The 63,776-nt window shown below is 40.3% G+C and overlaps 4 protein-coding genes across 4 annotated transcripts; 2 read left to right on the top strand and 2 right to left on the bottom strand.

Moving 5' to 3' along the window:
- Window positions 1-34,715: 34,715 nt before the first annotated feature.
- Window positions 34,716-36,625, bottom strand: LOC116005774. Its single transcript, XM_031246011.1, has 4 exons — window positions 35,926-36,625; window positions 35,748-35,773; window positions 35,094-35,663; window positions 34,716-34,925 (listed from the first exon to the last, which is right to left on the bottom strand). Exons 1-4 carry the CDS (start codon window positions 36,623-36,625, stop codon window positions 34,716-34,718), a joined length of 1,506 nt encoding a protein of 501 aa, XP_031101871.1.
- Window positions 36,626-43,397: 6,772 nt separating this feature from the next.
- LOC116005773 (LRR receptor-like serine/threonine-protein kinase GSO2) lies at window positions 43,398-45,272 on the top strand. The gene is made up of 4 exons (XM_031246010.1): window positions 43,398-44,166; window positions 44,546-44,558; window positions 44,727-44,818; window positions 44,938-45,272. The coding sequence occupies exons 1-4, from the start codon at window positions 43,398-43,400 to the stop codon at window positions 45,270-45,272; spliced, it is 1,209 nt and encodes a 402-aa protein (XP_031101870.1).
- A 4,079-nt stretch (window positions 45,273-49,351) lies between these two features.
- On the bottom strand, window positions 49,352-50,182 carry LOC116005772. Its single transcript, XM_031246008.1, has 2 exons — window positions 49,887-50,182; window positions 49,352-49,814 (listed from the first exon to the last, which is right to left on the bottom strand). Exons 1-2 carry the CDS (start codon window positions 50,180-50,182, stop codon window positions 49,352-49,354), a joined length of 759 nt encoding a protein of 252 aa, XP_031101868.1.
- A 2,696-nt stretch (window positions 50,183-52,878) lies between these two features.
- Window positions 52,879-53,826, top strand: LOC116005771 (probable leucine-rich repeat receptor-like protein kinase At1g35710). Its single transcript, XM_031246007.1, has 2 exons — window positions 52,879-52,918; window positions 53,105-53,826. The coding sequence occupies exons 1-2, from the start codon at window positions 52,879-52,881 to the stop codon at window positions 53,824-53,826; spliced, it is 762 nt and encodes a 253-aa protein (XP_031101867.1).
- The last annotated feature ends 9,950 nt before the right edge of the window (window positions 53,827-63,776 follow it).

Here is a 63,776-nt window from a genome sequence, read left to right as displayed (position 1 = left end):
ATGGCGATGAGCGGTCCATGTCCCTACCCTCACTTATTTTACGCGTTGGGCTTTGGCGTCTAGTTGAAAAGTATTGGTTGAGGTGTGCACATCGTTCCCACTAGGGGGCTCGGCTTGAAGGCCTTTGTAAAATTTGAGGTGAATCTAATTTGGATTGCATGCTTGGTTGAATGAAGGGTGTGTGCGTTGCATTGTCCAAACGAGACCATAGGGGTTTTGCTTCGTTTGTATATTCTTAGAGTGTATGGCATGTGGTTACCATTCTGTGTAGATAATGTGCGTTATTTCACCCACTCCGTTGTTACACCCTAGAGATGATAGACCGATTAATTGATTGAGTAACCCAGCTACCTTTGGCACTTAAATAATTAGCGTTTAATTGTGAATTGCTTGAGGACAAGCAAAGTTAAAGTGTGGAAAATTTGATAAGTGCCAAAAGTAGCCATATTTTAGGGGTCATTTAGGTGTAAAATATGCTATAATAGATGTCCATTAGGCCTAGAAACATGCTAAGATAGGGTAATATCATTGCATATAGGTCTAGGGACTAATCTTGTGTGCTTTTATATAATTTACACAATTCTTGCACTTCGTAGGGCATTCCGGCGACACTTTAGTAAAATGGACGTAACCGGAGCTAGGAATGTCCAAATGAGACGAGACAGGTGGCTATGGAACCGTATCGACGAGAGCTACAACATAGAAAAAGACAGAAGAAGCAAACTTCACCACGCATGCTCACATGCGTGTGAGCGGCGTGGTTGCTTACTGGTTCGCTCCCACGCAGCGTGTGAGCGGCGTGGTTGCTTACTGGTTCGCTCCCACGCACACTCACACGCGTGTGAGCCGTGTGGACGCGACACAGCGCGGAAATTATTAGGGAGAGATTTTGGGGGCTATATATATGCCCTTTATAGGTCTTTTAGATCAGTTTTTAGCAGCCCCCAATAGCTCTAGATCTGATTTCCCTTTCCAAATTCTTCCCCTTTGGGGAAGAAAGCATTCCTCCTTAGAATAGACTTAGGATTTGAAGATGAAGATGTAGATCCAAGAACTCTTTAGGTATAATTTCTCTTCTATTAATATAAAGTTTACTCTTTTATATTTTTGCATTGTTTATATTGCTTCTATTTATGTTTATTATGGTAGAGTAGAGTAGTTGGGTGTGTGTGCCCTTGTTGATCTATGGATTGATGCTTATAATTTGATATTATGGTCTTGGTATTGTGGGAGTATGATTGATGAATGTATGGATGATGTTGTTCAATCTTTGCTTCTATTTCCGGCCGGGATAGGTAGTAAACCGAGTGGAAGTGAGAGAGTGCGCGATAGCGGCCTCTCACGAGCCCAACTCATCTATATCTCCGCTCTTAATCCGAAAGGATGAGATCCGAGAGGAGTGGTAGGCAAGGTGTTCGATAAAATGCCTCAACCGAATGAGGATTGAGAGTCTGAGTGTGACGCCACTCGATACAAAGACCGTGACTCCCTAGATCAATCCCGAAACCCAATCCCAAGCTACCTACGATAATCAATCCTTTGGCTTAACTTTGGCATGCACCCCTTCGTTTTACCNCATGAAGGAGATTGATCCTAGTTGTGAACCGGCATTACAGGCCACAATTCCTTCAATTGTTAAACCTCCACCTCATTATAACCCTCCATCAAATTATAATCCTGAGAGAAATAGGTATTCTCATTCTTACACTCATCCTAGCTATTCACCTCCACCTCAACAACATGATAAATATTTCCACGAAACACCACCCTTTGCTCAAAATTTCACTCAATCCATACCATATGAGAGACCATCTTGTGAGTATCTTCCTCCGGTCAATGACGAAATCCAAATCTTGAAGGATAAATTAGAAATGTTCATCCAAATGGCCAAGGAGGATACTATCAACTTAAGAAATGAAATTAGGAGTGAAATCAAGAAGAATCTCGTCACTCTTCGCGAGGAAGGACTTCCACTGGACGAAATTGAAGCCACTCTTCGCGAGGAAGGACTTCCACTGGACGAAATTGAAGCTACTCTTCGCGAGGAAGGACTTCCACTGGACGAAATTGAAGCTAAGATGCTATCAATGTCGGAAGAGCTCATGAAAAGGATGCTACCACAAGCTAACAACCCATTCGTAGATCACCCAACAATGGAAACCAACCCGCAAAGTAATGACGAGATGGACAGAATGGTTAATGATGAAGAGGTGTGTGTAAAAGAATCCACAGAACTTGACACCCCGGTGCTCCAAGAAGTTTCGACTCTTGAGTTGAACACACAACAATGGGGAGAGATTGAGAGTGAAGACGATGATCACATTGAAATTGTGTGAGAAGATGAAAAACCCACACAATGTAAGACTCTCACTCTAACTCTTATCAAAAGTTCTTATAATGTTTGTGAGGATGATTCCCTTGTACTTCATGATAATTTTGATGACTGTGATAAAGCTTCTTTTTGCTCATGGGAGAGTGATTCCTTACAATTTTGTGATGATCTAGGGAGTGAGGATGATATCGAGTTATTAGGGATCATAGAAGGAGAAAGGGAAAGAAGGGAAAGGATTGTCACCATTGACAATCCAAAAGAACAAGAGTGGAGAGAAAATGCTTTAGATGAGATAGACTGTGGAGAGAGTGTTCATTGGGAGATCTTTAAGGAAAAGGTTGCAGGGGTAGGAACCTATAAGGAGAAAGAAGAAGAGGGGTATATTATCTTCGAACATCCTGAAATAATACCCCGAGCTTACTTATCGTTGCATTTTATTTTCGTCTCCTTAGTTTCCAAATTCAAGGATGTTTCCCATCTTCGGGCATACCTTGAATCTAAAGTTCACGGGACGCTTGGTAAGGTCCCAAAATCAGTGTGCTTCGAAGGATAGAGCACACCACGTCTGGCCAGGAGACGTTAAACCATGGCGCACTTGGGAGGCAATCCCAATGTTATCCTTAGAATAGAACTTTATTTCTTGTTTACTCTTTCTTTCATTTCGTTTATTAGTAAATTTTCTTTTTAGAATAGCCTTGCTTGAGCTAACAATGCAGGTGATTTTGGTGCTAAGCCATGACAAATGAGCTAAATTGGATCAAACATGGAAGGCAAAAGCCAGGAGACAAAGAAGGTGATCAGCACTGCTGACCACGCCTGCTCACACGCGTGGTGACAGGCGTGGAATCTTTCCAGTGCTGACGCACGAGGACCACCACTCGTGTGAGTCACGTGGACAGGTCCTGGACAGATTTTCGTGCATTATTTTCTTTTCATCCAATTTTCCTAAGTCTCCCAGGTCTGGCAGTGCCAAAAATCATCTCCTATCTTGATTTACATATCTTCCTTATTGCTTTTTATTTAATTACTTACCTTATTTTAGGATTTATGCTTTCATTATAAATAAAAGAACTTCTGCCAGGCCATTGCACGTCAATTGGTTGTCTTCTTGTGCTAACATTGTTTCATGTAGCTTGGAGAACGAAGGCAAAAGAGATGTTAGAAGCTTAAAGTGTGGAAATGAAGGGATGCTTACTTGGTTGTAAACCTCTTATCCCTTTTACCTTTTCATGCCTCGTTTTTCAATTCTAAAGTGTGGAAATTAAATTGTTATACGTGTTTCTTGCATACTTGATAAACACATGCTATTTTGCACACACATAATGCTATATTGTTGATACCCTACACCCCCGGAAACACTTCTAAAGTGTGGAAAGGGTTTGATTGATTTTGAATGACCATGCTCCTTTGTTCCACTTGATCTTCATGGCAACATCAAGGACGATGTTTGTTTTAAAGTGTGGAAAGGATGCACATTGTGCTTATAATGTCTTGTTTGCTTGATTGATTTATTGGTCTTGTCTTATGGGTGAGTTTTATCTTTGGAGAGTGTGTCATTGTTCACATTATCTAGGGAGAATGTTAATCATATGCCAAAAATAAAATTTTTTCTCTTTGAATATCCATGGGAAGTACCCCTTCTTTGACCAAATGAGCTTTAAATTCTTGAATGCTTGCATGATATTCACCTCTTATTTTTCTTAGACCTTAGTCAATGATCTCTCGAAGTGGGAGTGTGCACCCCTTAATTTTAGAAAGATAAGTGAAAGCGAAGCCCGGAATTGAACTAATTTTGGTAGGGCATGGGGCAAAAGGTGAGCTTAATAGTGAGCTTAGAGTGAAAAATCCCTTAATCCCAAGAAAAAAGCATGAGGGGTTGTATGGAGAAACAGTAGAAAAGGCAAAAGGCCAATCCTAGAGATAAAAATTGAGGAAAGCCATCTCGCTAGGTTGTGTTCAACCATAGTCTTCATAAAAAGCAAAAGCTATACCTAGAGTCGGTTGTCCACATAAAATGCTCCTAGGAGATGAGAAAATAGAGCGGAGGTGAGCCGGTTCGCTAGGATTCGGGCACCTATTGCACTGTCTTCGAAAAAGCATGGAGCTCCATGTGAAGTCGGGTCGCCCGATGACGTTATCCTAGGAAGTGAGAAAATAGAGTGATTGCCCAAGCAATGGCGATGAGCGGTCCATGTCCCTACCCTGACTTATTTTACGCGTTGGGCTTTGGCGTCTAGTTGAAAAGTATTGGTTGAGGTGTGCACATCGTTCCCACTAGGGGGCTCGGCTTGAAGGCCTTTGTAAAATTTGAGGTGAATCTAATTTGGATTGCATGCTTGGTTGAATGAAGGGTGTGTGCGTTGCATTGTCCAAACGAGACCATAGGGGTTTTGCTTCGTTTGTATATTCTTAGAGTGTATGGCATGTGGTTACCATTCTGTGTAGATAATGTGCGTTATTTCACCCACTCCGTTGTTACACCCTAGAGATGATAGACCGATTAATTGATTGAGTAACCCAGCTACCTTTGGCACTTAAATAATTAGCGTTTAATTGTGAATTGCTTGAGGACAAGCAAAGTTAAAGTGTGGAAAATTTGATAAGTGCCAAAAGTAGCCATATTTTAGGGGTCATTTAGGTGTAAAATATGCTATAATAGATGTCCATTAGGCCTAGAAACATGCTAAGATAGGGTAATATCATTGCATATAGGTCTAGGGACTAATCTTGTGTGCTTTTATATAATTTACACAATTCTTGCACTTCGTAGGGCATTCCGGCGACACTTTAGTAAAATGGACGTAACCGGAGCTAGGAATGTCCAAATGAGACGAGACAGGTGGCTATGGAACCGTATCGACGAGAGCTACAACATAGAAAAAGACAGAAGAAGCAAACTTCACCACGCATGCTCACATGCGTGTGAGCGGCGTGGTTGCTTACTGGTTCGCTCCCACGCACACTCACACGCGTGTGAGCCGTGTGGACGCGACACAGCGCGGAAATTATTAGGGAGAGATTTTGGGGGCTATATATATGCCCTTTATAGGTCTTTTAGATCAGTTTTTAGCAGCCCCCAATAGCTCTAGATCTGATTTCCCTTTCCAAATTCTTCCCCTTTGGGGAAGAAAGCATTCCTCCTTAGAATAGACTTAGGATTTGAAGATGAAGATGTAGATCCAAGAACTCTTTAGGTATAATTTCTCTTCTATTAATATAAAGTTTACTCTTTTATATTTTTGCATTGTTTATATTGCTTCTATTTATGTTTATTATGGTAGAGTAGAGTAGTTGGGTGTGTGTGCCCTTGTTGATCTATGGATTGATGCTTATAATTTGATATTATGGTCTTGGTATTGTGGGAGTATGATTGATGAATGTATGGATGATGTTGTTCAATCTTTGCTTCTATTTCCGGCCGGGATAGGTAGTAAACCGAGTGGAAGTGAGAGAGTGCGCGATAGCGGCCTCTCACGAGGCCAACTCATCTATATCTCCGCTCTTAATCCGAAAGGATGAGATCCGAGAGGAGTGGTAGGCTAGGTGTTCGATGAAATGCCTCTACCGAATGAGGATTGAGAGTTTGAGTGTGACGCCACTCAATTACAAAGACCGTGACTCCCTAGATCAATCCCGAAACCCAATCCCAAGCTACCTACGATAATCAATCCTTTGGCTTAACTTTGGCATGCACCCCTTCGTTTTACCTTTTGTATTTTCTATCCCTTTTTACCTTCAAAACCAACCATGAACAACACCTCTCTCTTTGATTCTTGTAACTCTTACCTATCAACCTTTTAAATGCCAACATAAATTTGGTTCCCATTCGCCATCCTTGATAGACACGACACTCAGGGAGTCTTGACTCTTCGTTTTACCACTTCCATACCACATTCACCCTCACCACTATACACACAACATCAACTCCATAGAGGTAGCGTCGCCAAATTTTGAGAGCGAATACCACTGCTGCCAGTTCTAAGTCATGTGTCGGGTAGTTAGCTTCATGAGGTTATAATTGTCGAGAAGCATACGCTATTACCCTTCCATCTTGCATTAGGACGCATCCTAGTCCTTTGTGAGACGCATCAGTGTACAACTCATAACCTTCCGTTCCAACAGGTAGAGTTAGCACTGGAGCAGTTGTCAACCTCTTCTTAAGTTCCTGGAATGCCTGCTCGTATTCTTTGTTCCAACTATACTTGGTTGTCTTTTTGAGCAACTTCGTCAGTGGTCTTGCTATCTTTGAGAAGTCCTGAACAAACCTTCGGTAATAACCCGCCAAACCTAAGAAACTGCGGACTTCCGTAACTGATTTGGGCACTTCCCATTCAATTACAGCTCGTATCTTGGCTGGATCTACCATTATTCCTTCCTTGGTGATTACGTGTCGAAGAAATGCGACTTCTCTCTTCCAAAATTCGCACTTTGAAAGCTTTGCGAAAAGTTTCTTTTCCCTCAATGTCTGTAACACTGTCCTGAGATGTTCCTCGTGTTCCTCCGGTGTCTTAGAGTAGACTAAGATGTCATCTATGAAAGCGACGACGAATTTATCCAAGTACGGAAGGAAAATTTGGTTCATCAAATCCATAAAGGTTCCTGGGGCGTTAGTCACTCCGAATGGCATGACCGTGAATTCATAGTGCCCATATCTCGTTCGAAATGCCGTTTTAGGCACATCCTCTTTCGCTACTCGCACTTGATGATACTCTGATCGTAAGTCAATCTTCGAGAATACGCCTGCTCCTTTCAACTGATCAAATAGGTCATCGATCCTGGGCAATGGGTACTTGTTCTTTACTGTGACTCGATTGAGTTCCCTATAATCAATGCATAGTCTAAGACTCCCATCCTTCTCCTTAACGAATAGTACCGGTGCGCCCCAAGGCGATACGCTTGGCCTAATAAATCCTTTTTCCAACAAGTCCACCAATTGTGCTTTCAGCTCCTCCATCTCTTTGGGTGCCATCCGATAAGGCGCTTTCGAGATAAGCGAGGTCCCTGGTACGAGATCGATGTTGAATTCCACTTCCCTTTCCGGTGGCATTTCCGTGAGATCATCGGGGAATACGTTAGGAAATTCGCGTACAATTGGAATTCGGTCAATCTCGAGTTCTTCTACTTCGGCATCTTGCAACAAGCAGAGATACACTTCGCATCCCTGGTGAACGTACTTCTTTAATTTCTGCATCGTCAACAACCTTGTCTCGAGTTACTTGCCAATTCCTCGGTAAGATATTCTCCTTCCCTTTGGTCCTTGCAGGACAGTTTTTCGCTCATTACACACGATCCGAGCTTTGTACTTATCCAATCAATCCATCCCGAGTACTACATCGATGCCTTCAAGTTCAAAACGAATGAGGTTTCTGGGACAGTTAAATCCCGCTATTTCTATAGCAACGTCGTCATAACCATCCTTACAGGATATTACTAGTCCCGAAGCCGTTGTGACATTTAAATCTAACTTAGCGGTAGGCCTTAACTTTAGTTTATCAGCGAACGCAGAGGATATAAATGAATTGGTAGCCCCTGTATCAAATAGGACTAATCCAAGTACTGAGTTTATGGGGAATGTACCAGTTACGGCGTCGCTAGCCTAAGCCTGAGCGCTATTGATGACGTAAATCCTGCCTTGCTTCTCTCCGCTGCTTAATCCCATCACTTGCTTTCCCTTGTGGTTGGAACCAAACGTGGTGTTCGTTGGTCTTCCCAAATTCATAGACTGGGAGTTGGTCCTCTTGTCTTCTGCCCCTACGGGCTTCTGGCCGGCATTCCCATTGAATCTCCTTCCTTGATTCACATTCTGTAGAGGCTTTTGGGGAATATCTACCTGTCTTTGGCACTGAAAGGACTTGTGCCCAAGGAGACCACACTTGAAGCACCTAAACTTTATTCCTTGACAGTTTTCTCCGGGATGATTCCTTCCACATCTTGGGCAAGCAGGACGGTTCCCCTGATTGACTCCTTCTCTTCCTCGTATTGGATTGAAGCTGCCTTGGTTGGCCTTCTTGTTTCCTGACGGGAACTTCCGTGACTTGTCATTAGCTTTCCTCTTACTTTGGCCGTAGACCTCCTGTTGGTCCAAGTACACTTGATAATGATCCGAGGCTCTATCATACGCCTCTTTCAAAGTAGTGCACATGAATGGTGCGATCATTCCTCTTATGCTCCAGTCCAATCCCCGGACGAACCTTCTTGTCTTACTTGCCTCATCAGGTACGATCTCTTGAGCGAAACGCATCAGCTCCACGTATTGGTCATGATATTCCTGGATAGTTGCTCCCTTCTACTTTAGTCGTAGGAACTCTTCGCATTTAATCCCTTTAATACGCTCAGTGTAGAATTGTTCCCTCAATTCCACCTTGAATTCCTCCCAACCAAACGCTGGGTCTTGCAGGAGATTAGGTCCTACTATCGCCCACCAATTGTCTGCGGCTTTCATCAGGTAATAGACTGCAGAAGGTACTCGTTGATTCGCAGGACAATTCACTGCGTTAAGCAACTTGTCGGACGTTCGGATCTACTCCTTCAAAATCACCGGATCTTTTTCTCCTACGTAGTACGGTGGTTGTCGGTTTGCTATTGCCTTAGCAAAATCCACCCGTGGCTGTCCCTGGTTTTGGTTCTGGCCTTGCTGAGCTAGCATAAACTCAGCCATTCTCTCCATTGCTTGAGCCATACGATCTATTGCAGAGATATTATCGTCGTTACCCGCAGGCGCATTTCGTCTCGGCGGCATATTTGCTGGACGATAATTCCAAATTAATACCCGAAGTATAAAAGTTCTTACGGAATTAGTTAGTTAGGCAAACAATATAGCATCTACTCAAGTCCTATACGAACCTTCCTAACATTCACTTTTTCCTACCCTCTAAGCAATGGTTTCAAACATAGCATAATGATAACTAACGCATTACGCTAGCAAGCTCTCTCACAAAAGCTTAAGCAAACACATGCAGGAAAACACAAATATTGATCATACTGTTCGACGACCAAAATCATGAGATTATGTAGAGTAAAAGTGAAATACCCCCTTCTTATGCCACTCGGCCTCCATTCCAGCTCCGCTCCGAAACTTGTACTCATCAAGCTGTAACAATGACTTAGTTTGGTCTTAACGAACCTAAGCTGACTTCGAAACTTGGTTAACTCGAAACTAGAGCTGACTCGAAAAAGTTTGACTTAGGATTCTGACTCGAAACAGGGCTCTGATACCACTTGTAACACCCCAGCTCGGCTATACCGTTCATCCGAAGTAGTTACCGCCACACCTAGACTGAACCCAATCAAATACAGAAAGAGTCCACTCTAGATGCACAGGCTAAAGATAAAGAAACTGTACCATATCATCATAACCATCATAACTTTATATATATATGTAGCATCAGCAAAAGAGTAGCTAAACTAGCTACTAACATGTACCATAGTTTTTCTTACAGCCCATTAAAAGAGTTTGAGCTAAACCCGACCTTACTAGCCATCTTAGAACTAGCATGGCTACAAAAGATATATACACAAAAAGGCCAGACTTGACTTTCCACCCGAGGCACTATCTAGTCTAACGAGTGGTACACCGGGCCAGTATACGTGCCCCAAACGAGGTGCCACTCACCCTCGAACCAGGTAAGGTGGTCCAGGAAGTTGCAAGTGTTGATGTACATCATCCACTCCTCATGATATTCCGGAGGACTAGGGTCCCACGGATAGGGGTAGTGAACGACAAACTCAAGGGGGTCACTCTCAGGTAAAACCTCCATGGGATAAAACCCATAGCTCGCCTGAATTGACATCTATAGGACACCACGGATTAACGGGGGCAGGAGACCAAATAGGTACCACTGGTGAGACAGGAGTGGGAATGGGGTCAGGAGTACAAGCCAGAACTCGAGGGTCTGGAGCATAGCCGGGAGCAAACGGGTCACCATCTGATAGGTACTGTACATAGTCGTCATAGTCTAAGATAGGAAACACGAACTCTGATGGGTCATCAGAGTCCCCGGGGCTGCACGAGCCCACACTAGATTACATCTGATAAAGGACACAATGAAGTGTAGTTAGCACGACGGCTAAGAAAGGAAATCCGTTGTCACTCAAAAGTAAACAAAGGTTTCGAAAAACATAATACTCAGAAAACTGTAAGCTTTACCCATAAGTTGAAATCTACTTGCAACCAGATTATCAACAAAAGAAAGTATAGCATAGTATATGAGTGGCATCCACAAATAATACCTTTCATTTCCGAAAATTTTCATCATTTAACTCAAAATAGAGAGTTCAACAACACACACTTTACTGCTCAAAATTCGCGACATTTTATTCTTCGACATAGTTACAGAGTAACTAAATTATCATAGTTAGAAATTTACTTAGTTTCCCCCTAGATAAGTGTAAGGCCTTCTTGGAATATTTTCAACAACCTCTGGCCACGGCATTCATACCTCCCGCAGGTCAAATATCTCAACAACCTCGGGCCACGGCTCACAAGCCTCCCGCAGGTCAAACATATCAACAACCTCGGGCCACGGCTCACAAGCCTCCCGCAGGTCAAACATCTCAACAACCTCGGGCCACGACACTCATGCCTCCCGCAGGTCAAACATATCAACAACCTCGGGCCACGACACTCATGCCTCCCGCAGGTCAAACATATCAACAACCTCGGGCCACGGCACTCATGCCTCCTGCAGGTCAAACATTTCAACTACCTCGGGCCACGGCACTCTTGCCTCCCGCAGTTCAAACATATCAACAACCTCGGGCCACGACACTCATGCCTCCCGCAGGTCAAACATCTCCTTCACAACTTTATCCAGAAACTAAAGTTTTTAAAACATTCTTTCCTTCTTGGGTTTAATTAGTATTTTCATATAAAGTCTCAAAACGATTATTTATGTCAAAATATATTCCCAAAATATTCATATTTGTCATTGACTTTTTACCATAAATTCCCAAGTGACAAGGGTTACACTCGTTTCTTAAAAACACGATTTTTCTCCAAATTGATGAACATAATTTACAAAATAATATTTGAACTTTCAAAAATTGAACTCGGTTGCCCGTAGGCCTTCCAAACATCATAACATTCAGGAGCAAAAACATCGGAAGAAAGTTCGGTCGAAAACGGATCCGCGTCGCGCAGGCGCGCGGATGTCCGCACCGCCGGACGCACGGTGGACGCGCGTGTCCGGGCCGCGTCCGCCCGTTCGGCTTTGGTTTTGCATTCTGGACGCCGATGGACGCGCGACGGACGCGCGTCTAAGGCCGCGTCCGTCCGGTTCTGCCAACTTCCCGCAGCAAAAACCGCGCTGTAACGCCTCGATTTTCCACTACTTTCACAAGTATAAGCCTATATGGACATAAATACAACATATACATGCATAAATTAGCTATGAACATGCATACAAAAATTACCAAAAATTCAAAGTGTAGTTTCTTGAGCCAACTAGTAGATCCTCAAGTTTAACACATAATTTTCACATAAAATTCATAATCTCACAATTTATTAGCATTTGTTCATTTTCAAGTGACTAAACCGACTTAAGGGATTCCTTACCTCTCAAGTAGTTTTTACTACCGTAGACAAAGTGGTGATCTTCTCTTCCAAAGTTTCACCGAAGATCCTAAACAATAATCACCATAATAACAACATTTTCATGAATCCTTAGCTTAAACTTAAGTTCTAGGAAGGATTCTAGCCATATTAACCGAATAAAACCAAAGTTTTACCTATTATGGAAGCACTTGTGTTGAAAAATTGGCTATGGAGTTCTTGGATCCCAAGAGGAAGATGATATTTTTTTCTTCTCTCCTTTTTCCTTCCTTAATTTCGAAAATGAGTGTGGGAGAGATGGGGAATGATAACTTGGAGCTTAAGCCAACTAGTATGGTTCATCCCATACTCTCTTATGACAAACATTATTCAATTACTATGTGGTAATTATTGTGACACTTGTCACAATTCCATGGTAAGTCATGAAGAGTAGGATTTATCTTGCCAGTTTGGGATTAAATCAGATAAAAGTTCGGAGGAACATAACTTAATTCGGGAAAATTTTAATACCAAAATTATTCTAAAAATAATCCCGTCATTAACCACTAAAATCGGGAAATTTTTCCGGTATCTCGCGAAATACAGTAGTACGAAGGTCCGTAACAATTTCATCCTTACAGTCCGTTTAATTCTCACTTGAACTAAATAGGAAGTTCAGGCTTAATCGTATCATGCTTAATAGTCCATTCTCTAGGGAAATTCGAACTGTATATATATCCTTAAAAATTTTACGGTTCGTGACCGGTACGTAGATCGCAGCTTATTAATAACTAGTCTTACTAAAAAAAAAATCCTTTTGAAGTACCGAGAGATCTTCTCATAAATGTCATAGCCTAAAAAAAAATATTCTTCGAACCCTAAACTTTATCGGAATAGCTGAGGGGTTACAAAAGTATAATGCACCTAGACAGAGCTGAAGATGTCTGGAATGATTTGAAAAGGAGGCTCGCACAGTGCGATGCGCAGAGGATCTCCATCTTGCGAAACAAAATCTACAATTTCAAACAAGGCAATCTGTCCATAAGAGATTACTACACGAAGTGTCGCACTATGTGGGAAGATATGAACAATTTGAGGCATCTTCCTATGTGCAAGTGTAATCCAAGGCATTCATGGAGTCTCATCGATGAAATCAGATCCGAAAGAGCCATTGATCAGGTCATTCGCTTCCTTCAAAGACTGAATGATGATTATAGCAGCTTGAAGTCCAATGTTCTCGTTCTTGAGCCTTTACCGGAAGTTTACAAGGTCTATGTTATGGCAGAAAAAATGGAGAGACAAAACAACTCTGCAAATCTGAACATGCACAACCTTGAGATCAACCATGCCAATGCTGTCCAGAATAGTCAAGTTCTCACAGAGGAGTTAGTAGCTGCTGTCAATACCTACAATAATAGAAGATACACAAACAATGGAGGTAATAAACCTAAATGCACATTTTGTGGTATGAATGGTCACACGATTGACAAATGTTATAAGAAGCACGGCTACCCACCGCGTTGGGTGCAGGGCTACAAAGTCAAAGGAAGACAATAGAATAGTGGTGTAGCCTCTGTGATGAATGGCATGAATGATCTAGGAGTCACTACTGATCAGTTCCAGAATATCATGATGGCTATTCAAAATCAGATGGGGAAGTCCTCTAGTTCAAATACTGCAGCAGCCGTCTCCTTGATCCCAAAATTTGAAGAAGATCATAATGAAGGTAAGTGCTCTATTAATACCCATTTTGGTGCCTCGACTATAACATAATACTTGATTTTGTCCCATAGAATTAAAAAGTACCCAATTTAGTCCTCTAACTTATAAAATATACTCAATTTGGTCCTCTGTTACAATTTCCATCCATTAGCCGTTATAAAGGGGGGCAAAACTGTCATTTTCAATAGTCGAGGGACCAAAATGGGTACTTAATAGTCGAGGGACCAAAATTAGTATTTATTATTATTATTATTATTATTATTATTATTATATTTAATATTGGGACAATGTCTCTTAGTTTAGTTTTATATATCAACGCTAGGGATGTGTAATCTATTAACCGAACCGTTTTAACCAAAGTTTTTAAAACTTTACCCGTTAACCGAACCAAATTGATTTTTTTGGATCAATCGGTCGGTTAATAGATTAACCGAACTTTTTAAAGCCAAAGTTCTAAATCCTAAAAATAATACCTATAATAATAAATTCAATTAAAATAATACATATAGTAATAAATCCATAAGAAAATATACAAAAATAATATCATAAAAACATTACAAATTTATAGATAGTTTACATATTAGATTATATATTTACTTATTTAGTTATATATATGTTTAAAATTTCGGTTAATCGTTTGGTTGACCGACAATTTCGAACCCAATTAACCGTTAATCAAAATTTTAAAAAACCTTTAACGATTAAACGAATTGAAAAAGTTCAGTTAAAAACGGTTAACCGACACTTTCGAACCCAATTAATCATTAATTGAATTTTTAGAAAACCTTGAACCATTAACCGAACCTAAATTCGAAACCAACTAACCGTTAACCGAAATTTAAAAAAAAAATATTTAGCCATTAACCCAACCGAAAACGTTCAGTTAAACAATGGTGAACCGTTCGGTTCGGCTAATGGTTAAAGGTTTTTTAAAATTTTAACTAAACTTTTTAAAATTTTGATTCAATGGTTTGGTTAAGGTTAAATGTTTTTTAAAATTTCAATTAACGGTTAATTGGGTTCGAAATTGTCGGTTAACTATTTTTAATTGATCTTTTTCAGTTCGATTAGTGGCTAAAGATTTTCTAAAATTTCGATTAACGGTTAATTGGGTTCGAATTTGTCGGTTAACCGAACGATTTACATACATACATACATACATACATACATACATACATACATACATACATATATATATATATATATATATATATATATATATATATATATATTTGAGTACTATTGACTTTATTACAATGTAGTATCTGTTCATGACTACTTTCTCAACCTACTAAAGCACAAAGAGTCAGCATTGCCTCCACTGGGACTCTAGAACTTTAGCTTTAAAAAGTTCGGTTAATCTGTTAACCGACCGATTAATCGAAAACAATTTCAATTCGGCTCGATTAAGGGTTAAAGTTTTAAAAAATTTTGTTAAAATGGTTCGATTAATAGATTATACACCCCTAGTGTTGATATACAAAACTAAACTAAGAGATATTATCCCAATATTAAATATAATAATAATAATAAGTACCCATTTTGGTCCCTCGACTATTAAGTACCCATTTTGGTCCCTCGACTATTGAAAATGACGGTTTTGCCCCTCTATATAACGGCTGGTGGATGGAAATTGTAACGGAGGACCAAATTGAGCATAATTTTACAAGTTAGAGGACTAAATTGGGTACTTTTAATTCTTTGGGACAAAATCAAGTATTACGCTATAGTCGAAGAACCAAAATAGGTATTAACTCTTAATTCGCTCTCATTATGCACTATTGCTTGGATACTTGATTCTGGTGCCACAGACCATATTGCTTGCTCAATTGATTTATTTGATGAATTTCACTACGTTGAGGGAGATGAGGTTAGTTTGCCCACTAGAAAACGAGTATCTGTTAAACACAGGGGGAATGTAAAGCTTGGACATAGTGTCTGTGAGCAAACTACTCCAAGATACATCATATAATCTGATTTTTTCTTCTGAGTAGTGATGAGTATAATGATGAATGAAAATATGGGCATGAATGTCGTTCCGCTGAGGATTGGGGCTATGGCACGTAATTGTACGAATTAAGAATACTAGACACTAGAGTATGTGAATCAACTAGAATCCAAGCAACTGATAACTGAATGATGGAAATTAAAAGAAATAAATTAACTAAGGAATTAACTGTATGATAAGGGAATGGGCCAGATTAGGGAAATTGTAATCTTGATGTTCTAACAATCTCAGAATTAAGGAAAAAATAATTAACCTAGGGATTTATGGGCAATGCACATAAGAATTCAATTCAACTACTTTCGTAATCAATAAACAGAATTAAGCTACAATTGCCCCATTTTCGTGATGCATCAATCATAACCTTAAACACCTAAGCATTGTAAGCCCCCAAAATTACCCATATTCTCATAGTGGGAAAATTAGGTTGAAATTGGTAAGGCTCGAGGTCTCCATCCAACTTTGGTTGTAATGAATCCCTCTTCTAGACTAGCGATTAATTGTGGCCATCAATCAATAACAAGTAGAAAGCAATCCCCAAATCAACACAAACCCTAGGTAAAAGATTCAATCCCTTTATGCAATAATCACAAATTTAACATCAAGATTAACAATAACACCCTAATCCAAACCCATAAGCGAATTACTCACGCATGATTGAAGTAAACCAAGCAAAGCAAGAATTAAAGACTGAAATCATAGCCGCAAAGTTAGAAAATAAAAAGGAAAACTTTACTAACAATTCTTGAGAGCAATTCCAATCCAAACAATGATTCCAAGCTTGTAACCGAATTCAATGATGTCAATCTACTCTATTCTATGCTATGGAAAACTCTAAAGAAGTGAAAAATTGCACTGAACTAAACTAGGGCTCGGAATGTCCCAAAAATACAGAAAACGCGGAATAAATACTGGACAGCAGCCGGGTCACGGCCACCATCACGGCCGGGATCGGGGCCGTGATGTGCTGTGTGTTGGTCCCAAGGGGATGGGGTACAAGTCTAGAGGGGGGGGGGGTGAATAGACTTGTATAAGATTTTGCAAATCTTTTCGACCTCTCGTGTGTATTGAACTTAGGATGTTTAGGTTCGATACCTCACGAGGTGAAGACAAAGTTTTATGCGCAGCGGAAATATTATCCCCTTTTTGGTTAGCACGAGTTTGGGTTAGTTCGAGAGGTGTGATTATATGCAGTGCAATCGAGAAGTTAGCGAGAGATAAAAACAGAAAGTAAATGCAAGAGAGATTTTTAAGTGGTTCGGCCAACCCGCCTACTTCCACTCTTCTTCCAGAAACTCCCTGGAAGGATTGCACTAAAAACTTCCCTTTCTAGTACAATAACGAGCGCTTGAGCTTTGATCACCAAGCCCGCCTCAAGCCTCAGGTTTTTCGCCCCGCTTCCAGTTACTCCACCTCTCGAGCACTTGACCTTTGATCACCAAGCCCGCGTCAAGCCTCAGGTTTCTTTCGCTCGGACAGCAGCCAGGTTACTCCGCCTCTCCTCAGGTTTTTCTCCCCGCTTCCAGTTACTCCACCTCTCGAGCGCTTGACCTTTGATCACCAAGCCCGCGTCAAGCCTCAGGTTTCTTTCGCTCGGACAGCAGCCAGGATACTCCACCTCCCTTACTTAATCCAAAGCAAGACGTTGTTGATAGTCACAGTTGAATGTAACAATCTCCAATCTGACCACAAGCTATCGTTGAATCAACTTTGATGTAGAGCAGCTTTGGTCACCTTCTGGATGTATGACAGTTTAGCTTTGTAACTCTCTTCGAACACTAAGATGTGTTCTCTCGCTGTATTGAATATCAGGATGATATTCCAAGTTAAGCACTTTGCACTGGAACGTTTTTATCAGACACCTCTTGTTAACCTCTTGACCTCTTTCACAACCCCTTTTTCTTCTGTGTCTTTACGTCCTTATATATGAGAGTAGAAGAATAGTTCCGTTGGAGGGAAAACTATTCCGTTTGAAATTGGTCTCCCACGCCGAACATGGGTCTTTGCACAATTTCAGCATTTTTCATGGAGTAGTGGTCTTGTAACTTGAGCCTTTTGTTTTGTAGTGAATATTCCATATTCCACTTTCTTGAGTTCATGCTTCACTTGCTTCTTTTGGATAAAGTTACTCTTTTTATGTTCCCATCATTCCTTGTTTGGGGAATCTGACCACTTCAGGATTGGTGCACTTCTTGACCGTTTGTGGTGGAGGTCTGACGTGTCATCCACTTCCGTCCATTTTGAAACCTCCCGCTCAGCACCTCTTCAATATTTTATCTCCATGATATTCTTCTTCTCCAAACTTAGAGTATTTTATCTGCACATGTTGACTAACATTCAGCCTCTTGGAGAAGTGCCGGTTTATCGAGACCATAAAAGATGTCTCGACCACTTGATGTTTCAATCCCATGTATCGAGAGGTCTATCTCTCGAATATTCTTTACGTCTCGAACTCGATAGATATATCGAGAGGTCCTTACCTCTCGAACTTGGCTTGTGTCTCGAGACTTAGTTGATGTCTCGTAGACCCTTATTCCTCCAGAGTTGTCTCGTGCCTGCTTCTGATCTATCTGTTTGCTTACAACACGAAAACTTCTAAGTTGTTCAAACAAGTTTACCTTAAGCTTAAATATTTCCCGAGTTGAGCTCAAATTACCCGGTTGTATTTTCGCTCTTAGTTTACTTATCGAACTTACATTGTTTTGCCTATGTATCGAGACTTGGGGATTCTTACTTAACAGTTGGTATCATCAAAACCTATTACATGATGTTCCTAACAATTTCCCCCTTTTTGATGATGCCAACACTTATACTTACTTATATGGCTGATTTGACAAAGAAAAAGCATTGATTTTATTTTCAGCGCATATGGTAAGTTTGACAACTGATCTACTAAAGCAAGAATAACCAAACTCACGCAACACCCCAACAAAAGATATATATTATCATAACAGGAGTGTTTTACAGGGCTTTAGCAGAAAAGAGAGAAGATAAAGAACAACATCAAATTCGAATGTATGTAGACATCGAGAGCTTACTGCTTATTCGCTTTCCTCTTCTCGTTTATGGTTGCTCGTGTCTTGTGGAGGTCTTCAAAGTTCACCTGCTCTAGATATTCGTTTGATATATCCAGGTGAAGGTAATTGACAAAGGCTTCACTTATGAAGTTGCCTTCAATCACCCCATCTCTCCACCATTCGATGCATTCCGGAAGAGTGAGACCGCTATGAAGAGCTAAGTCAGTTTTGGTAAGAAGACTTACTATGATTCCATGAAGATATTCGTTTGAGTCTTCTTTGGTCCCTGCCTTGTAGCTCTGTAGGAGTAGCTTGTCTCTCTTCTCTTTGGCTGGTTGTTGTTCTTGTTTCTTTCTTCTGATTTCCTTGTCTTCTTCTCTTCTTTCTCCTATTTCCAGTGAACGCTGGATCCTTAACATATCTGCTCTTTCAGCTTCCTCCATTTGTTTTCTTGTTGACTTTGGAACTTTTGGAGGAGGAGGAGGTCCAGCTGGTTCACTTGCCGCCCTCTTCTTGCTGGTTGAAGTCCCTCCCTGAGTCTTCTTTTCCCCCTTGTTGGCATCATGGCGGAGGGAAAATAAGGAGGACAAACCGTCGAAGAGTGCATGGATTTGGGCAGGCATTTGGTGCGACAGGTCAGTGAGTATGGTTTGCATCACATCCTGTCGAAGTTCACTTGAGCGTTGGTGGGCTTGAAGTTCTGCTCGTAACTCGGCGAATTCAGTTCTCATCCTTTCAGTCTCTGCTCGAGCTACCGCAGCCTCATCCGCAGCCCTTTGTGCTGCATTCTCAGCCCACACTGCTTGTTCGAGAAGTTCTTCATGATTGGCTTGGGAGTCACCGGAGCCAGTCACATGTATTGCAGCGTTTCGAACAACAGAAAGTACATGCTCAAGTTGAGCCATCCTCTGAGATTGATCAGCCATGAATTGACGCACCTCGCCAATGAAAGCTCGTTCGGCCTGTTGATCAAAGTCAGAAGAAGAAGGAGAAGAAGATTGAGTGGTACCTCTAGTCGGAGGGGACTTGGGTGCTTCCAGATTTCCACCCATGACTTGCATTCGTGATTCCACCTCTCGACTGACTTCCTGAGGTTCAGCAGGGACACTGGGATCAGAGCTCGAAGGTAGCTCCATATCAGGTGCTTCCCGGTTTCCACCTGAGGGATGGATCACTTCTTGCTCTTCACCTCTCGAACCTGGAGCCTCAGCTTCAGCTGCTGGTAAGGTAGGATTGGCCAAGGTGGGAGTCTCTGCATCAGATGCTTCCCGGTTTCCATCTGATTGAGGTTCCCCCTCAACACTACCTCTCGAACCAGTGCTGGGAACGTGATCATCTACTGGAGGAGTTGATTCATCGGCAGGGGCTTCCCGGTTTCCACCTTCTTGAACCTCAACTCTCGAACCAGCAGGGTTCTCCTCATTCTGCTCTTGTTGCTCACTTGTTTGCACTTCAGTATGCTCTGGTGAATCTGGAATTTCTATTATCTCAGGAGCAACTGGTGCACTCCACCTTTCCCTATTAACCATATCGATGGGAAAGCCTGGGAGTTGGAGCAACAAAATTTCACCCTCTCGAACTGTCTGAGCTTCATCTGTTGCATTCGAGGGTGTGGACTCAGGTGGTGGCAGTAGTAAGACAGAGTTAGGTGCCACCTCATGTGCTTCAGAGGTCTCGGATTCACCTCTCGAAGCTACCTGGTCTTCTAGAGCAGATTCACTCACTTGGGACAAGGGGATTGCTGCAGTTGGAGTAGGAGTGTCAGCATCATCTCGAGCAACCCCAGAGGTCTCTCCTGGACCTCTCGTGTGTTCTACACTTTGTCCCAAGGATATCGCTGTGGCAAGCCTGATATCCTCTCGAAATTGAGCATCTAGTTCAGGATCTTCTTCAGGCTCGGCTTCATCTTCTTGTGCATCAACAGCTATGCCCTTTCCTTTGTCAGATCGACCAAGATTACTCCTGATTACTTGCATCTCATGGGCACGGTTTTGAAGCTCGTCGGCTGGGATTTCAGTGAGATCTAACCAGTTTAGTGCAAATCGTTCCTCAGCCTCCATCTCTGCTGCTCTTGAGATCAATTGATCAAAGGGACCTGTTCTCCAGTTGATCCAGCGAAGTACTCTGGAGAAGTCGTCCAAACTCGATACATTCTCAACACTTTGATTCAATCGAGATGTGATTTCAGCATTCAGCTCATCAGAGTCAGCAGGTAGGATTTCTGTTGCTGATGCACACTCCACAGCTTGTTCAGTTATCTCTCGAACAACCGAGAGATCATGTGTCAACCCATCATTCAGAAAAGCTTGCACTGGGTTCCTGACCACAGTGCCCTGACCATCAGCAGCCACCACACAGTCTAGATCTTCAGCTGCTGGAATATCTACCTCTCGAACCACCTGTCGTGGTTCCTCAACAATACCCTGTACTGGATCACTGATCCCAGTACCTTCAACTTCTCGAGCCTCCTCTTGAGGCAAACCAACAGATTCATCAACATCCTCAGCACCATCAACAGCAAGTATATCAACACTTAAAGTTCCTGACAGGGACTTGGTAGGGGGCACTCTCTCAACCTCAGTGGCCAGTGTAGCCTGAGGTTCCCCCTGGGCTTGTGCCCTGTCCTCAAATGGTACTTGTATAACGGACGGTGTCACCTCTCGAACCTGGGTGACAGCAGCAGTCTTGGTCCTCTTGGCCTTCCTTTTCAATTCAACCCTCTTGACTAGGGTGTCCAAAAGCTCGTCATCAGAGCGCTTCTCCTTAGCTGGGGCTTTCCTTTTGCCCCTTCCCTTAGGCTTTGAGGGTGAAGATGCATCCTTAGCACCTTTTGCCTTAGCTTGAGGTTTCGTTCTACCCATATAGGTATTCCGATGAACCTCTCGCCCTTCCCTCAGTTCGAAGCCCTTCAGTCTCAATAGAAATTGAACAACAAAGCCAAAACCAACCTTTTTGTAGATTGTCAGGTCGGAGTTGGAAACTGAGCTCTGCACTTGGTGTTTGAGGCAGTCGAAGATGATGTGAGCCCAGTCCAACTTGTTGTTGTTCCAGATGGCGTGGAGGATTTTCAGAGTGTCCAGATTGACTTCGTCTGTTCCGGACACCTTGCCGAGGATGAATTTTATGATGAGCTCGGCGGCTAGGGCAAACCTCTCCTTCAAATGAAATCTGCGGAGGGCAGAGGATGCTCTGGGTGGTGCAGTCTCCAATCGGATTTTGTCCCAAAACTCCTGCTTATCCATGTTGTAGTCCGATAGGTGCTTGACTGCCTCCTCCGACGTAGCAAAGTCGAATGCTGCTCGTAAATCACCCACAGAGATTGTTATGTCTATTTCGTTGAAGCGGCTTTCAATCTTGCCCTTCGTGACCTTGGCATGAGCGAACCATTCTGTGTAGTCGAGGTCATGAATGGTTCGGTAGTCATGCGTCATGTACCGCATTAGTCCTGCCTTCTCAAATTTCTTCAAGACTCTCTCCGCCATTGTTGGATTTGGCGAGTGGGTGATGAAGCCATCTTTGTCAAGGATGCTTCCCGCCTTGACTTGTTTAATCTGAGAGCGTATGTGGTCTAGCTCTCTCTGGTATGCACTGGAGGATGAAGATGAAGATGAAGAAGATGATGATTCAGACGCCATTGAAGAAAGTTTGTGTGTTTTGGAGGGAATGTGTACAGCGTCTAAGGATTTGGGGATTTTGGGTATATGGTTTTGAGTTTGAATCCGGGTAAAGAAGAAGGATTTTGCTTTTATATTAGGCGGATTCGGGTTGGATATATGGGTAGGGTTGAGAGTTTGACCCGTGGAAGGATCCCGGTTGATTTAAAAGATGTGAGAAGTCAGAAATACCCCTGATAACGGTCAGCTTATAAGGTATTTTGGTAAGGGTATTTCGGTAAAGTATAGAACGGTTTAAGCTTTGAGACAGTGGAGTATTGATATTTTAAAATAAGCATGCTCCCACTAATCAAGATAATGCCCTTAAGTGCGAAAAACCGTCAGTAACCGATGACCACGTGGCTAGCATTTATGTCCAAAGATAGCCGTTCCACCTCATATATCCGTTGAGCTTATCAAATTCACCTTTCGAAGGTGAATGATCTTCCTCATGAGTTTAAGGATCTTCCCCCTGAGTGATTGATCCCTAAACCTCCTTATTCTTCCGTCTTGATCTGGTTAAGGATCTTCCCCCTGAGTGATTGATCCCTAACCCTCCTTATTCCTCCATCTTGATCTGGTTAGGGATCTTCCCTTTGATCCCTAACCCTCCTTATTCCTCCTTTCAGAGATATCAGTTTGTTACCTTTCGAAGTGACCTCTCGAACTACCCTTCTTCGAGACATAATGTATGTAGACAAACTGATCGGGTGACCTCTCGAACTACCTTTCGAACACAGATTGCGAGAGAAACAAGTTTGATTCATTTAAAAGATATCACTTGGAACATATCCTTAAGTTCATTTAGTGATTTCCAGATACATTACATATGAATCAATATCCTATTAAATTCCCTAGAAACTTTTGTTTGGCCTTGGTCAGCCTAATAGGAATCTATCGTTAAGGCAGGAACTAGCCATCTAAAGTCCTATTTGTCTAATAACAGAACTGGGGGTGGCTATTCCCTTTTCTTGTTCTTCTCTCCGGAGCTGCTTACTATAGTTGGGAGTGACCATCTTCATCGCTAATCCTCTTAATGTCTTTGGATTAGGTATGATCATCCCTTTGGCTGCTGCAGACCTCAGAAAGTCCCATCTGGTCTTCCTCTCCGTTTCCCTTGGTTCTCCATTTGGTTGAGGAAGGCCCTTTTCCAGAATGTGCAGCAGTAGGAGTCCCTCTTGTGCAGGACTCTTCTCCCGATTCCAGTATCCCATCGTTGTGGATCTCCTCGTATTTGGGGATCCATTCACCTTGGATGGGAATAGGATACTTGCTTGGATTATCAGGAAGCTCCGTAATCTGTTCACCCTTCGTTGATTCTGGATAGTTTTCTCCTTGAAAATCTTTGGACTTGACTGCCGGTTTCTTTCCTCTATAAAAGAATGGAACATCATCTTTTCCTTTCTTTTTCTCCATGGGAAGTTGATGGTATGAACTTCTGAAAGAAACCCTCTTATTTATAGCCCAATAGGGTTACCACTGTTGAGTCACGGGATGCAATATGAATGACCATTCAATGCTTGTGTAACTCCAAAGCTGCCATAAAGTTGATGAAACCGCCCCTCACATGCGAAACAGTTCATGGCACTAAATGCAAGAAGATAAGATTTGACCATTCAACCCAACTCTATCATTCCCAATTCTAACCTTAGTTGAGAGAATCTATTTTCACATAACGCTTTTGTGAAAATATCTGCTAGTTGCTCCTCCGTTGCAACATATTCCAAAGTGATGTCCTTTTTCTCAACGTGGTCTCGGATGAAGTGATACTTAATATCAATATGCTTTGTTCTGGAGTGTAACACTGGGTTGTGGGTGATGGCAATAGCACTTGTATTGTCACACATAATTTTAACCTCCTTACACTCAACACCATAATCCATTAGCTGTTGCTTCATCCATAAGATCTGAGCACAACAACTTCCAGCTGCTACATATTCTGCCTCAGCGGTGCTTGTAGCTATCGAATGTTGTTTCTTGCTAAACCATGAGACAAGTCTTCCACCTAGAAACTGACATGTCCCTGATGTGCTCTTTCGATCTATCTTACAACCGGCAAAGTCCGCATCTGAATAACCCATAAGTTCGAAAGATCCACCTTTCGAATACCAGAGCCCAACACTCTGCGTACCCTTTAGATATCTAAGAATCTTTTTGGATGCATTTAGGTGACTTTCCTTAGGACTTGCCTGAAATCTAGCACATACACCTACTGCAAAGGATATGTCTGGTCTACTTGCAGTTAAATAAAGAAGAGATCCGATGATACCTCGATAAGTGGTTTGATCGACCTCTCGACCTTCGCTGTCGACATCGATACGTAGAGAGGTTCCCATAGGTACTTTGACTGAGGATTTCCCTTCTATGTTGTATTTCCTGAGCAGATCCTTGGTGTATTTCTCCTGGTTGATGAAGATACCTTCCTTAAGCTGTCTCACTTGTAGTCCAAGGAAGTAGTTGAGCTCTCCCATCATGCTCATCTCGAACTTTCCTTTCATCAAACTGGAGAACTTCTCGCACAAGTCTGGATTGGTGCTTCCAAAAATGATATCGTCCACATAGATTTGCACCAATAAGATGTGATCCCCGTCCTTAATTCTAAACAATGTTTTGTCCACTAGGCCTTTGGTGAACCCACACTGAAGTAGAAAAGAGGATAAGGTATCATACCAAGCTCTCGGAGCTTGTTTTAAGCCGTAAAGTGCCTTCTTTAATTTGTATACTTTGTCAGCTCCCACGTCCTTCAAGAAACCCGGAGGTTGTTCAACGTACACCTCTTCTTCGAGAAGTCCGTTCAGAAAAGCGCTCTTGACATCCATTTGATATACCTTAAAGTCTTTGAAGGCGGCATATGCGAGAAAGATGCGTATGGCTTCGAGACGTGCCACTGGAGCGAAGGTTTCATCAAAATCTATTCCTTCCTCCTGACAGTAGCCTTTGGCAACAAGTCTGGCCTTGTTCCTAACAATAACTCCATCCTCATTCATCTTGTTTCTGAAAACCCACTTTGTACCAATGACATTCTGATGATGAGGTCTCGGAACTAGTTCCCAAACGTCGTTCCTCTCGAACTGATGAAGTTCCTCTTGCATTGCTTGCACCCAATCTGCGTCGCTTAGAGCCTCATCGATCACCTTAGGCTCTATTTGAGATAGAAAACAAGCAAACATGCTTTCTCTGTAAGCTGATCTGGTTCGAACTCTGTCACGTACATCTCCGATCACTTGATCAGCAGGGTGACTTCTCAGCCATCTTAGGTCGGGTTGCGGCTCCTCAGTTGATACTTCCATTGAAGGTTGAGATATGGGTTGAACATCTATGATCTGGTTTTGATCAACTGAGTCAGGCGCTTTCTTCTTGGTAGACTCTTCATCATCTGATTCTGACTGGAGTTCTGCTACGTCTCGAACTATCGACTGCTTGTCTTCGAGAGGTAAGTTTGATCTCTCGATAGACTCTGGCTGATCTTCCTCAGCAGCTTCCGTTGTCTTTGATGGTTGATCTGTTGATGCCCTTTCATCAAAGGTAACATGTATGGACTCTTCAACCACCAAACTCCGCTTGTTGAAGACTCTGAGTGCTTTGCTTGTCGATGAGTATCCCAGAAATACTCCATCATCTGCCTTTTCTTCAAAAGTTCTTCGTTGAGTCTTCCCATTGTTGTGAATATAGCATTTGCACCCGAATGAGTGGAAGTGGCTTACATTCGGTTTTCTTCCATTCCACAACTCATATGGAGTCTTTCCAACTCCTTTTACTATCAAGGACCGATTTTGGGTGTAGCACGCTGTGTTGATTGCTTCTGCCCAAAATCCTTGTGATATGTTGGCTTGCGAGAGCATGGTCCTTGCGGCTTCTTTGAGAGTTCTGTTCCTTCTTTCAGCAACCCCGTTTTGTTGAGGTGTTCGAGCAGCTGATAGTTGATGATGAATTCCGTTCTCGTTGCAGTAGCTCTCGATTACTTGATTAACGAACTCTCCACCTTGATCTGACCGGATCTTTAGTATCGAGACTTCCTTTTCAACTTGAACTTGTTTCAAGAGATTTGGTAGGGCAATTTTTGTCTCGCTTTTCTTGGTTAAGAACACGGTCCAAGTGAATCTTGTGTAGTCATCCACTACCACAAGAGTGTACTTCTTTCCCTTTATGCTGGGTGGATCCACTGGGCCAAATAAGTCCATGTGAAGAAGACTTAATGGTCTAGTGGATGATGTCTCGGCTTTGCTCTTGAAGGAGGATTTGATCTGTTTGCAACGTTGACATGCCTCACAAATTTTATCCTTTCGAAACGTCACTTTGGGCAGTCCTTCCACTAGGTTCCTCTTAGCAAGCTTGTTGATAGTTTTAAACTTCAGATGACTAAGCTTACTATGCCAATCCCAGCATAAATCTTCCTTGCTCCTTGCTAGCATACATAGGGATGGTTTTGCAGACCTCCAATCCACTATGTACATGTTTCCTTTCCTTGCTGCTTCCAAGACGACTTCGAGAGATTCCTCGTTCATAATCTGACATTTGCTTTTGGTGAAGACAACTTTGTGGCCCTTGGCACAGAACTGGCTTGTACTAAGGAGATTGAACTTGAGCCCCTCAACGTAGGACACTCCTTTAATAACCAGCTCATTCTTTTGGATTTCACCAACAGCTCTTGTGCGCCCCTTCTTCTCGTTGTCGCCAAATGTCACCAAGGGACCTTCGATAGGTTGGATGTTCTCAAGCAGTGTTAGATTTCCAGTCATATGTCTCGAACATCCACTGTCAATGAACCACACGTCCCTGGTGTCCTGCAAGGAAATCAAGCAAGTTTAGGTACCCAAACTTTGGGTCCTGGTGGGTTAGTGAGTTTAGGCATCCATTTATACCTTGTGCCCATTATTCCAGGCCTAGGCGCAATGTAGCCATTGTACGTTTGATAATTATAAGAAATGCTAGCAAAGGTTTTAGGCCTCTTTGGTGCATAAATCAACTTAGGTAGAGACTTTTCGACCGGCTTATGCACCATGCCTTTCATACGCTGTTTGGTCATGTGAAATTGCTGAAAGTGAGGTTTCTTCCAGAACTTGTGATTTGATGACCAACTCTCACTAGATGGATAGAGTCTTCCTTTCTCCATCCGTGAGTTCCTAACTATGTGGGTCTCAGACCTTCCATATTTGCCTTGAGGTGCATTATATGGAGTGTAGCTCTTTTTGTACTTGGAATGGCCTTGCGAGAGATAGCAAGGTGATCTCTCGATATTGTTTACCCGGCCATTCTTCGTAGCTTTCCTATACTTTCCATTGCTGGTGTATAGGGACGGTTTATGAATAGCTACTCTGGTCTTTTCTGTTGGTCCTTTATGACCTTTATTTGGTTTGGGTTGAGATCCTCCATTTCTTGAAGTTCCCAAACCATTGGTCTGTTTATCTCTCGAGAGATGGTCTTGATGGAACCCTAGACCGGTTCTATCACTTGTAGGTCTGTGATCAACCACCATTTTCTCCATAGCTTTGGAGGAATTAGTGTATGATGCTATGACCTTTCGAAGATTAAGCTCTCTCGTCTCTCGAGCTTTGCACTCTTCAGAGAGTAGGATTACTTTGGCTTCTAACTCACTTACTTTGAGAGTTAGCTCCAAATTCTCTTTCGAGACGTTCTTAAGCATATCTCTTTCAGCAGTTAGCTTGCTGTTTTCGTCCATCACTCTAGCATGAGTGCTATTGGCGATGTTAAGGTTCCTTCTGAGCGATTCCAACATCTCGAAGGGGTCCTCATCGCTTTTAAATGAAGAACAACGAGAGGTAGAAGTAGAGCAGCGAGATGTAGGAGTAGAGGTTACCTCGTTGTCAATGGCCATTAGGCATTGATTCTCCTCTTCCTCGGTGTATAAGCAGATGAGCCCCCTCTCATCCTCTGAGCTGCTGCTGCTTTCGCTGGAGCTCGACGTCTCGGACTCCTCGATTGTCCTCTCGAATTCTTCAGCAACAAGCGCCTTCCTGCGCTGATACGTCTTTGATGATCCTTTGAAGCCACCTTGTGTTGGCTTCTCCCTGGATTCCTCTATTCTCTTGGAATCCTTGCCTTCTTGGCCCTGATGCTTGCTTACTAGTGGGTAAGGGCATTCGGCCTTGAAATGTCCCGGTCTTCTACAGTTGTAGCATAGACCCTGATTTTCCTCCTCCGTCTTTCTGGATGGATATCTCTCATTTTTCCTTCTTGAGGAGGAAGGTGAACTTTTGTTGCTCTCCTGGTTCATCTTCATGTATTTCCTGAACTTTCTCACAAAGAGAGCAAACTGTTCGTCAGACATAACATTCATAGGATTAGAGTCTGACCTTGAAGATGTGGATGGTTGCTCAGCNCTACCACCCGGGAAAGAAATTACGATCCGGAAGTGAATGATGAGATGCAAGGTACGGAACTCAATTTCATAGACGAAAAAAGGGACATGGCAGCTCGAAAGTTAATAGAATATCAGAGGAATGCCAAAGTAGCCCATGACGGTCGAGTAAACCCACGATATTTCCAAGTAGGAGATCTGGTCCTACGGCGGAGGGAAGCTAGCAAGCCGACTGATCACGGAAAATTTGCCAAGAAGTGGGAAGGACCCTACAGGGTCTCTGCAATGGTTCAGCCAGGTACCTATAAGTTAGAGACTCTTTCTGGTCGATTAGTCGCCCGAGTGTGGAACTCTGAGCACCTTATTAAATTTCACAAGTAGTTTGGTTGTTGGAATGTAACTTGCATCTAGAATAATTAAGTCGCAGTGTTTTTGGAATTTTTTCACTGTAATCTTGCTTGGTGTAAGTTAAAAAAAAATAATAATAATAATAAAAATAAAAAAAAAAAAAAAAAAACGACCTGCACGGATCTCCGTTTGGGGTTGTATTCGACCTGCACGTTTGGGGTTATGATCGACCTGCACGGATCTCTGTTTGGGGTTGTATTCGACCTGCACGGATCTCCGTTTGGGGTTTTATTCGACCTGCACGGATCTCCGTTTGGGGTTTTGTTCGACCTGCACGGATCTCCGTTTGGGGTTTTATTCGACCTGCACGGATCTCCGTTTGGGGTTTTGTTCGACCTGCACGGATCTCCGTTTGGGGTTTTGTTCGACCTGCATGGATCTTCGTTTGGGATTTTGTTCGACATGCACGAATAAATGTAACCATCAAGCAGCCAAGTTGTGCAAGTTTGTTAGCAGCAAGAATTGGGTGGAAGAATATACTGCTTGAGAAATTACAAGAAAGCATAGAGAAGCTTGAAGAAATAAGAGAATGTACTACTTGAAAAACTGCAAGAAAGCATAGAGAAGCTTGAATATTATCTTATGTCAAGGAATTTGCAAGATGGTTGATCGGTCGACCAACACCTTGAAAATCAAGCAACATGCACTCGACTAAGCACTTCGTGTAACCAGCCCAGAAAATTTGACCACTTGGACGCTATGCAATCTGGTCGATCATNGCATGCGTGTTTTCCAGTCGTCAAACCTGCTAAGATCAAAGAGAAGATGTCTCGACAACATGCTGTCCATATTGAAAAATTATCTCGTGCTTTGAAAAAATTTAAGAAGATTTTTCAAAGAAGGATCTCTAGGCAATATAAACAAAGGTTTATATCGATCAGAGAACTTGCTCTGATACCAATTGTTGGTCCCAAGGGGATGGGGTACAAGTCTAGAGGGGGGGGTGAATAGACTTGTATAAGATTTTGCAAATCTTTTCGACCTCTCGTGTGTATTGAACTTAGGATGTTTAGGTTCGATACCTCACGAGGTGAAGACAAAGTTTTATGCGCAGCGGAAATGTTATCCCCTTTTAGTTAGCACGAGTTTGGGTTAGTTAGAGAGGTGTTATTATATGCAGTGCAATCGAGAAGTTAGCGAGAGGTAAAAACAGAAAGTAAATGCAAGAGAGATTTTTAAGTGGTTCGGCCAACCCGCCTACTTCCACTCTTCTTCCAGAAACTCCCTGGAAGGATTGCACTAAAAACTTCCCTTTCTAGTACAATGACGAGCGCTTGAGCTTTGATCACCAAGCCCGCCTCAAGCCTCAGGTTTTTCGCCCCGCTTCCAGTTACTCCCCCTCTCGAGCGCTTGACCTTTGATCACCAAGCCCGCGTCAAGCCTCAGGTTTCTTTCGCTCGGACAGCAGCCAGGTTACTCCGCCTCTCCTCAGGTTTTTCTCCCCGCCTCCAGTTACTCCACCTCTCGAGCGCTTGACCTTTGATCACCAAGCCCGCGTCAAGCCTCAGGTTTCTTTCGCTCGGACAGCAGCCAGGATACTCCACCTCCCTTACTTAATCCAAAGCAAGACGTTGTTGATAGTCACAGTTGAATGTAACAATCTCCAATCTGACCACAAGCTATCGTTGAATCAACTTTGATGTAGAGCAGCTTTGGTCACCTTCTGGATGTATGACAGTTTAGCTTTGTAACTCTCTTCGAACACTAAGATGTGTTCTCTCGCTGTATTGAATATCAGGATGATATTCCAAGTTAAGCACTTTGCACTGGAACGTTTTTATCAGACACCTCTTGTTAACCTCTTGACCTCTTTCACAACCCCCTGTTTCTTCTGTGTCTTTACGTCCTTATATATGAGAGTAGAAGAATAGTTCCGTTGGAGGGAAAACTATTCCGTTTGAAATTGGTCTCCCACGCCGAACATGGGTCTTTGCACAATTTCAGCATTTTTCATGGAGTAGTGGTCTTGTAACTTGAGCCTTTTGTTTTGTAGTGAATATTCCATATTCCACTTTCTTGAGTTCATGCTTCACTTGCTTCTTTTGGATAAAGTTACTCTTTTTATGTTCCCATCATTCCTTGTTTGGGGAATCTGACCATTTCAGGATTGGTGCACTTCTTGACCGTTTGTGGTGGAGGTCTGACGTGTCATCCACTTCCGTCCATTTTGAAACCTCCCGCTCAGCACCTCTTCAATATTTTATCTCCATGATATTCTTCTTCTCCAAACTTAGAGTATTTTATCTGCACATGTTGACTAACATTCAGCCTCTTGGAGAAGTGCCGGTTTATCGAGACCATAAAAGATGTCTCGACCACTTGATGTTTCAATCCCATGTATCGAGAGGTCTATCTCTCGAATATTCTTTACGTCTCGAACTCGATAGATATATCGAGAGGTCCTTACCTCTCGAACTTGGCTTGTGTCTCGAGACTTAGTTGATGTCTCGTAGACCCTTATTCCTCCAGAGTTGTCTCGTGCCTGCTTCTGATCTATCTGTTTGCTTACAACACGAAAACTTCTAAGTTGTTCAAACAAGTTTACCTTAAGCTTAAATATTTCCCGAGTTGAGCTCAAATTACCCGGTTGTATTTTCGCTCTTAGTTTACTTATCGAACTTACATTGTTTTGCCTATGTATCGAGACTTGGGGATTCTTACTTAACAGTTGGTATCATCAAAACCTATTACATGATGTTCCTAACACTGTGGCCCCGTTGATGTCCGCGGTAGATGTCACGGCCGCCATCACGGTCGTGAGGCGGCTTCCTGGTCCACTTCTGATTCCCTTCGTGCTCCGTTGCTCCTTTTCGTCCCGGGGTAGATTCCTTATGTCTCGAAAACTTGCCCGAGATGACCGAAAATCCTTCCTTTGCTCCTCATTTGCAAATAAACTAAGATTGATCAAATGTAACACACAAACGAGCCTTAAATGTATCAAGATAAAGGAAATAAGCAACAAAACTACTGAATCGTGGGGCAAATAATGGTGTAAACTCATGTGTATCAACTCCCCCACACTAGAACTTTTGCTTGTCCTCAAGCAATTACCCAAGATAATCTACCCTCCAAGCACTGCAACTGATCACACTTCCTTCCTGCTCAACCAATCATTCCACCAACCAACTTGTACAACCTAACCTGCTTCAAGAATCATCTCATAATCACAAGTGAGTTCACCTCTCAGGCCAATAATCGGGCACCCAAATTTAGGTAGATTAGAACCCTGTATGCACATGTACTCAGTTGAGATTATGCAAGACTTGGCTTAAGATGAACTCCCATAGACATGCCCTTCATACTCACATAGATCACTCTAAAACTGCATGCTAAGATCAAATAGGTCTTTATTTGGCTTGTAATGGGGCTAAGGGTGAGTGGCTAAACAAAGAAGGGGTATGGAAAAATGCACAAAAGAGAGAGAATTTCACACCTATTCACAACTAAACCTAGAGGAGGCATGGAAAATATGAATCAAGAGAGCAAAACATAATTGGAAACACAAGAGTATTCTAAACTAGTGGGGGTGAAGACACTTATTCTAGCAACCTGACTTGCGCTTTTATTCATCCTTCTTTTTCTTTCATTTCACAAACCTTTTCTTCACTTTCAACCTTCTTTTCCAACTTTTCTCTAATAATCATTTTTCACTTTTTTATTCTTTTCAGTTTTCTTCTTTTTTTTTCTTTTCAACCAACAACCATTTCCTTTTCTTTCATTCACCCAACTAATAAATTCCTTCAGAAAACCCCCACACTAGAACAAAGATAACAAGAATAACTCTATCAAAAGTAAGCTCACAAAGGGAAATCTCCTCTAAATTAAAGAACAAATGCTACAATCTCTCTAAGGGTGAATGGAAAAATATATGGCTAAGGGCTAAGGTTTAAATGATAGGGCTAAACAAGAAAAACAATACAAAGAACGGGGTAAAGTGCTTAGCACTTATTAAACAAAAACACGGCTCAAAGGGGACAACTAGGGAAAATAATTGTAACACAGGGTAGGTTTAAAGGCTTGGGCTAACAACAATGACTTAAATCACTTCAAAGCATGCAAATTCTAGACTTCACTATGAGAGCACTAAGACACGCTATGACAGAACAGGTATCACCGGAATCCCACATAAGCCTTCACTAGCAATGCATAACACACAGGGGAAACATTTAGGTTAGAGGTTGACCCAATTATTGGTAAGAGACTGAATTAAACACAAGCTCAACCTTGAATTATCCCTAACAAGCTAGGCTGCACAAGTACCACCAAACAAACCACAAACAGCAGAAAGGAAAGTGGTCACAGCCACAACACAATGAAAGCATACTACCCTAAGCTGCACATTGAGTCCTTCAAGCAAAAATTCATCAAAAATTCCATTTTTCAACTTCATCAGAAATAGCACCCCCCACACTTAAATTGGACATCGTCCCTGATGGACAAAATCTCTTCCGCTATCACGGCCTGGGTCACGGCGGGGATGTGGGCCGTGACCGAGAGGCCTCTATAGCCCTGTTACACACTGGAAATTTCGGAAAATGTCACGGGCAGGGCCACGGCCACCCTCCCGGCCGTGACCCAGAGCCCTATTTTGGCCTGTAGGCACTGGAAATTCTAGAGTGGGGTCCCGGCCTGGGTCACAGCCGGGATGTGGCCCGTGACCCAGAGCCTTCTGTTGCTCTGTATTTGCTGAAATCGACGGCCAGGCGTCACGGTCGGGGTCACGGCCGTGCCCTCCTTCTGCACTTTTGTTCGTTTCGTGCCCAAGCTCGATTTCACCTGCAAGTTAGTCCAAAAGATTCCACAAAACACTTCTAAACCTTTTCAAAGCATAACCACTTCAATTCTAACTATTCCCCACTCTCTCAAAAGTAAAATAGCGCAAACGTCACACCAAAATAACCCAAGGAACACCCCGTAAACAAAGAAAAACTCCTAACTCTACTTCGAACTAAAATAAAAAGAAAAATGCAGAAAAATAAAATGCAAAAAGTAAAGGATAACATGGGGTGCCTCCCATGAAGCTCTAAGTTTACTGTCGTCAGCTCAACTCAACCTCATGGATATCAGGTGGGATTGGGGACCACGTGATCCGGTGGCCTTTTGAACTTAGACAGCTCCGTCATCCATCTTTTGTAGAAACCATTAGGACCAAAGAACTTTTTCTTTTGTTTCAGCACACTTGATTTTTACAGGGGGTTTAGGATCAATAAGGGAAACCTGCAAGTCCCCTAACTCAATCTTTCTACTTTCATTAGTGCACTCACCCAGCCCTTCTATCAAGTAACACTCATCAACATACGAGGGCTTGTGCTTCGCCATTTTGAATATGTGAAACTTGATCTTGTTCTCAGCCACCTCCATCACGAGTTTTCCTCTCCTCACATCAATAAGTGCACCAGCAGTAGCGAGAAAAGGTCTACCAAGTATAATAGGAACCTTGGCATCCTCCTCTATATCCAGAACAACGAAATCTCCCGGTATAAAGTACTGATCAATCATGACCGGGACATCCGCAAGAACTCTCACCGGATACTTAATGGAACGATCCGCCATCTGTAGGGTCATGGAGGTGGGTTTTGGTGTGCCCAAGTTGAGCCTCTTGCATAAAGAATATGGAATAAGGCTAACACTGGCACCGAGATCACACAGGGCACCCCTAACTACAAATCCACCAATGATGCAAGGAATGACAAAACTACCTGGATCTTTCAGCTTAGGAGGTAGTTTATGTTAAAGAACTGCACAGGTCAAGGCTCCCTCGCTCAGATCCACCACCGCACTCTTCTCTGGCTTTTTCTTATTGCCTAAAATATTCTTCAGAAACTTCTTGTATGATGGAATCTGAGTTACTGCCTCAACAAAAGGCATGGAGATCTCCAGCTTATCTAACATCTTATGGAACTTGCTCTCTCTATCGGACTCCTTTGATCTCCATAGTCTCTATGGATATGGCAACAGGTTGCAAGGCACAACTGAGTCATTTGCTTTCTTTTTCGTCCTTTCATGCTTCGTACTCGGAGCACTCTCATCTGGCACAGGGGCTTTTCCTTTAGCACTATCTCTCTGAATCACAGGCTCCTCCCCACTCTCATCAAGACCATCCTAAACCTGAATGCCCTCATCTTTCTTATCAGTTTTCTCAGGCATTGGATCATTTGAAGGAAAGGGAGGATCCTTCAATGATAATCCGCTCCTAGTGGTGACTGCATTCACTTGGTGCCTTGGATTTTCTGTACTTGCTGGCAGTCTGCCATTCGAAGATGAGGTTTGATTAGGAAATTGATTACCACCTCCTTGCTGTTGAGCCTTGAGACTCTCTATCAGTACTTGTTGAGAGCCTATGGTAGCTTGCTGAGACTCTACGGTTGCCTGTAACTTGCTCATCTGAGACATCTGAGCCATCATGGTGTTCATGAGAGTCTGCATATCAACATCCTGAGGTGGTCTAGAGAAACCTTGACCTTGAGTGTTCCCAAAATTCTGATTCTTTTGCTGGAACTGCCCTTGATTTTGATTTTGATTATTCCTCCACGGAGTTCCTTGATTTCCACCCCTGTTCCCTTGCTGACCTTGAAAGCCTGGTGGTGGATTTCTCACTTGATTGCCCTGATTGTTCCAAGAGTGAACAAACTGATTTCTCCCTTGCTGCTGATAGTTCCCATAACCTTGCCCCTGGCCCTGTGGTCTAGAATAACCAATGAGATCAACTTGCTCCCCATTAGGCTAACGAACGTGGCTACCGGAGTCTATCAGATAACATGCCTCAGAAGCATGGGTGCCACCACAAACTGCACAACAGGCTACAAGAGGTACCTATTGCATAGAGTAAGGATTAGGATCATAAGGATTCTGTGGAACTAGTGGAGGCTAAGCCACAGCCTGAACACTCTGAGTGGGAGCCTATACTATCTGCTTAAGCATGTGCTGAATGGTATCCAACTGGGCCTGCATTGCCATCTTCTCTTCAACTTCAAACATCCCAGCTGGCCTCTCCTTCTTGGGTATATCATCCCCTCAGTGTACCAATAAGTGTTGTTAGAGGTGATCCTCTCAATCAACTGCTCTCCAGTCTCCGGGCCAATATCAATGAAAATACCCCCAAAGGATGAGGTAGCTAGAATAACCTTCGACCGGTTGGCCAACCCCTCATAGAGTGATGAAATAAAATCACCTGAAGTCATCAAATTCTTCGGGCACTGCCTCCTCAACTCCTTAAATATCTTCCAAGCCTCAGGAAGATCTTCATTGCCAAACTGCTGGAAATTTTGAATCTGTTTCTTTAACTTGGCAGCCTTGGAAGGAGGACAGTACTTCTGCATGAAAGCCTTGTAGAGCTGCTCCCAGGTAATGAAATGGTTGGCTGGAAAGGAATTCAACCAACTCAATGCTTGATCTCTCAGGGAAAAGGGGAACAACCTCAGCTTGATGGCACCACTGGTAATGTCATTCATCTTGACGGTCTGGCAGATACGATCAAAGTGCACAATATGGGCCTTCGGGTCCTCAACCCGAGCCCCTCCAAACTGGTTAGCCTGGACCATCTGAATGAGAGAGATCTTCAGCTCAAAGTTATTCGCCTCAACTCCTGGATACATAATACAGTCTTCTTCACTGAACTCAGGAGCTAAGTGGGCTGCCATGGGGTTAGCCTGTGGGAACTGTTGAGCAAATTGCTAGAACAAATTTGGATTCATCTGATGGAGAAGATTTTGCATCCCAATCCCATAGCCCTACGGCTGGTATGCAGGCTGCTGCTGCATGAAGGGAGCTCCCAATCCTCCCCCAACATAGACATTTGGGTTTGGATTAGCCATGAAGTTCTGTGCCTGATTCTGAACATTTGGCACTAGAGGATCGACACGAACTCCATGGTTTTCCCCAGCGACCTCTCCCTGCCTCGAGTGCTGCTGTGTGTTAACACCATCATGGGCTGGCTGCCCAGTATTGCTACTGTCTCTAGCACCTTCTGGAACTCTCGAAGCCAATCACGTAACATCTTTTTCTCCCTCCTTAACTTCCTCTCAAACTCTGGATCGAAAGAATGAAGGTTTTCACTCCCCTTCGATCTGGTGCGCATAAAAGGAGGGTATCCTGCTGTCAAACACAACCACAGACACACTTGGAAGAAACAGTTTATGGGTTAGTGCATGTAGAGAATATATATATATATATATATATATATATATATATTGTTTTTGAATAATGAATAAAATAAAAACTTGATCTCCTAAAATTCACTAACTCTAATGCTAGTAGGAAAATAACCACACAATTCAAACCAAATAAACCAATCCCCGGCAACGGCGCCAAAATGTGATGAGTATAATGATGAATGAAAATATTGGTGTGAATGTCGTTCCGCTGAGGATTGGGGCTATGGCACGTAATTGTATGCATTAAAAATACTAGACACTAGAGTATGTGAATCAACTAGAATCCAAGCAACTGATAACTAAATGATGGAAATTAAAAGAAATAAATTAACTAAGGAATTAACTGTATGATAAGGGAATGGGCCAGATTAGGGAAATTGTAATCTTGATGCTCTAACAATCTCAAAATTTGGGAAAGAATAATTAACCTAGGGATTTATGGGCAATGCACGTAAGAATTCAATTCAGCTACTTTCGTAATCAATAAACAAAATTAGGCTACAATTGCCCCACTTTCGTGATGCACCAATCATAACCTTAAACACTTAAGCATTGTAAGCCCCCAAAATTACACCTATTCTCATAGTAGGAAAATTAGGTTGAAATTGGTAAGGCTCGAGGTCTCCATCCAACTTTGGTTGTAATGAATCCCTCTCCTAGACTAGCAATAAATTGTGGCCATCAATCAATAACAAGTAGAAAGCAATCCCCAAATCAACACAATCCCTTTATGCTATAATCACAAATTGAACATCAAGATTAACAATAACACCCTAATCCAAACCCATAAGCGAATTACTCACGCATGATTGAAGTAAACCAAGCAAAGAAAGAATTAAAGACTGAAATCATAGCTGCAAAATTAGAGAATAAAAAGGAAAACTTTACTAACAATTCTTGAGAGCAATTCCAATCCAAACAATGATTCCAAGCTTGTAACCGAATTCAATGATGTCAATCTACTCTATTCTATGCTATGGAAAACTCTAAAGAAGGGAAAAATTGCATTGAACTAAACTAGGGCTCGGAATGTCCCAAAAATACAGAAAACGCAGAATAAATACTGGATAGCAGCCGGGTCACGGCCACCATCACAGCTGGGATCGGGGCTGTGATGTGCCGTGGCCCCGTTGCTGTCCGCGGTGGATGTCTTGGCCGCCATCACGGCCATGAGGCGGCCTCCTAGTCCACTTCTGATTCCCTTCGTGCTCCGTTGCTCCTTTCCGTCCCGGGGTAGATTCCTTATGTCTCGAAAACTTGTCCGAGATGACCGAAAATCCTTCCTTTGCTCCTCATTTGCGAATAAACTAAGATTGATCAAATGTAACACACAAACGAGCCTTAAATGTATCAAGATAAAGGAAATAAGCAACAAAACTACTGAATCGTGGGGCAAATAATGGTGTAAACTCATGTGTATCAAGTAGTGCTTGATCAAGTATCCACATGGGATGATGGTTGGTTTAGCTAAACAAGAGAAAGGATTGTATCTCATGGTGAAGTCTCCTATGACATCTGTTTTAAGTAATCAGAACTTGGTTATGTAGTGTAATAAAGTAGAAATTTGGCATCAATGCCTAGGGCATTTCCCTATAAACAAACTGCATTTACTCAAAGATGTACCAAAACTGTCTACTACAACTAAAGCTTGTGATACTTGCCATTTAGCGAAACATAAACGTTCTCCTTTTCCCTTAAGTACTTCGTCTTCGATTGCTTGTTTTGATCTTATACATGCAGACATATGGGGTCCCTTTCTGATGAGCTCAATGAAAGGGGAACAATACTTCCTAACCTTAGTGGATGACTGCTCTCGTTTCACTTGGCTCCATTTGATGAAGAGAAAATCAAAAGTTAGGGAATTGATCAAGAGGTTTCACAATTTTGTTTTCACGCAGTTTAGGGTTTTAATCAAGATGATTCGCAGTGATAATGGTCTCGAATTTGACATGAGAGAGTTCTATGCTGATAAAGGGATCATACATCAAAAATCTTGCATCAACACTCCACAGCAAAATGCAATAGTCGAAAGAAAGCAATAACACATACTCAATGTTGCTCGGTCTTTACGTTTCCATGCCTAGCTTCCTTTGGAGTTCTGGGACAATGCGTCATGCATGCTGTCTTCTTGATTAACCGGTTCCCCTCACCAGTAATTGAAGGACTGAGTCCCTATCGAAAGCTTTATGGAAATGATCCTGATCTCACAAGGCTATAAGTGTTTGGTTGTCTCTGTTTCGCTGCCACCCTATCTCATTTACGAAATAAAATGGAGCCAAGAGGAAGGAAGTGTGTTTTCATAGGCATGCCAGCCAACATCAAAGGTTATATGTTGTTATATGACTTGACTAATCCATTTTTGTTTCTCGTGATGTCACATTTTATGAGCAGCAGTTTCCTTTCTTTGAATAAGCTACGCAGTCCACAATGATGAAACAGACATTCAATCCCTCTTTGCCAAATATTCCAGTGTGTACAGAATTGAATTATGAGGTGCCAACTTTGCTTGAAGATGTTCATTTGATACATGATGAGAATGCCACTGATGAGTCCATCAATTATCCCATAAATGATGGATAACCACTGCAGTTTATATTTAGTAAAATATTTAATTATACATTAATAAACAAATAATAATACTGTATCTATTTTTTTTTTTAATTTGGAGTTTGACTGCGTGAGGGGGTGGGGGTGTGGGGGGGGGGTGATAATACTGTATGTAATTGGTAACAACTAAGAATGCATCTAATAATTTAAAATGGGTAGGAAATTAAATATATTATAATTAAGCAATAAATATGTTTAGGAAAGTAGATATATTTTGATGCTTAGAAATAAAAGAATTGTTGGAAAAATTTGTTGCTGCTATCTGTAATACAAAAGAGATACAAAATAATACAGAAATACAAGGGAACAAAACCGGATCATCTGGTATCTTCAGGCGTGTAATCACTTTCCTATAAGCTTTAAATCTCCCTCAGAAAAGCAACAGGGTTCCAGATTTAATCTTATGGGATATAAGAAGATAACGAAACTCTTAAGTTGCTTCAATTAAGAATTTCCTGGAGAATTGTAGGACTGTGAAATATCAAGGTTAAACAACAAGTTAAGTTATCTGTACTCATCATCAGATGTATCTCCTTTAGATTTTATAGAAATAAAATCTGACTGTTAGGAGAGGTTACTGGAAGTTTATAGCAGTTACAAAACCAACTTCCAAAGATATATATGAAAATATAACTGATTTTGGGATATGTTTACGTAATATTCCGTTCTCTATGCATGTAATATAATCCAAAGTGATTATATCCACTCATTTAATATTCCAGATGCATGCATGTGAACATGCAATTCTAGAATATTAAAGTCACGTGCACAGCCACATACATGTTAGCATTTTACGTAAAATCCAAAATGAAAGGTTCAAGCCTTGTACGAGAGATATAACATGTATGAGACATAAACCATAATTCCCTTTCGAGAGGTTTACCACTCAAAGTAAGTTCGAGAGATAACATCACTTCCGTATTTCGAGAGATGTGAGACATAAGACTCAAGCCCTGTGAGAGATGTTTGCTATGCCAATAACCTCTCAAAAGTGCACAATGTTCGAGACATTGTTTCCATGCGGACGTTCGAGACATGGCTCTTGCGAGACAGATTTCGCGAATCGACCTCTCGCACGATCTCTCGAACATCTCTCGTGACCTCACGTGGACCTCTCGAACACCTCTCGAGACCTCTCAAATAACCCAAAATCATCTCTACCAAACTCAATAATATTTACTACTCCACAACTCCAAATATTATTTTGAGTAATCATGGTAGACATCTGAACCATTAATCTCCATTACTGTACAAATATCCAACAAGAGTTTCCTAATAAAATACAAATCTTAGATATTTTGCAAAAAAGACTCGATTAAAATTGACTTTGTTTTTTAATGATGTGGCATCCTCTCCTTCACCGCCGTTGTATAGCATTTATACACCGGCGGTGCATCAAATATTAATCCTAAAACTAATTATTAAAAATGTGAATGTAGGGCAATAGAACATTGTGACACGCTTGATGCATTGAAACTATGCTGATACTACAACAATGCTACAATCAATTTGGCAAACATAGAAAATGAAGAAATTTCAAAATAGCCACCAATGATTCATCTATTTATCCTGTATGTAAAATACTTATTGTGCAATCATTAAATATATTAGAACTAATATAAATTTAAAATTCATTTCATCCTAAGCCTAATTTTTGTCACTATTTTTTTAAAAAAAATAGTTTATGCACAAAGTGGAAAACAATTTAACTCGATGGTTAATATCAATTCAATAAAAAAAAATACACATACACAAAAGTCAAGTACTACACTCATTCATACTAATTCTAAAAATACGAACTTGAAAATTAACATTTGCAAAATGGATGTGAAAATTATTGCTGAAACTAGGCACGTTGTAACATCAATATTCGGACTATCTGCAGAGTTATTGTTGTTACTAGCTATCAAGTAAACAAGTTATGGTTTTACTTTTAAAAAAAAATAAAATAAAACAAATTATGAAAATAAAACAAAAGATACTACTCATGAACCTATACAAATATATTAAATATTAATATTTTATTCAATACTTCCACATGAAACATGTAGGGGAACAAATTACCATTGCAAAATATCAACAGTCGTTTGCAAGATCAAGAGTTCATAGTAAAACTAAGGTCCAGTCGTATACACAACAAGGAAAATTCATAGCTTTCTACATCATAATCTCATTGCATGACGTTGTCATCTATGCTACCAATAGTAACTCAATTCCAAATAACACACTACTAACAAAAAGAAAGAAGACAAATACTGAAGATGAAGATAATGACAATGTTACTCAAAAGAGAATTAAGAATACTTAAAAAAAAATTCAAACCAAATTAAAGTAGTATTTATTTAGACTATTGTTTTTAGACCAAGTATTTAGACTATCAATTTTACAAAGTTGTAAATATTTATTTTAGTGACAATTATAATGAATTTTCTATATTATATTGGATTCATATATTTTGAGTTATATATTTAAATAAACAAATTCGACATTCAATTACATATGTATAAACTTCTCATGTATAATCTTACATTGATATACTTTCAAATATTTATTTAAATATAAACATTGGGCATTAACTCATTTGCGGAATGCGCGTATAAAACTAGTGCTAATTATATACTTTCAATAAAATTTAGGTTAATAAAAATTTCTTAACCAAAACAGACTTTGCATAAAAGGTCTATTATTGAAGTCTATTTTGGTTTAGAAATTTTGGGCACCAATTTTCAATTTATTCAAAAATCAAGAAAAAGACGAGTACGTATGTGAATGGAGGAAAATCAAAAGATCAATGCAGTCATGTAATATTTGGTCATGTTCATAGCTACTTTCTCTACTTTCTCAACCTACTGAGACTCAAACTCACTCTCATTATTATCCATATAGAATTGTAAATCAAAACACTAGGTGCCACTAGACCACAAGGTCATTCACAATTTGCTATCTTTTTTAAAACTTCAACTCTATTCATGTTGAATTTGCTATTAATTCACATAAATTATTTTAAAAATTACACCTTAGACATTTAGACTGTCCGTCACTGTACTGAATTCTAAGGTTTAATAAAGAGTTTATTCCATATTTGGTCCTAGACTTATAGGTGGTAGTCTACTTTTAGTCTATTTTTATTAAAACATCCACATTTGGTCCTAGTATTATTGTGGCATGATCATTTTTAGTCTTCCTTCAACAAAATCGTTAAAATGGTGTTAAATACAATGACATTTTGATCTCTTTTTTTTTTTCAAAGTAAGTTGATCCGCTATATTTTTATTTTTACTTTTTTGAAAAAATCTCTATTTGAAGACCGAAATGTCCTTGCATTTATGAGAATTTTAACGATTTTGTTGATAAAGGACCAAAAATGGTCATGCCACAATAATACTAGGACCAAAATGAAATGTTTTGAAAAAAAAATGACTAAAATTAGAATGACGCCTATAAATCTAGGACCAAAAATAGAATTAACTCTTTAATAAATTATAAAACTAAACTTTTACGCATTATAATAAATATGGAAATTTTAGGTATCGCTATAAAAGAAGCTCCATCATTCGCATAGCTTTGCCAACCCAATTTTCTTCTTCACCCACTAGTATTTTAGAATTCATACATACAGATCGTCCTAATCTCAACTTTCATCCATACTAATATGGACATCAGAAAGTTGTCTTCTCTATTATTATCCTTTTTGTTTTTAGCATTGGCTTTCATACCCTGCGCGATAACCACCAACATCACCACTGATCAGTCCTCTCTTCTTTCTTTGAAATCCTACACCAGTTTAAGTTCCAGCCATACATTGGCAAACAACTGGTCAATCAGTGCTTCTATTTGCAACTGGATTGGAGTTGTTTGCGGATCCAAACACCATAGAGTGGTCGCATTAGACATATCAACTATGGGTATTGTGGGTACCCTTCCTCCACAATTAGGCAACCTCTCATTTCTTGTTTCTCTTAACATAAGTCACAACAGTTTCTATGGAAATTTGCCTAGAGAGTTAGCCAGCCTACGCCAACTACAATACATAGATTTTGGTTATAATAATTTTAGTGGAAAAATTCCAGAGGAGATCAGCAATCTTGAGAATGCAAAATGGTTGATATTGGAAGTTAACCAACTTGATGGTCCTATCCCCTTCACCATCTTCAACATTTCCACATTACAAAATTTGGTCCTCAACAATAATGGCTTATCTAGCTCTCTTCCGATGAAGCTCTGTCAACATGCTACAAGACTCAAAGTGCTTCGCCTATCTTACAACAAGTTGAGTGGTGATTTTCCAAAGAATTTATCAGGTTGCTCAGAACTTGAACAATTGCGGTTGAGTAACAACAGTTTTGACGGGAATATTCCGAGCGAGATTGGAAGCTTAAATATGCTTCAGGTTTTAGCCCTCGGCAATAACGACTTAGAAGGTATGTATGTTCTTAGCTTGCATTTGACTACTAGAAAATTTTAACGGTTTTATGTAATAATTATATTCTACAAACATATGCACTATATATTACCCATGTTTTAACTTTGTAGGAATAATACCCAAAATAATATTTAACATTTCTAAACTAATTGTTATAAGCATGAGAACCAACCGTATGTCCGGTATTCTCCCATCTTCAAAACCTTGATGAAGAACTTTACTTGTATATGAACAAGTTATATGTAAACATTTCAAGGAGCATAGGTGCATGCTCTAAGCTTAAATATATTTATATGTGAGAGAATCGACTTAATGGGTTGTTGCCAAGACAATAACTTGTGAAGTTGACAATGTTTAAGGATCTTGAACTTGTTTAGAATTTATTGTCAGGTATAAATGATAGATCCCTTCTTTTTAATTGTCTTGCATCTTCAATACATACAAATTTTTATTCAGGTGCAAAATTAAAATAAAAAACTATTATAATGAAAATCTTGAAAAGACTCAATCATCATGACAACTACATAAGGATATTGCATGTATTTGTTCATGATTTAGCTTGGGTATTGAATTGGCAAGTGAAATACCAAGAGATATTGGGAGCTTGAATATGCTTCAGATTTTAAGCCTGGGTAATAACAACTTAGAAGGTAAGATATGTTCGGCTACTGGAGTATTGTGAAATTTTTGAAATGATCAAATTTAGCAGTTTTCTATAATAATTCTAAATACATATACATTACATATGACTCATGTTTTAATTTTGTAGGAATAATACCTGAAACAATATTTAATATTTCTGCACTAGTTATTATACGCATGGAAAACAACAATCTATTTGGTGTTCTCCCACCAAATATGTGTTCACACCTTCAAAAGCTTGAAAAACTATCCTTGTATACAAACAAGATATATGATAACATTCCAAAGAGTATAGGTGAATGCTCTTCACTTAAACACCTTCATATGTCGAAGAATCGGCTAAATGGGTGGTTGCCAAGACAGATTCAGAATTTGACAATGCTAGAGAGTCTTGATTTTGGTGGCAATTCTTTGTCAGGTATGGACAATGGAGCTCTTTTCTTAATTGTTTTGCACTCTTAACACATACAATTTTTTATTCAGGTGCAAAATTAATATAAAGATATTATAATGTAAGTCTAGGAATTGAATAGACTCCATCATGACAACTACATATGGATATTGCATTTGCTCATAACATGATTTGGGTAACTTGAATTCGCAGGTGAAATACCAAGAGAGATTTGGAGGTTGGATATGCTTCAGTTTTTTTTTCTTAGTAATAACAACTTAGAAGGTAATATATGTTCCTTCACTTGGCTACTGGAGTATTGCGAAAGCTCTGAAAATGATCAAATTTAACAGTTTTCTATAATAGTTCTAAATACATACACTATATATGACTCATGTTTTAATTTTGTAGGAATAATACCTGAAACAATATTTAATATTTCTGCACTAACTGTTATAAGCATGGAAAACAAAAGCCTATTTTGTATTCTCCCACCAAACATGTGTTCACACCTTCAAAAGCTTGAAAAACTATACTTGTATCTGAACAAGCTATATGGTAGCATTCCAAAAGAGTATAGGTGAATGCGCTTCACTTAAATACCTTTATTATTTTTTTTTGGTGAATAAATACCTTTATAGGTTAGAGAATCAACTAAATGTGTTTGTTGATCCCTATTGGGTTGTGAAAAGTAATTTAAAAATTTATAACACTTTATAAAAATAACTCCAAGTTAATTAGATTAATGAAAATCTAATTTAATTTAATGTGCACAACGGAATAAATGTATTTGAAGTATTATGCTCAAAGATGAAGTGTTTGTTTTTTTTAAATCGGAAAGGGAGGGGGTGACCCCGGGGAGTTAACAAATCTGTTCCTCCACCACTCTACGAGCTCTTGTGACATGTGCCAAATCTTCGAGATAGGCGTCTTCACTCACAAATGGGCACTCACAAAAACCATGTCATCGCCTTGAGTCGCTCCAAGTAACGCTAGTTTGTCAGCCACTCTATTTTGCTCTCTGTAGATCACCCGACAGGTTACTCTCCAATCCTTGGCGAGCCAACCTTTCACCTCATCTATACACTGCTTCATAGGGCCACGGGTCGTTGATTCCCCTTGAATCCAATGAACAACATTCTTAGCATCAGACTGCACTTCAATGTCACGATAGCCTCTCTGCCACACCCATTGAAGACCTTCTGCAATTGCGGTTGCTTCTATCATCGACGCGTCACCATACGGTACTCTGCACAAAATTCCTTCTATCCATTCTCCGTTCTTGTTCTGAATGACACCACCCCATCCAGCCGTGGTGGTACCAACTTTGGCGCTCCCATCCACGTTGAGCGTAACACTGTGCTCCGTAGCTGCTTTCCACCGGAGCATTCGAACTATGAGTCTGTCGGACGTAACTCTGCTGGCGTTGCGGTGAGTGAAGGCACATTCTTTCTCCTGGGTTGCTTCTCTTATTCAATTGAGTTTGTGCTGGAGCGCTACGTCGTTTTCGTTGAAAACTCTATCGCCTTGTCGATCCACAACCACCACACGATGATGGCAAATGTTGTTGGCCAGTCGTCCTTGTCGATCTCGTTATTTCCCTCATTGAGGTTCTCCGCGAACCAGCTTGTTAGGTTGAGGCACCTCCAGCGTCTCCGTCTCTCGGCAGTCGTAAAAGCTTCCCATATCTGCTTTGCTTCCTTGCATTCTCTGAGAATATGGTCCGTTGATTCCATCACCCCGTGACACTTCCCACAGCTGTCCTCCATGGTGAAACCCCTCCTTTTCCTTTCCGCATTTCACATTATTCTGTCATGGGTGGCAGTCCAGATGAACGTCTTGAATTTGCTCGAGATTCTAAGCTTCCACACCTTGCTCCAGACTTTCTCCTGCATGTTAGTTGGCAAATCTTGCGCTAAAGCATACGCAGAAGAAATAGAGAACTAACCGTTGGCTTCTCTGCTCCAGTAGTATTCGTCATTACCTTCACCATCGTACAAGGTGAACCCTTCCAATTGGTTCTTGGTGTCAGGTGGTAAGGTCGGGAGAAGATCCCATTTCCAACCAGTAGAGGCATTCCAGTAATCATGTACAAGGGTGTCATTGCATGAGTTACCATCCTGCATGGTACTTAAACTTGCGAATGGCTTTTCATGTATCCATGCATCAGTCCAAAAACGAGTTGCCCTCCCGTCTCGAACATGGCTCCTGGTCCCTTTGAGGATTACGGACTTTGCCGCAACAATTCCCCTCCAGGCATTGGAGCAGTTTGGTTTATTGCATAGCACTTCCACTCCTGCCTTGTCATGGCTATATTTTTCCTTCAGAATTTTGACCCAGAGGGTGTCTTTGTTGGTGAGGATTTGCCAACCAAGCTTGGCCATGAACGACAAATTCATGTCCTTTGCTGATCGCAACCCCAACCTACCTGCGTTTTTTGGTTTCGTAACCTCTTCTCAGCGCACAAGGTGGCATTTGTGGGCCTCCAGGGTCCCCCCCCAAAGGAATCTTTGAATACGTTTTTCAATCGCCTCCCATACTCCTGTTGGTATGAGTATAGTCTGCATCCCGTAATATGGAATGGTTTCAAGCACCGATTGTGCTAGCACTTGTCTTCCAGTTAAAGTCAGAAACTTTGCCTTCCGTCCACTAAGCCTCTCGTCCATCCTATCCAGCATCGGAGAGAAAAGATCGTTTGTTACCCTACCATGGAAAGTAGGGACCCCTAGGTACTTCCCCAGGTTCATAGTCTGAGGAATGCCAGCTATAGCAATGATTTTCTACGCTTCCACCCTGTCCACATTCTTAGAGAAGAATATTTGAGACTTGCTTAGACTGACTCTTTGACCTGAGGCCCAACTGAATCTGTCCAGAGTCTGCGAGACCACAGCAATTTGCTCCTGCGACGCTTCAGTAAACAGAACAAGATCGTCAGCAAAAAACAAATGAGTGAGTACGGGACCATACCTTGAAATTCGGAAGCCCTTCCACTTTCCTTGTTCAACCTGTTCTTTTATGATGTAGCTCAGGCGCTCCATGCACAGAACAAACAGATAAGGAGATATAGAGTCCCCTTGATGAATGCCCCTAGAGGGGATAATTTGTTCAAGCTGGTTTCCATTCCATATTACCCTCAACCTCGGGGTTTCAACGCATGCCATGATATTTCTAATCCACTCAGTATTCATTCCCACATCCTGCAGTGTGTCTCTAATAAAGTCCCAGTTCAGTCTGTCATAGGCTTTCTCTAGGTCGATTTTGAGAACCATGTAACCTTTTCTGCCTTGCTTTTGGCGCATAGAGTGCACAGCCTCCTGATAAGTCAGGATATTATCAGTAATTTGTCTTCCCGGCTCAAAGCTACCCTGTTCCTGCCCAATCAGCTTTCTTAGGATAGGTTTGATGCGATTTGTCATAGTTTTTGTAATGATTTTATAGATAACATTACAAAGACTAATCGGGCGGTATTGGCTGGCGCTAGTGGGGCAGCTGTTCTTCGGGATGAGGGCAATGAGAGTGTCATTCATGCCTTCCCCTAGCTTTCCTGTCTGCATAAATAAATCAACCTGTCTGGAAACCGATTTTCCAACCACATTCCAAGCTTTTTGATAGAACGATGCATTGAAACCATCCAGGCCTGGGGCTTTCGACGGAATCATTTCGAATAGGGTTCTTTTTATTTCCTCAAGATCGAAGTTCGAGTTGAAGTGATTCCAGTCATCCACCTCAAGGGTAGGAAAACGGCCTTTTGGAATGTGTTCAACGTCGACCTCGACATCTTTCGTAAAAATTCCAGTAAAATAATCCTGAACTGTTTTCTCGATTTACTTTTCATCCACCAGCGGATTGCCATCCTTATCTAGGAGGTTGTGACTCCCTTGTCTAGCCCTTTTGGTTTTTGTAGCAGCATGGTAGAATTTCGTATTGCGGTCCTCGGACACAATCCACTTTTCTCTAGCTTGTTGGAACCATAGGACTTCTTCTTGGTGCAGCGTTTCCTCGAGTTCCTTCATGATTTTCCTTTCAAGTTTATAAAGCCCGGCATGGCTTGCATGGCCCATCTGCTTCTGAATTCCATCCAAACGACGCAACAGATTATTTTTTCTGATATGGATATTCCCGAAGACTCTTTAGTTCCAGTCATGTAACTTCATAGCCATTTCATCTTTGTTAAACCAGACCGTATTCTCAGTGTTCCAATGTTGTTTGACGAGATCAAGGAACGACCGATGGCACGTCCAAGCACCTTGGAACTGAAAATTGTAATCCCTTTTTCTTTCTTTGAATCAAGATCGATCATAATTGGGTAGTGGTCCGAGCCAAATGCTGTGAGGTGGTAGACCTTCGTGTCTTTCATCTGGTCCAACCAATCCATCGAGCAAAGAGCACGATCCAGTCTGGCACCTTTAAAGGTTCCTTCTTCCCTTCCCCGCCTCCAAGTAAACTTAGTACCCGAATAGCCCAGGTCAATGAGTGCTTCACTAAAGATCCAGTCTCTGAAATCTCCATTTCTGTGACTCCCTTGATTCTCCGGGTTTGAGCACTCGTCTTCGTTCACAATGGCGTTAAAGTCGCCTGCTATCAGCCACGGGTTGCTTACCCTTACCTTGTTTCTACTTAGAGTGCTCCACAAACGTCGTCAAAGATGCAAAGAGGGACTTCCATACACTACTGAGAAATTCCACCTTCTCCCAGAAGCCTCCGTAATATTCAAGTGCACAAACTGAGGATGGGAGTTTAGGACCTCAATTGTTAGCACATCCGTCCAAAGGATCCAGATGCCTCCACTAAACCCAAGCGCTTCCACTCTCGCCCACTTATCAAAACCAAACTTGGTGCAAACGAAATCCGCGTTATGGCCAAACATTTTAGTTTCAACTAAATAAAGAATGTCCGGGTGGTGTTTGCTCTTCAGCCATTTTGCAGCTCTAAGAAAATTGCTAGACGCTGCTCCTTGACAATTCCATGTGATAGCTTTCATGGGGAAACATCAAAACAAAAGGAAAAAACAAAAACAAGGCGAAAAAAACGCAGCAAAAAAGAGACAAAACGACAAAAAGCAAAGGGAGGGAACCCTCACACCTCAAAGCTCCATAGCAGCAGCCTCCTCATCCTCAAGGCTCACATCATCTGCACCAGGATCCACCAACTCCTGCCTAGCAGTGTGCTCCCCGTCCGATGGGTCACCAGAGTGTTTAGGGAAAAGCTGCGACCCTGCCATGCAATCAACATCGTTCTCCTTCTCAGTTTCGAAGACTTGAACAGACCTGGACCCATTCTTATCTCCCATAACTAATGTGTGCTCCGTTGCAGCTCCAGTCTGGTTCACTTGTGTTTCATGAACTCTCTTGTTGTTGTTTCTCCTGTTGCTTGGCTCTCCAACCTCAGTTTGACGTTTATGCATGCCATGGGCATTATTCCCGTTTATTTGTTTCTCAGAGACTTGGGTTGTTGGTCTCTTTCCCTTTGATGGGCCCCCTCGCTTAGCACCCTGATTCTGATTCCCTTTCCCGCTTGGTCCGCTATTCACATTCTCCTCTGGTAACTCCTCATCTTCGTTAGTAGTATCAGCCAGCGACGCAAATTGTGACCCCTGCTGTGCATTTACGTTATTTCCTTTTGTGTTTTCCTGTTGGCCCTTCCTTCCATTTTCCTTCGCTCCGTTATATCTGCTTCCTTGATTATTGGCATAATTCCTTTTTGGCTTGTTAGCTACCATCCACGAGCCATAGTCCTCAATAAGCTCAGGGCGGATTAAGGAAAGTCTTGTGTGGTTCGCATTCTTACCATGTTCTCTGCTCATGTGACCGTTATCGGCTCCGGCACTGCTCGCCGTTCGATCTTCGCCGTCAACGTTCACATTCTGGCTATCTTCCTCCCTCCTATTCAGGCTGCAATTTTCAGCATTATGCCCATACCTACCGCACTTGAAACATATGAGATGAAGGCCCTCTTACACTATCGGACGAACTCTATTCTTTAAAGTGAATTTGGCAAGAAGCAGTTTGGTGATGTCTACCTCAACACATACTCTTGCAAAACTCGCTCTCGACACCAGACTTGTCTCCGTATCTATATTGATCGGCCGACCGATCTTTGCCCCAACTCTCATCAGGAATTTGCGATCAAAATACTCCGCTGGTAAACATGGAAACCTTATCCACACAATCATGTTTTCCGTTTTGTTTGTGAATGGATCGAAATTCGGCCTCCATTCTTTGACAACGAGATAATGGTCCAGGACCATCCATGGCCCTCCATACTTAGCAAATTCATAGTCATCTACGGATGCGAACTTCACCAGGAAATACCCGTTGTCAACTGTTACTAGTTCCATCCTGGCTTTGGGTTTCCATAGCGACATGAGTCTCCTCAATAGGTATGCATATCCCACATTTCTGCCCATCACCTTCACAATGAGGGTTTGCTTCCATTTGCTTCTCAACCTTACCTTTTCTTCTCTTGTTAGTCTAATGATCGGACAGCTAGTGTCGATGTCGTCATCAGCCTCTTCTTCATCTTCTGATATAAGATCGAGTTCGTCCTCCAATTGTTGTTCACTTTGCATCGTCTCGTTAGCCACGATCTGCTTAAAGGATAGTGCTCCAGTTTGCGTTTCAGCCCTAGCATCACCATTTGGTACCCCATTTTCACTTGGCAAAGGCTCTCTCATCGGAGATTCGGTAGAGGTTTTCATCTTTTTCGTGCTCCGATCAAGCTGATCTTGTTCTTCGCTATTGGGTTGCGACGAAAGGGATTCGTCGGCCATCAGAGCGTTTTTTTTCTCAAAATATTTCTCTATTCTTTAGATTTGAAGTACTACAAGATGAAGTGTTTGTTAAGTGTTCAACACATGCAATACGATAGAAATGTATATAAGATGTGTATGAAAATATATATCATGCATGCAAATTGAAGAAGAGTGTACGTGAAAATAATAAGTAAAGTAGAGAGAATTTTTATAGTAGTTCGAAGGTGTTGTAATCCTTCTACTACACTCTACTCTTATCTCCCAGAGAAGTTTACTATTTTCAATCACCCAGATACGGTAGTGAACAACCAAGTACTAGTTCACCAACTCAGCACTTGAATAACACGAGTGCGTTGCATAAAGCCTGCACTTTCTCAGATTTTCACAAGCTCTGATCTTTTGGTTGATCTTCCCTCTATCTACACCTAGTAGAGATTTTGTTTATAAGAAAATACAATTTCCTTTTCTGTCCTACTCTTAGAGACTTAAATATTAGTCACTTTTCTAGATATTTTTATGAAAAATTATGAACTTGATAATTTTGACTTTTGAACCCGGCATCTTTCACGTATGCTTTGCTATTCGTAGATGTTTTCACACTTTCGCTTTTTTTCATGTCTCTCTTCCATATCTCTTCTTTTTGTTCTTCAAGTTTTCATGCCTTTTATAGATTATCAAATATATCGATTGGAGCGTGATAATTTGATTTTTGAAATCTTTAATTTTTCTTGGCACGAATAATTTTTATTACTTTCCCTTGCTCAAAATTCTTGTGTAAACTTGCTTGAACCAAATAACTCTAAAATTACTAGACTCTAAAAATAAAATTAGGGATACTAAACATTTTTTAAATTACATTTTGGCTCATAAAAATTGCACAATTATTCGTAACAGGGTCGTTGCCAAGACAGATTGGGAATTTGACAATGCTAGAGTTTCTTGATTTTGGTGGCAATTCTTTGTCAGGTATGGACAATGGAGCTTTTTTTTTTAATTGTTTTGCACTCTCAATACATACAATTTTTTATTCAGGGGAAAAATCAAAATAAATATATTATAATGTAAATCTTGGAATAGATTCCTATCATGACAACTATATTTTGATATTGTATTTGCTCATGACTTAGCTTGAGTAACTCGAATTGCATACAGGTGAAATACCAAAAGAGTTGGGCAACCTTGTTAAACTATGGAATATTCGATTGCAGGAAAATGGATTAAGTGGTTCGATTCCATGGGAAATCTTCAACATGTCAACACTTGAATCACTATCCCTTGTAGTAAATAACCTTTATGGTACTCTTCCAACATTTTTAGGTCATTCCCTTCCTAATTTAGAGTACTTATACCTTGACGAAAACTATATTGGAGGAGTTATACCTCCCCAAATCTCAAATGCTTCCAACCTTGTTCATATTGATCTTGGCAATAACCAATTCGTAGGCTTCATTCCAAATTCATTTGGAAACTTGGCAAAACTCGAAATTCTAGTGCTGCTTTCCAACAACCTAACAGTTGATCCTCAATTTAGCCTTATAACTTCCTTGACAAACTGTAGATATATCCAAAAACTGATTCTGTCATTTAACCCTTTAAACGCTGTGCTCCCAAATGCGATTGGCAACATCTCCCACACTCTCCAATATCTCCACTTACCAAATTGTAACATCAAGGGACAAATACCAGAGGAGATTGGCAATCTGAGTAGCTTATATCTGTTGATTTTAGGGTCCAATGACATTATAGGATTTTTGCCTACAACCATTCAAGCTCTTCGGAGTCTTCAGGTATTCGGCATATACGAGAACAGATTAATAGGATCATTTCCAAATGTGATTTGTGAACTACATAAAATAGAAGAAGTGGAAAAATGATCGAGCACCGGAATAATCTTCGACGCTAAGGTCACGAGTTCAAGCCTCGAATTAATTCATTTGGAAGAATTAATTTATCAAGGAAGAGGATGACTAACACAAGTCAAAATTGAAAAAGTCAAAATTGAATGAGTTCTCTCACAAATCAATTTTAAGGAAGAGGTTGACAGCTCAAACCTCAATCGGGATGACATCGATCAGGATGACCTCAATTAATTGGAATCAGGACGAGTCTTGAATCAATTTGATCAGGATGACATTGAAATCGAGAGGATGACATTGAAGAGGATGAGGTTGACATTGCAAAATTGGAGAGGATGATATTCAAATCGAGAAGAAGATGACTTCAATCAACTAATCGAGAAGAGACTGACTTTCCAGAAATAGAAAGAAAATCAGGATGAGGATGACCTCAATTCCAAATCAGGATGACGACGACTTCCAAATGAGGAAACAGGATGACCGCAATCCAATTTAGGATGAGGATGACTTCTGAATCTGGAAAGAAAATGAATGCACCAGCGAGAAGAAATTCAACGGAGGAAAATCAAATATTTCATATTTGGAGCTGATTTAACTTACGAACAAGTCAAGGATTTTTTCGGTGAAAATTATTTATAGCTCAAGCAAGAATCACGGAGTGAGTTACGTTATTGAAAAGAAGTGTTTGATTTGTCAAAATCAAAAGTGAACAAGTCAAATGTTCACACTACCAAAAGGTGCAAGAAGTCAAAATTGGAGGCTGGAAGTTACAAGGCCCATACTTGTCAGATTATTGGAAGACTTTTGAAGGGATAAGTAAGGAAAATTCAAATTCATCTAACAAAGCCTATCAAGGACATTTAATGATACATATCAAGCTAGAAGAGCTATCAAATCAAGTGAACGTTCAAGTTTGAATATTCACAACGGGCATATAACTTTTTCAAGTTATAAAAGGAGACAGACTTGAAGATGAAGATAAGAACTTGTGAATAACTGGTGAATAAGCACACAATCGAGAAACACAAATTGTTGAGCTACAAACGTGAAAATACAAGTCTGAGAAAAGAGAAGAAAAATATTTTCTTTGTGAAACCCATTTCTACTGAGTGTAGAAAATTAAGTGTAGCTTTGTGCGAGACACTCAGAGGACTAAGTGTAGCTTTGTGCGTGACACTTGGTTGTAGGAGCATAGCAGGGTGCGAGACGCTCGGGAACGTAGCTTTGTGCGAGACGTTCGGATTGGAGTGTAGCTTTGTGCAAGATACTCGGAGAAGTGCTTGTGTAGCACTTGGAGTTTCACTATTGTATCTGGGTGATTGAAGATAGTGGAAACCTTCCTTGGAGTTAAAGGAAGAAGTGGAGTAGGAGAATTACACCATCTCCGAACCACTATAAATCTCTCTATCTCTTTACTTTACTTGCAGTAGCTTTACTTTTTGCAAACTGATCTGAGCTAACCCATTTACTATTCATATCATATTTATCTTATCATCTGGGATTGTGTGAAAGTTATGATGTGTATAATGGTAAGTGAAAATATGGGTGTAAAATGTCGTTCCGCTGAGGATTGGGGCAATGGCACGTATTGTGTGAATTATTAAATCACAGGCACTAAAGTATTTGAATTCACTAGAATCCAAGGAAAATATGATTTAGGAATTAAAATAAAATAAAAGATGCAAATAAAATAAGGAAAAACTATATGATAAAAGAGTGGGTCAGATTAGGGGTATTGCAATCTTGATGCTCTAACAATCTCAAAATTAGGGAAAAACAATTAACCAAGGGATTTATTGGCAATGCACTCAAGAATTCAAGTTAGCTACTTTTGTAATCAATAACAAGAATTAGGCTAAGATTGCCCCACTTTCGTGATGCATCAATCATAACCTTAAACACAATTGTTTTCAAAAAAAAAAAAAAACCTTAAACACAAAAGCATTGTAAGCCCCCAAATTACCCATATTCTCATAGTAGGAAAAATTGGGTTGAAATTGGTTAGGCTGAGTCTTTCACCCAACTTTCGTTGTGATGAAATCCTCTCCAAAACAAATCAATAAAAGCTGCGCATCAATTACCAATAAGAGGAAAATATAATCCAATTCAAATATAAAACCCTAGATCAATAAATTATCCCTTTATGCAATAATTATAACCCTAGCATCAAGAATAGCAATAGAACCCTAATCGAAACCCAAAAGCTAACTACTCATGCATCATAAAAGTAAACAAAGCAAAACTATAATAAATCATCATAAATATTGCAAGGAATATAAAGGGAATAGAAAACTTTACTGATAATGAAGAACAATTCCAACTTTAATCCGTGATTCCAAGCTTGAGATTAAAAATCTAATATAAAACTAATCTAAACTATACTAGAGAAATATAAAGAGAAGGGGAAAAATAAACTAAAACTAACTAGGGTTGACAACTACATATGAATACGTACACTACAAGAAAAATGCTCATAGACAACGGTTTTTAACCATTGTCTATAAGTTAAAATAAAATCGTTGTCTTAAAAAGAAAAATCGCGCAAAGACAACGGTTTTAAAAAATCATTGTCTTTGTAGTGTTGTGTATTCAAATGCACTTAAAGACAACACACCAACGACAACGGTTACATAAAACTGTTGTCTTTTTTTTTTTATAAATGCACATAGACAACGGTTTTTAAAAATCGTTGTCTTTGCGGTGTTGTCTTTTGACAAAATGCACAAAGACAACACACTAAAGACAACGGTTCGGTAAAAACCGTTGTCTTTGATAAAAGTGTTGTGTCAAAGACAACGGTTTTGTCCAAAACTGTTGTCTTTTACACAAAAGACAACACTTTTGTTAAAAACTGTTGTCTTTTTAGTGTTGTCTATGTGCATTTTTCTTGTAGTGGTACTGTAGTTGTTCTTGACTTGGGTAACTTTAATATTATATTGACTGGTAAAATACCAAGAGAATTGGGCAATCTTGATAGACTAGAGATACTTGCGTTGAATGCTAATGGATTAAGTGGTTTTATTCCATGGAGAATCTTCAATATTTCAACACTTCAAATTAAACACTATCACTTACAGTAAATGACCTTTCAGATACTCTTCCATCATCTTTAGGTTATTGACTTCCCAATGTAAAAGAATTGTAGCTTGACATAAACTATATTGGAGGAGTTATACCTCCTCAAATCTCAAATGCTTCCAATTAACCTAGTCGTCCTTATCTTGGCAAGAACCAATTCGCAGGCTTCATTCTGAATCCCCTTGGAAACTTAGCACAACTCAAATATCTAAGTCTGATTGAGAACAATCTAAAATTTAGCCTTATGACTTCATTGGCGAACTGTAGATATATCTAAAAATTACAGTTAGTATTTAACATTAAAAAAATAATGGTCATAACATTTCCGACCACCATTTGGGAGTGGTCAAAAATATTGTCCACATTCCGACCATCTAATAGAGTGGTCAATAATTTAGAAGAAAAAAAAACTAATATACCGTTCACTTTCCTGGACGGTCGGAAAAGTTGATGGAAAATGCAATTTTTTCAACTGTGAACCCTCTAAACGCCGAGCTCCCAAATGCAATTGGCAACCTCTCTCACACTCTTCAAAATTTCCACGTAGGAAATTGTAACATCAGGGAACGAATTATATTCCACAGGAGATTGACAATTTGAGCAACTTATACAAATTGACTTTAAGTTCTAATGACATTAATGTGGCTCATTGTGGATATCAGACACTAGTCCTCTCACATAATGAGCTCGAATTCTTTGTATTTACACAATGTTATGAAATTTGATCGAGACTATAGTATTTATAATACTAATATAATGATAATAATAATAATACTAATAATAAAATGATAATAGTAATAGTGAGACCAGAAGTATAATATACTAAGGAGAGAGGATCTCTTGTATTCATCTATGATCGGATATAATGTACAAAGGGGATGTGGGTTTATATAGCATCAGGATGTGGAATAAAGAAATATAGTTTATACAAGATTAGGACAACTGTCCAGGCTAGCAAAGTTAACGTGTCAATCTTTGAAAGAGCTCAGTATACACTAGAGGACGCGTGTTTGAATCCCAATTGTTGGTCCCAAGGGGATGGGGTACAAGTCTAGAGGGGGGGGGTGAATAGACTTGTATAAGATTTTGCAAATCTTTTCGACCTCTCGTGTGTATTGAACTTAGGATGTTTAGGTTCGATACCTCACGAGGTGAAGACAAAGTTTTATGCGCAGCGGAAATGTTATCCCCTTTTAGTTAGCACGAGTTTGAGTTAGTTCGAGAAGTGTGTTTATATGCAGTGCAATCGAGAGGTTAGCGAGAGATAAAAGCAATAAGTAAATGCAAGAGAGATTTTTAAGTGGTTCGGCCAACCTGCCTACGTCCACTCTTCTTCCAGAAACTCCCTGGAAGGATTGCACTAAAACTTCCCTTTTTAGTACAATATCGAGCGCTTGAGCTTTGATCACGAAGCCCGCCTCAAGCCTCAGGTTTTTCGCCCCGCTTCTTGTTACTCCACCTCTCGAGCACTTGACCTTTGATCACCAAGCCCGCGTCAAGCCTCAGGTTTCTTTCACTCGGACAGCTGCCAGGTTACTCCACCTCTCTTGCTTAATCCAAAGCAAGGTGTTTTTGGTTGTCACAGTTGAATGTAACAGGCTCCAATCTGACCACAAGCTATCGTTGAATCAACTTCGATGTAGAGCAGCTTCGGTCACCTTCTAGATGTATAACAGTTTAAGCTTTGTAACTCTCTTAAACACTAAGATGTGTTTTCTCGCTGTTTTGAATATCAGGATGATATTCCAAATTTAGTACTTGCACTTGAACGTTTTAGACAGACACCTCTTAAGAATTTCGAACTGGTTAACCCCCGAACTTTTTTTTTTTTTTGCTTCTGTGTCTTCACGTCCTTATATATGAGAGTAGAGGAATAATTCCGTTGGAGGGAAAATTATTCCGTTTGAAATTTGTCTCCCATGCTGATCATGGATCTTGCATATTTTCAGCATATTTCATGGAGTGGTGATCTTGTAACTTGAACCTCTTTGTCTTGTAGTGAATATTCCATAGTTCACTTTCTTGAGTCCATGCTCCACTTTCGTCTTTTGGTAAAAGTTACTGTTTTTATATTCCCATTATTCCTTGTTTGTAGGGAATCAGACCACTTCAGCATTGGTGCACCTTTTGACCGTTTGTGGTGGAAATCTGACGTGTCATCCATTTCCGCCCATTTTGAAATCTTCACGTTCGGCACCTCTTCATTATTCTATCTCCATGATATTCTTCTTTTCCAAACTTTAAGTATGCTTCCTGACCGTTATTCAGCTTTGTTGGAGAATTGTTAGTGTATCGAGACCAAGGTTGATATCTTGATTGCTTGATGTCTCGTACTCAAATATCGAGAGGTCTATCTCTCGAACTCTGTTTATGTCTCGAACTAGATAGCTGTATCGAGAGGTCCTACCTCTCGAACTCTGCTTATGTCTCGAGACTTAGTTGATGTCTCGCAGACCCTTATTCCTCCAGTGTTGTCCCATGCTTTCTTCTGATCTGTCTATATGATTACAACACGAGACTTCTAAGATGTTCAAACAGGTTTACCTTAAGCTTAAATATTTTCCGAGTTGAGCTCAAAGTTACCCGGTTGTATTTTCGCTCTTGGTTTACTTGTCGAACTTACAGCGTTTTGCCTATGTATCGAGACTTGGGGATTTCTACTTAACAGTTGGTATCATCAAAACCTATTACATGATGTTCCTAACACCACTTTCATGAGTCATCTCTTTTTGGAACTTGAGGGACTGATTGCATGTTGAGACTTTATGTCTAATACTTACTGCAGGTAAGTAATACCAATAGTGCCCATAGCTCAGCTGGTATGATTCTTGTTTTGCAACAAGTAGTCTTGAGTTCAATTCTCTCCTTGGACATCCACCTTATATCTTTTATTCCATAACACTCCCCCTTGGATGTCCAAAGGAAGAATATCATATTGCCTCGTTAAAAACCTTAACAAAGAAAAACTCAGTGGGATAAAAACTTTGGTTAAGGGAAAAAGAGTACAATATATGCTCCCCTTGAAAAGGACATCATTGAAGATCTTTAAGATACCAATTTCACGAACTGATTTCTTGAATGTTGTCGTGGGTAGTGCATTGGTGAATATGCCTGTTAGATTCTTGCTTGAACGAATCTGTTGAATATCTATTTCACCTTTCTTCTGAAGATTTGAGATGATGCCATACTGATTAATAGCGTTCCCCATTGTACATATCATTACAAGTATTTGATTTCTATTCTGATTCTGATTTTCATGTGTGAACCAAACACACTCTTAGTTTCAAGATATTTGTACATATTAAGACTCTATTGTTAGGTGTTGTTAAGACGAGAATTATGTTTGACTGACGGACCCTCCTTCCGAACTAGTACGTACAACTTTACCTTCAAATTTAATGGCTTAGTACCAAAGTTGGTACTAGAGAAATAAATCTAGCTAATTAAAATTTCAACCGCCAAGAATTCCATATATGGTCAAATCATTGATAATCGACTGTCCTCCATTACTCCATTCACAAGCTCTTCTTTTGCTTGTATTTCGGGTGAAAATTATGCAAGCAATATATAAATTAAAAAATTATTATTTGTAATATGATTTTTTAAATATATTTTTAATTATGTTTTCAAAAAAAAAATATTTTTAATTGACAAATTGTAGTGGTAAGTAACAATAATGTCTACTGGTGCTGTGGTGCAGAACTCCAGACATATGATTGGTTTGATTTTGTCTAAATTTTATTTTAAATACTCAACATTTTTGAGTGCTATTTTTTTAGTTTTATTTCGGATGATATACTCAAATACCATCCATGCATGACAAGCAAGCCGATAATACTATATATATATATATATATATATATATATATATATATATATATATTCGCATTTATATGAGAATATACCTTAACAAAAACTATTGACAAATCTGGACTCTACATTATATTTAGAGGATGTGTGTCACTGTGATATTATTATTTTTATTTTGTTTCTTAATTTTGGTAATTTTTTGAGGGGTAATTTAGATTATTTACACTTGTTTTAAATGTGTATAGGATTTTATATGGCTATTAAGCATGATATTAGGAAAATAAATCATAGAATGTTTGGATTTCTTTGTTGATGTATTATCCTTCTTTGTGTGGAATTCTTTCTCTATCTTGATTTAAACTTTTCTTCTTCTACATTTCTTATACTCAATCATGAACTCAAATTTATTTTTGTATTTTTTTAATTGTCTATTTTTTTTAGTATAATATTATCTATATTTGTGATTGACATATGTGTAGTTTTCGTGGGCAATATATTGTTGTGCATTGCGTCCTCCATATCTGTGCATTTGCATTATCATTCTTTGTTGTTGAGTTTTCGTCATATGTGTGCACCTCGTTGCGGCCTAGTGCACACTTTGTGTTTATGCATGTGATGTGTGCATGTATTGTAAGCTACAATACATATGCGTGTACATTTGCTTATTGTGGTGCATGATAAGTGTCAAAATGTCCATATTTTTACCTTGCATTTAATCTTAGTTTCCTTGTCATTTGTTATAATTTTACCCAAAATGTTCCTCATTTGATTCATTTTTGTGTTTATGTGTAATTCTTGATGATTTAGATGAATTGAATGATTTTTGGAGTATTTCAGATGCATGTAGAGTCAATGGGAGCCAATGAGAAGCCATGAAGATGGAAGAAACACCTCTTAGAGAGCCAAATTGTGGTGCCTTCAATGGTCTTGATCATTTGGACAAACAAAGGCAAAAGTGGAGCAAAAGAACAAGAAATTGAAATTCTCGCACAACTCGTCCACTGCTCAGTTTTTTTGCCATATATCCGCGTAGGAATGTTCAAATCAAGTGATTTTTATGTCATTGAAACGCTAACTTGAAGGGCTACAACTTTGATGAAGATAACAAATGCTAATTCAAAGGATTTAGGGGTGAAAATTATCCTAGAAGATGGACAATGTGCACAGAAACGTTGTCTGAAGGTGGCCACGGGTGTGGCCATGGCCGTGGCCACTTGGCAGTAAGCCCCTCATTTCTGGGCACGGGTTCGGCCACGGGCGTGGCCACACCCGTGGCCAGCCTCTGCAATATTTTACAGCCCCATTTTTACGTACCCTTTAAAAGGTGATTTCTTCCACCCACAAACACATCTTTCATTTCCCCTTCAATTTTTAGTTAGGTTTAGGTTTATGATAGCTTAGATTAGTGTAGATTTGTTGTTCCTTTCCATTTTGAAGCTCAAAACACCTTGCAATTTTAGATTCCAAAGCTTAAATAGACAAGTTTTCTTATTATCCTCTTTCCTTTAATTTCCATTTATGCTTTCAATTACTCTTTAGGGCTAGGATTTGGTTTGATTTCTTGCTATTGATGCCTATTTGATTTTGTATTGCATAAAAGGGGATTATTTTGGTGTTCTAGGGTTGTTGTGTGAAATGGGTTTGTTGTGAAATTTGTGTATGATTGTTGGATCTCAATTATATGCTTTATTTGGAGTGTGTTTGTTGCTACGAGAGTAGAGCTTGTACACTAGCTACACATTCACACACTTGATGCCCAATACGAGAATATTTCGGGTATTAAGGAGAACTTATGCATTGTGTTCTTGAATGGGCAACCTTGGGTTGAATTTCCATGAGAGTAGAGTTCAATGTGAGGTTGCAAGTCCAAATAGCTACGAGAGTGGTATTTGGACACTTTTGTGAATCTCACCTACCATATGCCTTGTTTTAATTTCCTAACCCTTAGTATAATATTTGGCATCTTAGCTTGAATCAATCAAGTCCCGGTCCTTTGTTTTACTTGTCTTATTTGTTATTAGCTTAATCATATCAATCCAACTCTTTAACGATAGGCCTAGCTTCTGTAAAAAATAGTTTAGCTTGTGCTTAACTCCACCTTGCATCAATTCCTAACATTATAAGAGTCATCTCCAGTGGAACGATATCTAAACTCTATACTGTGATTTGATACTTGATGGATACGTGAAAAATGTCCTTATCAGTGCATGTTTGCATTTTAATGTAAAGTTGTGAACATGTGCATAGTGCACTTTTAGAGTGTGCATAGAGTCATGTGGGTGTGTGATGTGTGTGCACACAGTTCTGGTGTCATTCTACACAGTGCGGCACATGATATTCTGCATGAGTGCAAACAATTGTCTAGAGCACAGCACAACACCACATGTTTATCTCGCTAAATTAAAGTACCAGATATTAACAAAATGATCAAAACTTTTCATATTTAATAATAATAATAATTTATTATTTTAATGAAAGAATTTAATAATATATAAACTCCTATTTTATTATTAACGTACCTATTTTTTATGAAAATTTAGAATTTTTCTTGTACTGATTTGTCCCTTGATGGGGTCATGGTGATTGGATTGTTGATTATGTGCATAAAATTAGGGTGTTCAATTTTAATCATAGTCGTGATCGCATATTTTTTATGTCTAAGATTTGTTCTTAATTTTTATGTGACACTGATACAAAACTGCTAATCCACGACTCTTGTACAAGAGTATCAACCGTTGTGCAATGGTGGTATATGATTGGGTCGCGAAAAGTCAACAATTTACAACCCTTTCTACTAAAAAGGATCACATATACCATTTGTTTATATGAGAACTTTACAGGGATATATATATAATAAGAGAATCTCAGGGAGACTAGAAATAGGAGAATCACGAAAGTCTAGAATAGGGAGTCATAATCTAACTCAAATACATAATGTTCTAATACTCCCCCTCAAGAACATGGTAAGCTAGTAACCTGTAGCTCGTCTCTAAGAAGAGAAAATCTAGGACCAGGTAGAGCTTTAGTAAAGATATCAGCAAGTTGATCTTTGGTTGAAATAAACTTGACTTGAATATCTC

Source organism: Ipomoea triloba, chromosome 15 (assembly GCF_003576645.1).
Source record: "Ipomoea triloba cultivar NCNSP0323 chromosome 15, ASM357664v1".
In the NCBI taxonomy this organism is placed as follows: domain Eukaryota; kingdom Viridiplantae; phylum Streptophyta; class Magnoliopsida; order Solanales; family Convolvulaceae; genus Ipomoea; species Ipomoea triloba.
This window is presented reverse-complemented; position numbering and strand designations above follow the sequence as displayed.

Excerpts from the sequence above, each read along its gene's own strand:
- LOC116005774 (XM_031246011.1), bottom strand. The coding sequence starts at position 36,625 with ATGGCAGCCCACTTAGCTCCTGAGTTCAGTGAAGAAGACTGTATTATG. Across the intron at positions 35,774-35,925 it reads AAGATGGCAATGCAGGCCCA|TTTGTGGTGGCACCCATGCT; the intron begins GTTGGATACCAT and ends CCTGTTGTGCAG. Across the intron at positions 35,664-35,747 it reads GTGGCACCCATGCTTCTGAG|GGCCAGGGGCAAGGTTATGG; the intron begins GCATGTTATCTG and ends TCTAGACCACAG.
- LOC116005773 (XM_031246010.1), top strand. The coding sequence starts at position 43,398 with ATGGACATCAGAAAGTTGTCTTCTCTATTATTATCCTTTTTGTTTTTA. Across the intron at positions 44,819-44,937 it reads GGGTAATAACAACTTAGAAG|GAATAATACCTGAAACAATA; the intron begins GTAAGATATGTT and ends TTAATTTTGTAG.
- LOC116005772 (XM_031246008.1), bottom strand. The coding sequence starts at position 50,182 with ATGAAAGCTATCACATGGAATTGTCAAGGAGCAGCGTCTAGCAATTTT. Across the intron at positions 49,815-49,886 it reads ACGGAGGCTTCTGGGAGAAG|AAACAAGGTAAGGGTAAGCA; the intron begins GTGGAATTTCTC and ends CACTCTAAGTAG.
- LOC116005771 (XM_031246007.1), top strand. The coding sequence starts at position 52,879 with ATGCTAGAGTTTCTTGATTTTGGTGGCAATTCTTTGTCAG. Across the intron at positions 52,919-53,104 it reads TGGTGGCAATTCTTTGTCAG|GTGAAATACCAAAAGAGTTG; the intron begins GTATGGACAATG and ends AATTGCATACAG.